Consider the following 72,089-nt stretch of genomic DNA (forward strand, 5'->3'; position numbering starts at 1 on the left):
TTTGCCTTCTCTGTCTTTCCCTTTCTTTTAGTGCGTTTGTGTTAAATAGTGCCTCTATTCAAACGTAGACTAGTGCTATTGTAACAAAACATTGTACAAATCATCTTGTAACCAAAAAAAAAAAAAAAAAAATTAGGCTTGTAGAAGCCCACCAAATAGGCGGATTTTACTAACTATTTTTCTCTTTTGTGCAGATTTAAATTAGATTAAAAAGTAAATTTATATTTTTTACTAACTTGTTTTTGAAGTTGGTTTTAAAAATGAATTCACTTTTTATTTTGGTTTAAAATTAACTTCACATTTCAAATTTGGGCTTTTAAAAAAAGAATCACACATTTGTTTGGGGCTCTTAAAAATAATTTCATTGTTCCAAGGTAAAAAGAACCACAAACTTATACAAAAACAACTTTATTTTTTTGCAAGTTAGGAAACAAACTTCGTTTTGGTGCTTAAAATCAACAAAACAAAATTTATTTTCTTGCATCAACTTAAAAGAAATTTACAATCAACACTTTGTTTTGGGCGATCTAAAAAGAACAAGCCATTTTTTCTTCAAGCTCAAAAACAATTTTACTTCAAGCAAGACGTGTTTTCAATTCAGTTGACTAGGATTTCAAAGTTCCTAGTTTAAGAAATATTTTGCCTTTGAAGTTAAAAAGAACACCATGATTGTTGGAGCAACATCTCCAAATAGTTAGATCACATTGCAATGACAGATTAAAAAAAACAAGTGTTTTCCGTGCTTGGCACACTTGTGCAAAGAGTTGGTCAAGTGGTTCTACTTCTAACACACACTATCCTCTCCCTTGGCTTTCGTGGTCCTAGGTGCAAGAGAAAAGTGTTAGTAACACTCAAAATTTTATCTTTTTAAGAGAGGCCTGCCAAGGGATCGATACTCTTGGGAACGACCTCGAGCGGTAAATCCTTTGAGCCGCTATAGAAATCAGGTGAGAGCGAAAGCTGTAGCCTTGGGTATAGCTGTTCCTACAGTGTAACTGGCCGAAAGGACAAATGGGCCCCACCACCAGTTACAAGGCTCTTAAGTGAGTCACTGCAGAATGAACTTATGTCCAAAAACATCGAACATGACTAAACACCTTTTAGTAGTAGCCCACCTGTTCTATTGATTGAGGATATTTGTGATATAATTTAGTGCAAGAGCATAGACGGTTTTGCTCCGAAGATACTCACCATACATATTTCCTTGAGTAGAAACATAGCTTTTTGAAAAGTCACTTGTGGCTTGATAAAAGTGGTGACTCCCCCATCATAGGGATCATCTATTTGTTATGCTCGTGCAAGACTTAGTATATCACATCCTTACCTGCCAAGGCGGGATTCATAAGGTATGTAGTACCAAAGTCGAAGAAATATCAAGATGTGGGCTAAATTTATCACAACTGGCCATTTGACCTTAGGGATAAAAAGTGTTTGAAGTGTGTTCATTTTAGTCAAGACCAAGTGCAAATTGAGCCGACTTCAGGCTTTGGAAATACACCTTAAAATACATCTAAAGGAAGGGTTATATAAAAGTCCAAGGATTGGGTTGATCTAGACCCATACTCATTTGTGCCTTTGGGGCAACATTCTTGTGTTTGTGTGCTTGCTTTGTTTTCTTGTCAAAGAAAAATCAGAAAATCAATCCCAAAAACAAAGTATTCATCCAAACAAACATCTGTCAAAACAACCAAAAAAAACATCAAAAACAAAGTGCAAACAACAAAGAGACAACTTTTATAACCATTCTTCACATCTTGCGAAAGAAGAAGCGTCATCAGAATATCAACTTGAAAAGAAGACCATTGAGCTCAAAGGCTTTGATAAAAAGGAGGAAATTCTTCTATATAAATAGACAAATCTTTGTCTCACATAGAGTCTTTCTGCGTCACATGCGTCTCTACCTTCAAGGAAAAACAAACGAATTTGATTCCAAATCATTGAACCGCAGAGCTTTATGCAATATAGAGCTCTAAGTTATCACAAAAACCAAGGAGGAAAGATTAATCCCAACTTCTTCCCAAACGTCTGTATCACATACAACACAGCTCGAGAAATACCACCAACACCCGAAAGGGAAGAGGTAGAGTTTGTCCCATTTGTAACACAAAGTTTTTATTGAAGTTGAAAACATTTCATCCATTATCTCACTCATACATCATCACTTCATCATCAATCCATTCCAACTCTCAAAACATTAAGAGGTTCTTGCTCCAAGTTCTCTTTTTAGATATTGCTTGAATCAAACGCATCACATCACTTTTTAGATTGTTTCTACATCTAGGATAAGCTCATCCTAAGAGACACATCTACGCAGGTTAAAACTAGTTCATGAGTGAATCCTCTCATTATTAGGTAGTTAAATCTGTAACACATCTCAGATTTCTCTACACCTTATCACATCCAACCTTATCAAAACAAGCAAGCAATTCAAAGAAGGAATTTTGGTTACATCTACCTTAAAAGTGCTAGAGATCTACATGCAACACAAATCACCAACCATCAATCTTTCATTTCATCAAACAACTCATCATCATCTTCAATCAACTTCAACAAAAGCTTGCAAGCAAAATGGCTCAAACCCGATCACAGTCCAGGCAACGAGAAATAGAAAGGGAATAAAAAGAAGAGGAAAATCTCAATGAATTTCAAGAAGCACTTGGAGGAAATGCAGATGACGAAAACCCAAGTACTCCCACTCCTACAACAATAGAAAGGGCTCAGCATAACCCTCTCTTTAACAGATTGTTTGACGAAATACTCAGGAGCAATGCGGATGCTCACTTCTTAAGACTCTCTCAAGAAGGAGCCAAACTCCCCTCTGACTTTGATCTTGCCCAATTAAGACAAGCAGTAGAAAGACAAAGTCATCATGAAGAGGAAAGAGATAGAGATCCCATCAGATATAACATTCCTCGAGGTAACCCACCACCTCCTCCTCCAAATGAAATGGAGATGTTGTGGCAACAAGTCGAGAATCTTGCCCAATAGCTTCATAGTGGTGTCAAGACTAACCAATTCTCACTTAATGACATTTGTCCCTATCCTTTTGATAGGAGTCTTTACATGCCACCATTTCCATGAGGATTCGAAACACCCAAATTTGAAAAATATAGAGGAAAGGGGGATCCCCGCAATCATGTCCGAGAATTTCATTCTGCTTGTCTCGAAGTAGCATATGAAGACACATACCTAATGCACCTTTTTCCCCAAAGCTTGGCAGGAATAACCACATCATGGTTTTCCTGACTACCAGGTGGCATTAGAACATTTGAGTAACTTATCCAAAAATTCCTCGCTCATTACTCTCATAACATTGAACGTGACATCACCATGGCTGATCTGTGCAACACCAAACAAAAACCAGGTGAACTATTCTTAGTATTCCTACAATGATGGCGTCAAATGTCTAGCAGATGTTCTCTTCAGTTACCTGAACGAGAACTAGTGGAAATATTCATTTCCAACTTAAACGAAGAAATGGAATTTCACCTGGATGTCAAAGACACAGACTCATTTAATGAAATGATCACCAAGGGTTTAAAATGTGAACGAGCACTCATCAAGAAAGGACTCATCAAAATCTTTAATGAACCAAAAGATGGTCCTCGCCCATGCTTCAATAGTGATAAACCAAGCTTCTGGAATAAAAACAAGAATATTGTCAACGATGGGGTTGTGGATGCCTGGACTATCCAAAACGCACAACTTGTGGTTCGGTTTGCAGGACAAAATCCTCCACCTCAAAACAACACAAATGTTCCTTCTAATCAAGGTCACATCACATCTCATGATGAACCTAGACCTCGTCAGCAAAAACAAAAACGCACATACACTCCCTTAGGGGAACCCATTGAAACAGTATTGCGACAACTCATTTCTCAAAATTTGGTCACTCTGCCTAAGCTATCAAACTATGAGCCTCAGGTCAAACCAGCATGGTGGAGAGATACTGAACACTATGAATTCCATCAAGGGAGAGGACACAAGACAAGTAATTGTCACCGATTGAAAGATCTCATTCAGGATCTTATTGATCGAGGAGAAATTGAAATTGAAGGACATGACCCAAAAACAACAAATAATGATCATCTGATGTTCAAAAATCCACTTCCATCACAAGATCAAAGGGGTCCTTCCACTTCTAGGTGAGGCACTGATACCACTGATTATACACAGGCTGCGTATAATTACACTGTAAATCATCTGTATGATGCCAATGAACAAGTTGCAACCATAACCTTCAAAAATCCCAACTCAAATTGCAATGTTGTTACACGTCGTGGCAAAGTTACCATCAAGGCAGCTCCACAAGGCACCACCTCCATCCCAAAGCAGTACAATCTTGTGGAACAATTAGACAAAACCCCTGCACTTATATCCATTTTAGAGCTTTTGCGTCTATCACCATCTCATAAAACTATCTTGGATCAAGCACTCCAAGAAGCGTCAGTCCCTACAAATCTAAATACGAACCAATTTCAAGCCATGGTTGGAAGTCTAAAGTCATCACCTTGTCTCACTTTTTCTGAAAGTGACAACTCTTCCTTCCAACAACCACATAATGCCTCACTCCACATCGAAGGATTTATTAACCAGCATAGGATCAAGCGAGTCTTGATCGATAATGGAGCAGGCCTGAATATTTGCACACTATAGTTGGTCACAGCATTGGGATATGCAGTCGAATCAGTGGATCCTCGTCAGAAGATCACAATCAAAGCCTATGACGATGTGGAGCATTCATCCAAAGGAGCTTTGGTACTACCAATCCGAGTGGGCCCCGTGGTAAAGCACATCATTTGTCAGGTTCTGGACCTTCCTCTGCCATACAATCTATTGTTAGGAAGACCTTGGATACATGCCATGCAAGTCATTCCATCTACCTACCATCAATGTATCAAGTTCCCACATAACGGTGTAGAGATCACAATTCTGGGTGACGCAAATCCCTTTGCATATTGCCATAATATCAACCATCAACCAGAGATTACTGTTCCTAATAATAGAGAAGCCATTTCCTCCACATCATATATAAGTCCCGCCTCTCTTGCCCATTCAAACACCATTATACCCAAGCAAGAAAAGCTTAAGATGAAGATAGCAGAGGAAGGTCTTGGGGAATACAACTTGAGTCAACTCTTTTGTGTGGGACAAATGCCCACTTCTCCTAGAACTCATGGTAAACCACAGCAGGTACTCCAGCAACCACTAAACATACCAGCATGTGCTTTGACACCTTTCATTCTTGGAAAGAGTCAAGAAGAAGAAACCCAAGATGAGGACTTAGCGGACTGGATCTATAAAGATCCCATCACCACTAATATACCGCAAGTTAGACTTCCTACAGATCAGTATGGCAAAGGTCTCCTCATTATGCAAAGAATGGGATATGATGGTCAAAGTGCTTTGGGATATTGCAAACAAGGACGACATGAACCCCTGCTGCCGGAATTCAAGCCCAAAGGTAATACAGGCCTCGGCTTTGAAAAAGAGATCTTTCCAAAACTCAAGTTCAAAGGAAAACCCAACAAACCATTTTGTCCACCTACTGCAAAGTGGGCACCTTTCATAATCAAAGAACCCTCAAGCACCATCCCAACAGCCCCACTGAGGCTCAAAACCCCAACACTACTATCACCAATGCCACTCATCCCATCAAACGAACTCGTCATCTCATCAGTCGCACCATTAGCAGCAGTAACTGTATCAGCACCTGCAGCAGCATCTATAACACCAGCAGTCCCAGCAGAAGCAATGAAATCAATATTACCAATACTCCCTATAATAGATTCCTTGATCCCCCTCAATCGCCCTGCAGCACCGATCATTACAAAGGTACATCAACCAATCACACCTGCGGTATTTAACTCAAAGGACATCCCAGTATGGTATAGTAATCAGATGCTGGAAAGTGATTCAGAGACTGACTCACATGAGTGGGAATTTGATTCTGTACAGCTTAACACTTCAGATGAGGAAGACACATCACTACCTCCACCACACAAAGACATCCCTGCTTATGGAGAAGCACAGATAAAGACCACTTGGGTTCCTTAGCTGGAAACATCTTCCATAGACCCTATGTCTCATCCTACACCTGATTCTGACAGGGAGAGTACCATCAACGACCTTCACCATAACATCTTAACCCTCACTAATACATCTAATTCACTTAACCTAATTGATGAAGTAATGCCCATTATCCACCCTGAACTCATCGAATGGAACCAACCAAATCCCCCATGTCTTGACTTCTTCCAAAACGATGAGGCCATCATTGACTTTTTGGAATTAAGGGATAATCTACCAAGCGGGGATCACAAAGTTGGATTTGCCATTGAACTTAATAGCACAACATAATTTGGGGCGGATACCAAACCTTTCAGCTGCAAAAATATAACACTAAAACATGGATCTTCCAGTGAAAACCACACTGTGGCACTGTTTGATCTGACAAAAGTAAAAAGAAAGAGCGTATCCAATGGTGAAAACCTCTCTGAGGTGCCTGAGGATGAAGGGTTTGACATTCTCTCTGATAGTACAAAACAGGAACAATCAACAATTCTCATCGAGGAAACCAAAGAATACAATGTGGGGACTCCTGAAAATCCTCATATCATACATCTGGCATCTCTTCTCACTCCAGAGGAACAACCTAAATTTATAGAGTTCTTCCAGAAGCGTCAGATCAACTTCGCATGGTCATATGCAGACATGCCTGGGCTTGATCCTAATTTAGTCATGCATCACCTCACCATTGCAGAAGGAGCCAAACCTGTCAAGCAGAAGCTTCGTAAGATGCATCCTCAGATTGCAGTGCTAGACAAAACAGAACTCAAGAAACTCCTAGATGTTGGTTTCATTAGACCAATTGATTATGCAGAATGGATCTCCAGTATTGTGCCTGTCGGCAAACCAAAAGGGGGCATCCACATTTGTACTGACTTCAGAGATCTGAATAAGGCCTGTCCTAAGGATGACTTCCCCCTTCCAAATATCGACATCATAGTGGATCTGACAGTAGGACATGCCATGCTTTCACTCATGGATGGCTTTTCAGGATACAATCAGATAAAGATCACACCAGAAGATCAACATAAGATAGCCTTCACATGCCCATGGGGCACATATTGCTAGAATGTAATGCCTTTCAACCTCAAGAATACAGGAGCAACCTATCAAAGAGCAATGACCACCATCTTCCATGACATGATGCATACCATAATGGAAGATTATGTTGATGACTTATTAGCAAAATCACTCACTAGAGAAGGTCATTTGGACATATTAGAGAGAATCTTTGATAGACTGGAACAATATCATGTTCGACTCAACCCAAAGAAATGTGTCTTTGGAGTAACCTCCGGGAAACTTCTAGGATACATTATCTCAAGCAAAGGTATTGAGGTCGACCCAGCAAAGGTAAAAGCAATCATGGACATGCCACCTCCAAAGAATATCAGTCAGCTAAGGACATTACAAGGATGACTTCAATCCATCTGAAGATTCATTGCACAACTGGCTGATAAGTGTCACCCATTTACACACCTGCTACACAAGAACATCTGCTTTCAGTGGGATGCCCGATGCCAGCAAGCATTTCAGACGCTTAAAAACTATCTCATGAATCCACCATTGTTGATGCCACCAAATCCAAGTAGACCATTGTTACTCTATATCTCGGCAACAAGTACAACATTAGGTGTATTACTGGCACAACATAATGCAGAAGGAAAAGAGTGTGCTATTTACTACATCTCTCGCACACTGGTAGGCTATGAACTCAATTACACCCCTATTGAGCGAGCTTGCCTAGCAGTAATCTTAGCAGCCACAAAATTGAGACACTATCTGTTAACACACAAGGTACAACTCATTGCAAAGATTGATCCACTCAAGTATTTACTTAACAAAGCAGCATTGACAGGTCGCTTGGCCAAATGGGTGATGATTCTAAGTGAATTTGACATTGAGTACATGGACCGTAAAGCTATCAAAGGGCAAGTCATTGCAGATCAGTTGGCTGATGCACCCCTCACAGACGATCATCCTCTCATTTCCAATTTTCCAGATGAAGAGATATTCATGATCACAACAACACAACCATGGAAACTATATTTTGATGGTTCATACACTAGGCATGGCTCGGGGGCAGGCATTCTGTTTATCACACCTCAAGGTGATAGCATCCCGAAGTCTTACAGGCTCACATTTCCATGCACAAACAATATAGCCGAGTATGAGGCCTTGATCACAGGACTCAGGTTAGCCATCCAATGGAAATTACAAGAACTACAAGTATATGGCGATTCCCAACTAGTCATTCGACAAGCAACAGATGAATATCAGACAAAGGATGATAAACTCATGCCATATAAGAAAATGGTGGACACTCTAAAGACATCATTTACTACTATCACTTTTGAGTAGATACCAAGAGATCAGAATCGAGCTGCTGACGCTATGGCTACCATCGCATCTCTCCTAGATCTTCCACAAAATTCAACACGTTATGAGTTCTTGGTTGAACAGCTTTGGATCCCCGCTTATGATATCCCTGAATCCAAGATGATATGTCACCTTGTTGGTCCTATATCCCCATGGTATGGTGAGTTCTACACCTATCTTCACGATCATACCCTTCCTCCCAACCAATTGAATAACCAATGAAAAACCTTCATTCGCCAAACTGCTCGATATACCATTATTGCTGAAATCCTATACCGACGCGGTCTTGATGGTACTCTCCTTCGATGTCTGGAACAAGGTGAGATAACAAAGGCTTTGGAAGAGGTACATGAAGGAATTTGTGGGACTCATTCAAGTGGTCCATCACTCGCCAAGAAACTCCTGCGAGCTGGATATTATTGGCCATCTATGGAAAAGGATTCCTACTACTTTGTTAGAAAATGCAAGAAATGTCAAGTTCATGGCGACTTGATACATGCACCAGCTCAGGAACTACAACCAATCACGACACCATGGCCTTTCTGTCAATGGGACCTTGACCTTATGGGTAAGATTCATCCATCTTCATCCAATGGCCACAAATTCATTATTACCGCCACCGAATATTTCACAAAGTGGATCGAAGCTGTTCCACTTACCCAAGTCACCGGCAAGCAGATCGCCTCATTCATCCTCAACTACATCATCTGTCGGTATGGTGTGCCCATGTCCATCATCACAGATAACGATCTCCCTTTCAAAAATCAGGATGTCCGTGAACTTTGTGAGAAATTTCATATCCAACACCACTTTTCCACCCCCTATTACCCACAAGGCAATGGTCAGGCCGAAGCATCCAATAAAAACATATTGAGGATCCTAAAGAAGACAGTCAATGATGCCGGCCATGATTGGCATGTTCAACTAAATCCAGCGCTATGGGCATATCAAACTAGCATTCGAACCCCTACAGGTGCAACTCCTTATTCATTGGTCTATGGTGCAGAAGCTATCTTGCCTATTGAGGTCGAGATACCGTCACTACGGGTTTCCTTGCACAATCTCATTGATGATGAAGCTTACAGAGTCTCACATTTTCAGGACTTAGAGTTACTTGATGAGAAGCGACAAGCTACATACAACCATCTCAAAGCCTATTAGCAGTGCATGATCAGAAGCTACAATCACCGAGTTAGACCTCATACATTTGAGGTAGGTGATCTTGTTCTATGAGAGAATCCTCGCAACCAACCAAACCGAGAACATCAGGGCAAGTTTGAATCAAACTGGCTGGGCCCATATGTTGTCAATGCTGTGTTCGGGTCCGGGGCATATCAGTTGGCTACATCAAAAGGAGAACCGCTTGCAGATCCAATCAATAGCATGCACCTAAAATGGTTTTATACCTAAGCTGTACAGAGCATCAGGCTCCCCTACATACCAGAAAATACCAAAAACATTCAGAAAAATGGCCTGAAGAAAATACAAAAACATTCAAAAAAGTAAAGAAAAATCATGCATCCAAATGGTGAACAACCACTCCGGTGGCACCTTGGGTAAGTATGATGGTGAAAACTTGGCAAACAGGCACCACTCGTAAAGGTTATGGCTCCATTGTCTTTCAGACTTGTTGCGATCACATCTACTTCATACATACATCCATCCATCCAAAAAACATGGCTTGTTATTCCTCTGCAATTATGATAGTACTCCATACATCTTGCATCCCACTTTTTTATAGTCATGTCTAAAACTGGGGGCAATGCCTTTACCCTATTGATGGAAGTGGATTCTACATTGTCTTATGATTCATTAAGTTCTTCATTCAAACAATCATCAAAAAACCAAAAACATTCAAAAATATCTCGCAAAAATACCAAAAACATTCAAAACAATTCAAAATCCAAAAACATCGACAAAAACCATTGAAATTTACACAAAAACATGGCAACACTTTGTACATACCCATCCATGCAGATACCAAAATAAACATTGACAAACTACTCACACAATGACCATTTACCAATCAACCACACAATCAACATCAACAATCAAACTATCTTCAACAAGGATGCATCCTTCCTTACCAAAACAAAGACAAAAGTGACGTTTTCTTTGACAAGAAAATTATGTTAAGCTATCAAATACTTGGTTGATTTGTGAGTACAATCATTTGTTTATCTGTATCAGGATCTTGCAGCATTGTTTTGTATCATTTGTGCATTATTTCCGATGAAGTTCTAGGGCATGTACTAATGGTGTCTACGTGGGAAGTTCACCAAGCTACGTGATCTTATGCCAAATGCAGTCATAGATCACTACGGCTTGCTGACTACAGCGTATACCTCAACCATATGAGCATGAACCATTACCAAGGATCCATATTCTTTATTCTTTATGTATATACTTTTTATTTGTAGGTACAATGCTTTTTCTTTGGTTCCTCCTACCTCATCCAAACTGGATAAAGGTTTTATCTCTTATTACGGTATGCACTTGTCTTAGGATATGATCAACCTAAGATCAAGGAGGATGATCCAAGTCATGCATGAAAGGAGATAATCCTTGTCTGTTCCACAAGCAATACTCAAGTCAACTTGATCCATTATATCAAGTTGCTTGTATTAACTGGCTATATCAAAATCCATGTAAGAAATACTCTGGTCATCTTGAATCTTTATGTCAAGTTGCTTGTATTTTCTTACAACATTTTAAAGCTCAATGATGAAAAATAAAGCACCATGGATCATCATTCCATCTCATTTGTATATATTGCATTTCGTTGCATTCCATCCATCCATACATTCATAAATAGCTGCATATCATTCATACATAGTAATGACAATGGATACTCTATTTTCCTCTTCTTCCATAGGAATGTAATAGGTCCTCCATTTCTTCTATCTAACATTGAACCCCCCCCCCACCCTCCCCATCTCGATAATCACCATCAGATACCCTACATTGTGTCCCAATCAACCTAATCAAGCCACGTTCATCACCATCCATCTCTAAATAGGAGGGATTGTGTTTCCTATCCTAAGTCATCCACAAAAATTAAGCTAGTTACTCTGTCTACACAGATACATCGACTCCCACACACCTAGACTATCAACAGATACTCTGATCAAGTATCTTCGGGTCTCAACAGGTAATCGATCATGCTAATCCTAGAATACATCAGGCATTTATCATAATGACCTAGTCTCAACGGGGCTGCTATGATTCACCACAATCATCCATCACACGCACACACTATCAATTGATCAACCAATCAAACACAATCCAATAGACAATTACATCAATTGTCTATGTCTTAATGAGTGTTTTGCTTCATATACCTTGACTTCATCGGGCAATTATATTAATTGTCTAAGTCACATCAGGTCACTTTGATTCACTTACTCAGACTTTATCATGTCCAAGCAACCAACTGACATCAACTGTCATGCTTTGACTTGACTGGGGCAATTAAACCGATTGCACCAGATTGTCCAACCAGTTTTGATCAATTGTATAGCATCAATCCAAACCCCACACTACATCTGCTATGTATCTCTTGCATGACCTCAAGGTACCCATTGGCTTGTTGTTTCTTCATATTCACTCCATTTTCCCCCATTCTTTCATCATTAGTTCTAATTTCTTCTATTCTACCTCCCCTCCACTTTTCATTCGTTTTCGAGAGATCGCCCGATTTTTCAAAAAAAATTTAGCCCATCTCTCGAGGGGGCATACCACCCATTAAATTTACATTTTATGGAGCATTTCTTCACACCTATTTTTCTTTCTTTGAAACGATGCGATAAACCGCATCGTCTCAAAGAGGGGCAAATGTACTCACATAAATCTGTCCACTTAATTAAATGAATACTTAGTATTTATTTGATTATTTAACCATCAATTAATGAATTAATTAAATTAATATTTAATTAATTCATCTTAACCCTCTTCTCCTATTAATTAAATAAATTATTCAATTTATTTGATTTAATTCACTTAACCAAATTCAGACCATTAATTAAATAAATAAATCATATTTATTTAATTAAATATTCTCTCACATTTAAATAAATTAATATTTATTTAAATCCCCCAAAATCCCACCTCTCACATTTAAATAAATTAACATTTATTTAAATCACCTTTATCCTCTACCCACTTGTATTTTCCTACAAATGCAAGTTGCACAACAATTTTAAATAAATCATTTATTTAAATCACCTTTATCCTCCACCCACTTGCATTTTCCTACAAAAGCAAGTTGCACAACTATTTTAAATCCTATTTATCCTCACCCACTTGAAACCTTTAATGGTTTCCCTTAAAGTCTTCAAACTTGATGGCTTCAAAGTCTTCTATAGTCTTCTTAAGCCTTTAATGGTTTTCCTTAAAGTCTTCAAACTTGATGGCTTTAAAGTCTTCAAACTTAATGGCTTCCCTTAAAGTCTTCTTAAGACTTTAGTGGTTTTCCTTAAAGTCTTCAAGCCTTTAATGGTTCCCTCAAAGTCTTCAAGCATTTTAATGCTTTATCTTCCTTTTTCTCATTTAAATAAATTAATATTTATTTGAATATTTATCCAAATGCAAATTACACCATTTAATTGAAATAAATGATTTTATTTTAATTGAAAATACCAAAATTCCTCCCACTTGCATTTTCCTACAAAATCCACTTGCATGCCTAAACCCCTTCTAGATTCTTCTAAACCCTTCCTAATTAACCTGATCCATCCCCTAAATATTGTCACATTCCTAAGCAAATTGGAGTCACTTCTCAAAGACTCCAAAGTCTTTGAAAAGCAATTAGTGCTTTGTGTGTTCAACAAATTAACCTCTAAATTCTTCCAAACCACTTATGGCTCTTACATGACCATTAATGGTTAATTCCACTTGCACCCATGGTTAAGGACTTTGACCCCTAACTTAACCCTCATGTAACCCATGTGTCTCTTCAAAGCATTTATTTCTTTGACTAGGGTAACCATCATGTCCCCTCAAGCATTTAATGCTCCTTATCACTCCTCTCAAGCCTCCTCATGGTGACACTTGTCAACATGGGATTGGGTTGAAAGTCTCACATGGATTGAATATCTTTCAATCCTAACCCTTGTTAAGATTACTCAATCTTAACCCTTAATTTCCCCATTTCTTCTATAAATAGAACCCTTCTCCTCAAGCAAAAAAAGAGAAGCATTAGAGTATTGTTGTTATACTGGCATTAGCATAGAGCTTTCTCATAGCATCACTATCTACACTTGCATAGCATTTGCTTATCATATTCAACTATCTTGAATCTCCATATGGCATCCATGGCTAGTGCTAAAAGCTGAGAGCTACACTCATTTGGGACTTGGAGAGGAGAGGAACAAGGGAGGAGCAACTATGAGCATCTTGATTAGCTATTTTATTCTATGTTTATATGCTTTCTATTTCATGCTTAATATCTCTCTTGATATGCCTGTTTAGGATAATCTTTTGTTGCTAACACTAATGTTTGTTTCTTGTGTTCTTGTGTGTGTTGCCATCAAACAAATTTCCCAATCTTTTTTGTAGAGCATCAGGGTCTATATGTTTATACAATCAAGAATAGCATTTAATGTGGTAGGTATTGAGTACATAAAAGGACTTCTTGAATATCATTTGTCACTTTTCAATCTTGAGAGCACTCGAAGAGCGAAAAGAGAAGAGATGATTTTGTGTGAGCAACATTTGATCAGATTGACAAAATATTTGGAGTGATCTAGGATCGGTAAGCAGTGAAAGTGCATTCTCCATGTTGAAACCCTAGTTGTGGAAGCATTGGAAGGTATTTATCTGATAAATCTTGTTATCTGTTTCTAAGTTTGAATCTCTGAAGATGGATATGCCACATTTGGTAGATGTTATAGTCAGGCCTCATCTAGAGTTTAAGAGGCACCCTTTTAAATCCATTGAAATTGATCCCGCTGGAGCCCTATCTAGAGTCCCATATGGAGTCTTGCATGTAGAAGATATTAGATCATACATTCACTGTAAGTTGGAGGATCTTGGAATCTTTGCAACATTTGATCAATATAGGGTAATGTGTGACAAGAATGGAGTATTGAAAGAATAGTATAGGAGGGTTACCGATAATGGTTTTCACCATGCACTAAATTCTATTGATGATTTTGAAGATGATCGGGTAAGATATGTTTTGAGCCATATGCGTGACTAGTTTATGTGGCTTGATTGACCACATGAGATCACCAAGGAAGTGATTCATATAGTAACTAGATTGTGTTCCACCGATGAAGTTCTAGTACTAAGATCACTTCCTAAGGATGATGTTGCCAAGCTGACCAATTCAAGATGGGATGGAAGAGTTATGATTGTTAATGAGATTGATGATCTTGCAATAAAATTTGCTTCAATGGTTATAGGTTACCAGATATATCATTCTGGTAGGATGAACAACATAAAAACCATACATATTTCTTACCAGATGATCAAAGAAAATGTTGATTATGATTTGTCTGAGGCACTAAGAAGTTAGTCGATGCTCAATATTGAAACCATCAAGAAAGACAAGAGATTGTAGTTTAAATTTGGATAACTAATTGTTGGATTGTTCTTCTATTTTTCAGAATTTCTTTCTTGGTATAGGTGATGTTTAGTGGTCAAAGGACACACCGACATTATTACAGATGAAGAATAACATTAGGTTGTTGGGAAATGATTTTGGTCAGATTGCATGGGAATATTTTAAAGATTTTTAGAAAAAGATGCATGCAAGAGAGAGGATACCGACACAGGTTGTCAGTAGGTATGATGATACCATCTATTTCTTGGTTGACATTGACACATGTCAGATGGAGGTAGTTGATCCTAGGACAAATTGGATAATGCATATGGGATATGAAGTTGAAGAAGATCTTTTGATTGCATATGTTGAACACTTGCTAGCATAACCAGTAGATGCTACTACTGAGACGTATGGAACCTATAAAGAGAAATCTCTACAAGTGCATTCTGAATCAAACAAACTGGTAATTGCTAGAAAGGTAAGAAAAGAAGTAGAACAATTTTCTATGCAACAAGGATTTACCAAGGAGGCAATAACAGAGGTTAGAGCTAAACATGAAGCCAAACAGGTGGGAACCTCTAGTGCCCCAACCGGTACCAATACCGGTATGAAGACAAGAAATAGAGAAGTTAAGAAAGAGAAACCTACAAACGTTAAGAAGGGAAAACCTACTGATGAAAACAAGGAGAAGCCTTCTAAGATACAATTCAAGAGAAAAGGTAAGGTCATTGAGCCCCCTACACCAAAAGAACCAGTAACTACAAGCAAGAGGAAAAGGAACAAGCAAAGAAACCGACTGTTGTCAATGAAGAAGAAACCGAAACAGAAGGAGAGAAGAAAGTCTTGAGAGACAGTGGAAAGAAGTCAAAGATTGTTAGAGAATCCACTGTCAAGATAGTAAAGAAACCGGTAACTAAGCCTAATTTTTTTGAAGAAACAATAATGCATATTAAGTAATATGCTATTCTTAAAGGTTTGGATAAATTGTATGATAAGTTTAGTGAGGATGAACAAAGGCAGATAGAGGATGCAATTGTTTTTATGATGAATTAATATAGTAAAGCCCTAACTGAATTGCAAGGATAGATTTCAAATTATATGTATAATAAGCTTGATGCTAGATGGCAGACAACCATTAAACAAGATAGAGAATTAATTCTTAAGAACTTAAAACTGGAAGCCACTAAGAAGGAGATAGATAAAATTCTTGCAAAGGCTAAATCATCTTTTAGATCTAATAAAAGGTTGACAAGATTGTTAAATGGTGAGACCCAATCAGTTCATTTGGAAACTGAATAGATATTGAAGAAGTTACTGGGTCTGATACTTGATGAGGAGGAAGAGAAACTGGATAAAATTATGGCAGAAGACCTCTTGAATGATATAAATATCTTTCACCTGATTAGATTGTTTTTGCTAATCAACCAATAGATGATGAACTAGATAATGTACAAACTGAGACTATTATAATTCCAGATGATGATACAGAAGTTAAGGTAACTAGTACTGAGGAGGAAAAGAAAGATCAAACTAAGGATATATAGGATGAAGATGTTCTAAGTACTAAACAACAAGAACAGGGATAGGAGAAATATTTAGAAAAGAAGACTGAGCAAGAGCCACCGGTAATCACTCAAATTGTTGATACATATAAACCACTGGTAATAGAATCGACAATGAACAAGGAGAAGGAAGAGGAGAAGACAAAAGAGAGGAAAGAAGAGGAAGAATTGAAAACAATAAAGATAGAACCTAAAGTGACACCCCTTTCACTTACTTCCAAAGACATTTGATGATGATGAGGATGATGATGCATTAAGTATTCAAGGACCCATTAATATGGATGCATTGAGTTCTACAAAATTAATGGATATTGCATCTGCCATGCAATCTAGAGATAAGAAGAAAAGATTGAAGGAACATCAAAAGGAAGCTCAAACTATACAATGTGCAATTGAGATTTTGTCTAGTCTGTTATCGGAGACAGACACAAAGAGTCTTTCTCCACTGATTGATAAGTTGTGACAATTAGTTGCATCTGCTGGAGAACAAATGAATTTTTTTGAAGATGCACCATTTTTTAATGTGGAATACAAGAAGAAAAGGATAGAGCAGTTGATGAAAGATATACATAAAAACAAAGTTTCTCTAATGATTAATAAAGATCATATTCAAGATGCACGGTTAACCGGAGGTAAAATCCTATCCACTGTTGCAAAGTTTTCATTAACTTCTGATGATTTGATGAAAAGGAAACATGAAGTTGAAAAGGAACTTTAAGTTCTAAGTGAATGATTTATCCTCCTAAATGATTCTGCTATAACTTTTGGAAGATTAGTAGTTGAAATTCAACATAAGCTCAAAGCTTATGAAATTGAACAGGTCAAACAGACTAAGTTATTGCAAGAACTCTAGATAGTTTTGATCCCTAAGGTTGAAATTTTGTAGAGAGGTTAGAAGGAGACTGAAGCTATTCTTGCTACACCTGAGATGAGTATAGTTGATACCATGGAGGAGCTGGCTTGCTAGATAAGAACACACGTTGAGATAACTGACACTGTTTTGGAAACTTGGCACAATGATTTGAAGTAGTTGAAGTCTCATTTTGGAGATGCATTTTCTAAAATGTTATTGTAAAAACATTTTGAACTTTTATATCTATATATGGTAATGCAAATTTTGATGTATATTGCATTTATCTTTCATGTACTTACTTACCTTTGCCATTGTTGTCAAAGGGGGAGTAGTAGTATAGTAAAAAAAAAGTTGTAACTATAATGGGGAGTAGTAGATAAGTCTTGTAAAATGTTGTAATTGCTAAGGGGGAGTATGTGTCATGAGTTGAGTCAGTTTTTGTATTGCACACTTAGAATTTTTCCTAAGTGTTGCCATCGATGCCAAAGGGGGAGATTGTTTTCTTGATGATGATGTTTTGATGTAATGGGTTGATTGATGGCTTTTTTTATGTTGTCATTGATGGCAACTATGTTTTAATAGTCATCTAAGTCTTTTAGGCCAACCAGTAAAGCATAATCGGTAGTAGAGACAATTTATCAGTAAACCAACAAATAGGACTTCAACCGATAAATAGGAGCAGAGTTGTATTCAAGCAACCGGTAAGTGATCAATGAAGAATCAGGTGATGCAACTCTACAAGAATGATGGAGATAGGTACATATAGGTATATTCAACACTGCATTGGTAGATTGAACACGATGAGTGAGTTTTGATAAACAAAGCAGTGAAACTTGAAGGACAATCAATCAGTAGAGTAAAATGACTTAAATCGGTTAAACCGGTAATGATTATGTTTTATTTCTGGTTTGTTATGTCGGTGGCCGACATAAGTAAAGCATGAAGTCTAAGATTGTCTAGATTCATAGAACCTAGGAAATTGTTCCAAGGTTATTAGCTGACTAAGTTGATGTCTATAAAAATTGTGATGAGTTATGAGATGATGTATGCGATCAAAAGCAAAAATTAAGAGTGTGATTGTGCGGTGAATTGTGAAGGATTGTGTTGATGTGTTATTGAGTGAAATTGAAGCGGATACTATTAGGCACAAAGGTGGTACATTTAGATCACATAACTATTGTTTTCCTAATAGTTTGCAATAGTCAAATCCCCTAAATGGGTAGGTCTTGGCAGGCTTGAAATTGTAAATCCCCTAGCAGGGTAGCTCATTAACTTGAGTCTAAATCCTCTAGCGAGGTTGCTCCTAATAGGGCAAATCTTTTAACAAGGCTAAGATTGAAATCCCTTCATTGGGTGACTCCTAACATGGTTTTCTCCTAATCGGGCATGTTTGTATGACCTTAACTGGTCAAAGATTTCTATTCTGCAAATAGTGAATCTTGTGGGTACTAACTCCCACCGTGGTTTTTCCCTTTTTGGTTTCCACGTGTAAATCTTTGTGTTATGTGGAGCATGATATATTGGGTGTTATCTTATGTGGCGATATTTCTTTTATGTTTATTAAGCTTTAAGTTATTTTAAGTGGTGATCAGATTTGTGTTATTGTTTTTGCTTGCACTAATTCACCCCCCCTCATAGTTCCTTATAAGTTTATCATATCTTTCCTTTTTCATGACTTGATGAAAGCATTTTCAATGTAAACCTTTGTACTTTACTAAGAGTATGCTTAGTTTCATACACTCACTAAAGTTGGGGCTAGATGTAGTGTCCTAAATTGTACTCCCTTACAATTTTATCCTTATTTAGGCCCTCACCTTGGCATTCATCCTCCAAGGCCCGATTGGAGCCTTGATTCTACTCATACCTTGCACCAAATTCAATATATTTAGTATTTGCACTTTCTCCCCCAAAATTCTGAGGTTTTGATTGGTCAACACTAGAGTGCCCATGACTTGGTCCTTAGGGATCAAAGCTCCCATTGTTGGATATTGTTGCTGCTAGGATATGTTGTTGTCATTGATGCCAACATATTCCTATGTTCCTATGTTTTGATATTGTAGAGAGTTAATCTGCATCAACAAATCATTTGAGGATTTGTGATTTGAGTAATGGAGTATCTCTAGTTAATTTAGTGTTGGTTTCATGATGCTATGTGGTGACATGATCGAGTTATTGATTTCGGTATGAGGATTGGATTTCTAGTGTTCATTGTTGTAGTGTTCTAGTATTTGATCCTTTGTGCTCGAAAATGATTATATCTTGAGTTTCATATTTGGGAGACTATTTGGGATGTTCATGTGTATCTTCAATTCAGATGGTTCATGATTTTGTGCTCCAAAAGTTATCTTTCTAGTCCCAGTTCTAGTTGTTGAGTGTTCTTGAGTATCAAAGTATTGATCAATGAAGATTTGATTAAGTGGTGTTGGTGCAACTATTGTGGATAGTTATAACTTGCTAGTTTGTGTTTCCTAATCGTATCCTATTTATTTTTATGGTCTGCATTGGTAATTGTGCACATTTATTGAGGATCTTATGGGTACGGTGATGTTCTTCATGTTATGCAACATTTTTTGTGGTGTAGCGTGTTGCAGATGATCTTGGCAAGATTTTTGGTGGCGTTGCATGTTCATGGATTTGATTTGGGTGCATGCTATGTTGTCGTGGCATTGTATTGGTTCAGTGGTTGATCTATGTATCATGTGATGTAATTTTGTAATTAGTTCTTAAGGGGTTGAGCCGACCTTGTAGTCAAGGTTGATGATTTGTATAAATAGGTGTCATATTCATATAATTTGGATATCAGTGTTGTGCCTGCATTATTAGAGATAGGTGTATGTGCGAACAAGAAAATTTATATTTTGGTGAGAAGTGTAGAGCAGAGAGTGTTGCAGAGTAGACACATGTGCTTAACTAGAACTGTGATAAGATATTAGGAGATGCTATTAATTTAGTTCATGTTATCTAGATTATGTTCAATCTTTCTAAGGCAGTGATCCTTCCTTAGGGTTGTAGGCCTTCTTATTTTTGAGCAGTGAGCTCTAGGTAGTGTACCTAAATGCATATGCATTCTCCATTGTAATATTTCACATACTACTATAGAGTATCATCTTATCATGGGTAGGTTCCCACCATGGTTTTTACCTTAACCAGGTTTTCCATGTGTCAAAATCTTGGTGTTATGTGTGTTGTTGTTATTATACTTATCTATGTTCTTTCTACAATTGATCATATATGAAGTTGTGCTTAAATTATTTGATTCGGTTAAAACTGATTCACCTCCCCTCTCAGTTTTCCTTCATTATTACTACCAACAATTGGTATCAGAGCTAGATCCTCTTGAAGAAGCTTGACCGCTCGAGGAGATCTGGGATGGAAACCTATGTTTTTAAGAAAGAGAGTCCAAGATTTGATGGAAGTAATTACACTGTATGGAAGGACTGGATGGAGTGCCATTTGAAGTGTCTTGGGGATGATTATTGGAATATTACAAAGAATACCTAAAATGTTCCTCATAATGGTCCAGTTACTACAAATGAGATCAAGGATGCTGAACATAACATAATATCTAAAGAGCATTGCTAAGTGTCCTGACCGATTTAGAGATGACTAATGTGATGGGATTGCATACTCAACATGATATCTGGGAAAAATTAGAGACCTTGTTTGAAGGAGATAAATATGTCAAAGTTACTAAACTGCAAAGTTTGAAAGGAAAGTATGCGATGATGAAGATGGGAGAAGATGAGAAAATATCATCATTTATGGCTAAAGTGAATGGACTTGTCATGAACATAAAATGTGCTAGTGGAACTCTTGAAGAAGATTAGATTGTTCCTAAAGTGCTGAAATCCTTGCCTCCTAGTTAAAAACATAAATTTGCTCCTATTGATAAGATTTGGATTGTGACCACTATGACAAGAAACATGCTATCTGGTAAACTTGCTTCTTTTGAGCTGAGTGAATTTAGAGAATTATATGGTAAATATGAGACTACTTTTAAAGCCTATGTATCTAGGAAGCAGAAGTATGATCTGGGAGAAATTTCATCTAGTGTTTCTAGATATGAAAGAGAATTGAGAGAGATGGAAGAACATGAAAGAGAGTTGAAAGAGATTGAAGCACTTAATTCTCGGAGATTGCCTAAGGGAGCTGGTAAGTATGATGGGAAGTTTACCTTTGAAATATTTCTCTTGTAATAAGATAGGTCATTTTTATTCTAGGTATCCTGAAAGAATGTAAAGTTATGATAAGTATGATAAATTTGATAAGAATGATAGATTTGATAAATATGAGAAGTATGATAAGCCCTATAAGCCTAACCGGAAGTAAAATTATCAGAAGAAATGTTATTATGCTAGTGATGAAGGTTTGATAGATGAAGAGTCTGAGAATGGGAATTCAGAATATGGCTTTGTATTTATTGCTATCAAGGAAGATAATCCGGTACCAATGGATTCTATAAGCTGCATTGTTGAGGAGAAAGATTTGACTACTAAGATTGAAGAGAAAGATGAATGGGTAATCGACAATGGTTATTCACATCATATGACAAGTGATAAAAGTAAATTTGTTAATATGGAGAAGTATGATGGTGGTATAGTAATATTTGGAGATGACACCTTTATGTAATTCATGGTACAGGTTCTATTTCTCTTGATGGTAAGCATAATATTGATGATGTCTTATATGTTGAAGGTTTGAAGCATAACATTTTGAGTGTTGGATAGATGGTTAATAAGGGATATGCTTTGCAATTCAAGAATGGTAAATGCAAGATTCTAAATGCCTCCTGTATAGAGATTGCATCAGGAGCTAAGACTAAAGGTAATATCTTTAATTTGAATGTTGGTGAGAAAATTTATTTGATTGCTCAGATAGATGAAAGATGGCCATGGCATAGAAGTGTGTGGCATGTTAATTTTGATTACATGATTAAAACAAGTTCTACTCAAGCTGTTAGAGATTTTCCTAAGATTGTGAAACCTTCTAATCCGGTATGTAAAGAATGTTGGTTGGGAAAAGAAACAAGAACTTCATTGAAGAGTAAGCAGTATACATCTAATGGATTATTAGATCTTGTGCATACTGATTTGTGTGGTCCTACAAGAGTGAGAAGTGTGCAGGGTGACATATATTTCATGTTGTTGATTGATGACTATTCTAGAATGATGTGGGTTACCTTTCTAAGGGAGAAATCAATATTCAAAGCTAAGGTGGAGATAGAGACATGATTTAAGTTGAAATATCTGAGATCTGATAGAGGAGGAAAATTCACATCTGGTGAGTTTGATTCATTTTGTGAAAAGCATGGAATTAGAAGACAAATATCTACTCCTAGAATCCCTTAGCAGAATGGAGTTGTTGAAAAGAAGAACAAAACTATTTTGGATAATGCTAGGACTATGCTAATTGAAGGGAATGTTCCCAAGAACTTTTGGAGAGAATTTGTTAGCACAGTTGCATACATATTCAATTGGGTGCATATAAAAGGTGATTTGGTAAGACTCCTTATGAGTTATGGTTTGGTCATGTTCCTACATTTAGATATTTCAAAAATTTTGGAAGCAAATGTTATATCAAAAGAGATGAGGATATAGGAAAGTTTGATGCAAGATGTGATGAAGGAATCTTCTTGGGTTATTCTACTAAGACCAAGGCCTACTGGTGTTACAATGAGAGGTTGAGAAAGATAATGAAAAGTGCAAATGTGAAGATTGATGAATGTCATGCTAAGAAGATCAGAGCATGTGGATATGAGTTTGAGTTTGATGATTAGGATGCTATTTCAAAGAAAGTGCATATTGAGAGCCTAAAGAAGAATGATCTAGTAGAGAGAGTTAATCCAAATATTTCTGCTCCTAGTGAAGAAGTTCAAGAACATGAGAATCAGAATAATTACAAGACCCCAAGGTATGTAAGATTAAATCATTCAGAAAATCAGATTTTTGGTGATAAAAATAAAGGCGTGATGACTAGGAGAAGGAAATGCTACTAAAGAGATATGTTTGATTTCCAAGATTGAACCTAAAGATGTTGCTGAAGCTTGCAAAGATGAGAATTGGATAAAAGCTATGGAAGAAGAGTTGAATTAGATTGAGAAGAACAATACATGGAAACATGTTTCAAGACCAGACAAGAATGTGATTGGTACAAAATGGGTATTTAGAAATAAATTGAATGAAGTCAGTGAAGTGATTAGAAACAAAGCAAGATTCATATGTAAATGATACTCACAAATGGAAGAAATTGGTTATGAGGAGACTTTTTCTCCGGTAGATAGAATTGAAGTTGTTAGATTACTTCTTGCATATGCTGTGTATAAGAATTTCAAGGCATATCAGATGGATGTGAAGTCATCATTTTTGAATGGTGATCTGGAAGAGGAAGTCTACACTGAGTAGTCAGATGGGTATTAGTTATTAGATGAGGGAGACATGGTATGAAAATTCAAGAAAGCATTGTATGGACCTAAACAAGCCCCTAGAGCTTGGTATGCTAGATTGAATAGGTATTTGATGAAGTTGGGATTCTACAAATGTATAGCTGATAGTAATTTATACTTTAAGGTTGATAATGATAACATTGTGATTGTGTAGTACCCCTACTCATTTGAACTCATTGAACTCATATTTTATTTTGGTTCTTTTCAATGGATACATTACCATGTTTTGTTATTCAGACTTATATGACATTATTTCATGATTAATCTGGATACGGAATGCTTAATTTATTTGCAGTATCTCAGTACTTGTGATTTATGGCATTTTATGGATTATTGCTATGTACTGACACTTTACTTTAACTATGCAATGTGGAATTATATGTTGTGTGTCTGCAAGTGTATTGAATGCAAGGGGATGATTTTCCTTCACTCATTCTAGTGAGACAGGGAACATCACAATTCTCCTTCATTAGTGTGCATGTCATGTTTTCTATATTGTATATACGCATGTGTGGTTTGGTGATGTAGGATATTGTAGGTACAAGTACCGGGTATCATCTCCACTTGGCTTTACAGGTCTGAGTGTGCCTTATATTTTCTGATGGAAGTGGAGGAGATAGTAGTTGGCCTATGTTTTTCAATTACACTTGGGTGAGGGTCCTCAGTTAGTCGTCCCGTTAGTTTGTTCAGCCTTCGTATTTTGTTGTTTGATCTTTTATGAGTATTTGCTTGAGGTTTGCTCAGTTTGTGTTTAGTGATTTTAATTATTGCATGTTGTGTTGTATTTGTCTGTGAAGGGTGAAAAATTGTTGATAATGTGAATTAAATAGTGATGCTAGGATTTAACGCCCTTCATGGAGAAGTAGGTGAATTATCAAAACTATGTTCAATGTTTGGTTTTCAAATTATACTATAGTTATACGTATTTTATATGTAGATTTGGACTTGACCATATACATATATATATACATGTAGGTAATTAGGAGTCATGTTCAATTATGTTGATTATCTTAATAGGATTATTTGGAAGTTGAATAAATTAGAGTTTATAATATAATGTACCATATATATATATAGAATGATTGATTTTTAATTAATCATTTTGTTATATTGATGCAAGTTAAATATATTTGGTAGTTAAATAACTATGAAATCAATCATATACATATATATATAATATATATAAACAATTATCGTGAAATATGATTACTTCATGAATTTTGTATATGTCTACGTAATCATTTGAGAATATATATATATATATATATATATATATATATATATATATATATATATATATATATATATATATATATATATATATATTCTCAAATGATTACGTAGACATATACAAAATTCATGAAGTAATCATATTTCACGATTATATATATATATGAATCGACCATATACTTATATGAATCGATCATATACAAATATATAAATATGTAATTATGATATATAAAAACATATTTAAAAAAATAAATAATAAATATTACTTTAATGAAAAACTAAAATATATATTTACATATATATTTAATTTGTTAAATAATGATTAATGTTTAAAAATATATATTAGTGAAAGGGTCATTAACTATATATTAAAAATATATAATAAAAAAATGGAAATTAAAATAAATTAAAAAAATATATAATATAATAATAATAGCAAGGTGGTGGGTTAAGTTTAAAGGGTTTTAAATCAAATAACTAGGGTGGCCGATAGTAATATCGACCACCCCCTTAATAAAAGGAAGGGGTCAGTATTACCACCGACCACCCTCCTCCCCTTTTTTTTTACGTAGCCCACGTTAACACATCAAGCAAATACGGTGGAGGCACCGATTAACATGCAACCTTGCTCATTAAGGTATTTGGTGGAAGGAGTTAATGTAGGGGTAGGAAGTAATGTAGGGAGTAACTTGGAAAATAATGTGGTTTACCAACCCACATATACTCACCAACATATTTATCAACATGCATATTAAGAAGTAGTTTAAGTTAACCTTGCATGTTTTTAGGAAGTTATTTTTAGTAAAGTCGATTTAGTCTTGGAGTTAAAAGCCACATGGATAATCTATACATATGGACTTAATCACATTAGTGGTGTGGTGTCATGAAATGGATAGTGAATAACTTTACATGGTGAACACATAGGTGTTCATATATGATTAGGACTGTTATGATGCAATTAGATCTTGAGTGGTTTCACTTAGAATCAATCCACCTCTAGTAGAGATAGCCCAAAAGTAGGAAAGAGGGTAGATGATAACCCTATATATAAACCATTGAGCTGGAAGAGAAGGGGAGGTGAGATGCAATGAAGGATTAGAGAATGGAATGAAGAAGGGAGATTCATTCACTTCCAAGGAAGGATGGTAGACCTCGGGAGGAAAAGAATAGAGTGGAGGAAAAGAATAGGGTAGAGGAAAAGAATAGAGTAGAGGAAGAATAGAATAGAAGGAAGAATAGAGGGAAGGAGTAAAATAGAATAGGATAGAGAGATAGAGAGGATACTTTTGAAGTATCAAAGAGAGATAGATTTGAGATAGAGTTGGGAGTATATTGGAGATAAGGTTCGTAAGCAAGGCACACTATCATTCGGCAGAAGGGCGTTGAGGTTTAGCATACGGGTCAACTTTGCAAAAGGTCAGAAATTTCTTTAGCTTTGAATCATTATTATTTACAAAGTCTTTGTTATAAGTAATGAATATGATCTTGCTTATGTTATAGTTATGGTAAAGTATCATTTATTGTTTGGGTTAGTTAATGAAAAATCATAGAATATTCAGTGTAATTACATTATAGCTATAGTAGTGGAATTTTGTTTAAGAACATATTGCACACTTTTTATTATATGAAATAAATTTACGCTTGCATTTAGAACCTAGGTATTAAGACTTATTAGTTGCTTCTCTAGGAGAGTTTGGGGAGTAATGGATTACTTTTGAAACATTAGGTTTATGACTTATTAAATAGTGTATTAATATAGTTGTAATTCTTATTTTCTGGAAGTATTTATTTGCAATTTGTTAATGCATTTGACTATTTTAAGGAAAGATTGCCTGTGTTAGGATCATGTGAAAATGGTGTTTTCTATCAAGTTTAAATTCTAATTCTTGTTGCATTATCATTGTGTCCTATGTTATTATGTTTCCTTGGTCAGGTGTCAATGTATAACTTTATGGATGTGAGCCATTGTGTGTTTTGTCCAAATGGTCAACCTTTGGTTAGCAAATCATGTATTCTTCACCTGTGGTTTGTCAGGATTAGGTATGGTTGTCTATTTTGCCATAGAGTTCTCGTAGAGAGACTTTTCTTGTAGTGTCCTATGTGAGAGAATGGCTTTTGAGAGGGGGCCATGCTCGAAGTGGATGGCAGGATAACCCATCAGAAGTCAGTTAAAAAGAGATAACCTAATAATTAATTGGGGTTGGTTAGAATAAACATTAATTAAGATAATGTGCCTCGTTAATAGGTGTAGTGCTTGTACAGGGCTCATAATGTTATGAGAAGGCATGGAATGGCAAACTTACCACCTTGTCTTCATGAAAGGATAGGTAGGGTCCACATGAGACTTAATTGGAGCTAGCCGAGAGAGGTTACCATGATAGAGAGCTGGGACCTAGGAGGCTGTACCATGGTATCCATCTTAAGCTATGCAATGACATTCTCTCCTTAGAGTCACTAGTGTTTGTGAGTTGAGTCACATGAATGTTTGCGGACTCGTGTATTTCTTTTGTACTTGTCTTACTTTACTTGCTTGAGGGTTTCTACTATCTCCTAGCACGGTGGGTGTTGAAATGTGGTGACTGATCAGTAAAGTATTGTACACTCAGCACGTATCCTCTCTGGGGTCCAAGGCCGGGCTGGGCCCTGGGCAGGGGTTCACGGGTGGCAGCCCCCGAGAAAAGAGGGGGTTCAGGGGCAGCAGCCCTCGAGGAAATTTTTTTTTTTGCCATTTTTTCGTTGATGTAAACCGACATTGTAATAAAACCCTAAAAAGGCCGACTTTATTTGTTGCCCTAAAAATGCATGTTATAAGTGGCTGGGTTGCTTAAGGCATTGTAAGGTTGATGTACTATTTTTGCTGGATAATAAGAAAGATTGGACAACTGTGTATGGTGGACGTAACCCATTCTGGGTGAACCACGTTAAATCTCTATGTTATCTGTGTCCTATTTTATTTCTTTATCTTTCGTATTTAAATCTGCATATAATTGTTAGTTCATATTTGCTTCGGATCTGCTTGAAACCCTAACAATTGGTATTAGAGCGAGGTTTTCTATAAATTGGTAGGACTTTTAGATTTGAGTGGGAGCAATGGAGGATTCCAAATTCAAGGTCGAAAAGTTTAACAGCCAGAATTATCAGTTATGGAAAATGCAGATGGAGGATTACCTGTATCAAAAGGATTTATGGTGGCCATTGGAAGGAAAGGCAAAGAAACCGACCATAATATCAGATGAAGAGTGGGACATTTTAGATAGAAAGGCACTCGGATCCATTCGATTGTGCCTTGCGTCGTCTGTAGCATTCAATATAATAGAAGCAAAAATAACTGTAGATTTGATGGCAACATTGGCTAAGTTGTATGAGAAACTCTCAGCTTTGAATAAGGTATTTCTTATGAAGCGTTTGTTTAATTTGAAAATGAGTGAGGGAGGATCTGTAGTGGAGCACTTAAATGAATTTAATACAATTACCAGTCAATTGTCTTCGGTAAAAATTACCTTTGCAGAAGAGGTTAGGGCTCTCTTGATTTTATGTTCTTTTCCAGAAAGTTGGAATAGCTTGGTTATGGTTGTAAGTAACTCTGTCTTTGGTAAAAATACTTTGGTATTTGATGATATTGTTGGTGTTATCCTAAGCGAGGAAAAGCAAAGGAAAAGCACAGGTGAGACTTCAACATCATTAGGTAGTGTTTTGAATGTGGAGAACAAAGGAAGATCAAAGGAAAGAGGAGAAGGCCCTGGGAATGAGAAGTCACGAGGGAAGTCAAAGAAAGGACGCTCTCAATCTAGAGGAAAGAAAGATTGCTGGTACTATGGAAAGCCTGGTCATCTAAAGAAAGACTGTTGGTCTCAGAAAAACAAAGAAGGAGACAAAAATGAAAATGACAGTAAGGAAGCTAAGATTGCAAGTAATACTTTACAAGATGCTTTAATCTTATGTTTGGATAATGTTAATGATTCCTGGGTAATAGATTCTAGAGCTTCATTTCATGCTACACCCCATAGAAAATATTTTGTAGATTATGTTCAAGGTGATTTTGGACAGGTATATTTGAGTGATGATGAGCCCTGTCAAATTGTTGGAAAAGGAAAGATAAAGATCAAGTTGCAGAATGGTAATGATTGGTTTCTGCAGGAGGTAAGACATGTTCCTAATTTAAGAAGAAATTTAATTTCTGTAGGGCAACTAGGTAGTGAAGGTTGCATAGTTACCTTCTCAGATAGTATGTGGAAGGTCACTAAAGGATCATTAGTAGTAGCTAAAGGTGCGAAGGTAGGCACATTATATCTATGTACTCATAACACTTACTCTACCTTAGCTGCTACATATAAAGTTACTGCAGGGACAACAACAATAAATGTTGCAAGAACAGATTCGATAATGTGGCACCATAGGCTTAGGCACATGAGTGAGAAAGGGATGAAAATCCTTCACTCCAAAAATCTATTGCCAGGACTAAAGAAGATTGATTTAGAGTTCTGTGAAAACTGTGTTTATGGTAAACAGAAAAGAGTCAGATTTCTCAAGGTTGGGAAAGAGAAGAAGAGTGAGAAGTTTGTACATTCAAATGTATGCGGACCGGCTCAGGTATCATCTCTTGGTGGCTCTTGTTATTATATTATTTTTATTGATGACTTAACCAGAAAAACATGGGTATATTTCCTAAAGAAAAAATCAGATGTTTTTGAAACTTTTAAGAAATGGAAAGCTTTAGTTGAGAATGAGACAGGAAAAAGGTTGAAGTGTCTCAGATCAAATAATGGAGGTGAGTATTGCAGCAAAGCATTTGAAGATTACTGCTCCTTAAATGGGATTCGAAAGCAAAAGATAGTTCTAGGAACTCCACAAGAAAATGGTGTGTCAGAGAGAATGAATAGGACTATCATGGAACGTGCGAGGAGCATGAGATTGCATGTTGGATTGCCCTTACATTTTTGGGCAGATGTTGTACATACTATTGTCTATTTGATAAATAGAGGACCTTCAACCCCTTTGGATGGTGGTATTCTAGAGGAGGCATGGATTGGTAAAAAGGTAAATTATTATTTTCTAAAAACTTTTGGTTGCGAAGCTTTTGTCCATGTTGATAAAGAAAATAGAACCAAGCTTGATGCTAAATCTTAGAAATGTACCTTCATTGGATATGGGATAGATGAATATGGCTATCGGTTATGGGATTTTGAAAATAAGAAAATAATTAGAAGTAGGGATGTTATATTCAATGAGAAGGTTATGTATAAAGAATAGATGCAAGAAAAGAAGCATGAACAGGACAAACAAGAATATGTGGTGTTGGATGAGATTCCTGAAAATGAAATGCCACAGGTACCTGATGCTCAACAACAACAGATTGTCCCACAAACTCCTGCAAGTGTTAGACGTTCTACAAGGACAAGTAAACCCCCTGAAAGATTTTCTCCTTCTTTGTATTCTATTTTATTAACGGATTCTTGTGAACCAAAAGAATATGAAGAAGCAATGTAGGTAGATGCCAAACAATAGTGGGAGCTAGGCATGAAAGAGGAGATGGACTCCTTGATGAAAAATAAGACTTGGGACTTAGTCCCTTTACCTATAGAAAAAAGAGCCTTGCCTAACAAATGGGTTTATCGGCTAAAGGAGGAGGAAGGAGGTCAGAAAAGATATAAGGCCATACTTGTGGTAAAAGGTTTTGCACAGAAAAAGGGTATAGATTATGATGAAATATTTTCTCCAGTTGTAAAAATGACTTCAATTAGAACTGTACTTAGTCTTGTGGCTGCAGATGATTTACATCTTGAACAATTAGATGTCAAAACAACTTTTCTCCATGGAGGTCTAGAGGAGGAAATTTACATGTTGCAACCACAGGAATATGAGGTCAAAGGTAAGGAGAACTTGGTGTGCAGGTTGAAGAAAAGTCTGTATGGCCTAAAGTAAGCACCCCGACAATGGTATTTAAAATTTGATAGTTTCATGGCTGAACACGATTATCATAGATGTCATTCTGATCATTGTGTATATTTTAAGAGATTTGATAATGGTAGTTATATTATCCTGTTGCTTTATGTTGATGACATGCTTGTTGCTGGGTCTAACATGCAACATATAAATGATCTTAAACAGAAATTAGCCAGGTCATTTGCTATGAAGGATTTGGGTGCAGCTAAGCAAATTCTCGGTATGAGGATTACACGGGATAGGAAAAATAGAACCTTGAATTTGTCCCAAAGTGAGTATATAAAGAAGGTGTTGAAAATATTTAACATGCATGATGCAAAAGCAGTTAGTACACCTTTGACTAGTCATTTCAAATTGACTAAAGAGATGTGCCCAAAGACACAGGAAGAGGTTAATAAAATGTCTAACATCCCATATTCATCAGCTATTAGCAGTCTAATGTATGCAATGGTATGCACAAGGCCAGATATTACACATGTAGTGGGAGTTGTGAGCAGGTTTATGAGTAATCCGGGTATGGAACATTGGAATGCTATGAAATGGATTCTTCAGTATTTGAAAGGAACTACTACGAAGGCATTATGTTTCAAAGGATCTAATGCTACTCTAAGTGGATTTGTTGACTCTGATCTGGCGGGTGATATTGATTCACGAAGGAGTACTACAGGGTATGTTTTTACTATAGGGGGAACTGCAGGCAGTTGGGTTTCTAGGCTGCAAAAGGTTGTTGCACTTTCAACCACTGAAGCTGTGTATGTTGCTGCTACAGAAGCCAGCAAGGGGATGATTTGGTTACAATGTTTTATGGAGGAATTGGGTCAGACACAGGAGGATCGCCCATTGTATACTGATAGCCAGAGTGCCATTCATCTTGCAAAGAACTCTGCTTTTCATTCAAGGACAAAGCACATTCAGCTCAGGTATCACTTCATCTGGACTATTTTAGAGGGTTAGTTATGGCTTGAGAAGATTCACGCAAGTGAGAATCCTGCCGATATGTTCACAAAGGCAGTTCCATAGGAGAAGCTGATTTCTTCATCAGTTTTTGTTGGTCTTTTTGATTGATAATTGTGGAATTTATACCAGTCAAGTCCTAGTGTTTTATCCAGCAGATGTTGCATGTACAGTGGTGTCATGTAGTATCAGTCTCCAAGTGGGAGATTGTTCGGTGTGGAGCTTGATCAGTCTCCAAGTGGGAGATTGTTGAAATGTGGCAACTGATCAGTAAAGTACTGTACACTGGAGCAGCCCCCGAGGAATATTTTTTTTTTTTGCCGTTTTTCATTGATGCAAACCGACATTGTAATAAAACCCTAAAAAGGCTGACTTTGTTTGTTGCCCTAAAAACGCATGTTATAAGCGGTTGGGATGCTTAAGGCATTGTAAGGTTGATGTACTATTTTTGCTGGATAATAAGAAAGATTGGACGACTGTGTATGGTGGACGTAACCCATTCTGGGTGAACCAAGTTAAATCTCTGTGTTATCTGTGTCCTGTTTTATTTATTTATCTTTCGTATTTAAATCTGCATATAATTGTTAGTTCATATTTGCTTCGGATCTGCTTGAAACCCTAACAGTGGGGTGGTTCCATTACGGGATCACATGGTCAGGTGGTAGTGCCACTTCCCATCAGATGTTCCAGAATGTATCTTTAGGTGAGGAAGGGCTTCGTTGGAGTTCTTGGTTCATGGTTCATGTACTAGCTCTTGTTCGTGACCATTGTTCAGTTGAAATCTTGAGGTCTTGTATCAGAACTTCTATGTAACCTTCATTTTGTAACATTTTAATTCATGGTGTAATTTTTGTAAACATGTATTTTTGAATATTGTAAAATAGAGAAACATTGGAATGCATGTTATTTCAATTACTTAATTCTTTTGTATATATTAAATGATTTCTTTGAAGTACATTGAGTTATTTCATTGTGGAATTTTTATCTTAAACATTTAATTTTCCTATAAAGCTGAACAATAGGTTTTTCCATGGTGTTAATATAATTTACGAAGTAATCTTTGTTGGTGACCCTTAGGGAATCATGTGTTAGACTTTCGTTATGATATTAGATGTGAAATGGTTTAATTCAAGCACTTGTTCTTAAAAAAAAAAAAAATTATTTCACCCTTAGTTGCATAGATTGTATTGTTTTCCTTTAGGGTTTCTGGCGGGGCATTACAGATTGTTGAAGTTTTTGTTAACGATATTATTTTTGGAGGAGATGATGATTTGAGTATGAGGTTTGCTGATGATATGCAAAAAGAGTTTGAGATGTCTATGATAGGTGAGATGAAATTCTTCTTAGGATTGTAAATTACATAGACTGATAAAGGGCATTTTTATTTCTCAATCTAAGTATGTGAAGAAATTGTTGAAGAAGTTTGGGTTAGATAACTCCAAACCTGTTGGAACTCCTATGGTGACTGGATGCAAGTTTTCTAAGCATGATGAATCTCCATAATTTTATTGGACCTTGTATATATGTATGGTTTGTGGACTACTATATTTGACTCAAAGTAGACCAAATATTATGCATGCTATTTGTCTTTGTGCAAGATTTCAAGCTGATCCTAAATAAAGTCATGTTACTACTGTGAAGAAGATTTTTAGATACTTGAAGGGGACAATTGACTATGGTTTATGGTATCCAAAGAATGATGATTTAATGTTATGTGCTTATACTAATGTTGATTGGGCAATTGATGTTGACGACCGGAAGAGCACTACCGGTGGAGCATTCTTTAGGAATAAGAAGCAAGATGCTATTTCTCTATCTACTATATAATTTGAATACATTTTTGCTACTAGAAACTATACACAGGTAGTTTGGATGAAGTAGATGCTAAAGGGAATTAGAGTTATTTATGATAATCCTACTGTTATATATTGTGATAATTTAAGTGCTATTAATATTTCAAAGAATTCGGTACTACATTCTAAAAAAAGCATATATCAATCAAGTATCATTTGTTGAGGAAGAAAGTTAGTGAGGAAGAAGTCAAATTGGAGTATGTATCTACAAAAGATCATACTATAGATATCTTTACTAAGCCCTTGCCTACAGATACATTTTTATATTTAAGAGATAAGTTAGGGGTCTCTGCCCCTCCTGATGAGAATTAGATGCATTGAGATGCATCAATCTAGTGGACTTCATAGTCTTATCTTCTTATCCATATTGATAAGTAGGTGCTACTACTCAGCAGGAGTAGTCAGTGTGTGGTTCAGTGGTTTGTATCTGGGGGAGAGAATCATAATTTGCATATTTTTATAGGGAGATATTTTGTTTTTAGATCCTTTCTATATTGATGTCAAAGGGGGAGAGAAGCATGTGAAAAACTACCTTATCTTGGAAGCTTTGTGTGCATGATCTTAGGGGGAGTTCACTGGTGTTGATTTCTTTAATTGTATTGATTTTTTTTCACATCCATATGTTTCCATCAATGCCAAAGGGGGAGATTGTTGGATATTGTTGCTGCTAGGATATGTTGTTGTCATTGATGTCAACATATTCCTGTCTTCTAGTGTTGCAGAGAGATCATCCACATTAGCAAATCATTTAAGGATTTGTGTTTTTAGTAATGGAGTATCTCTAGTTGATTTGGTATTGGTTTCATGATGCTATTTGGTGACTTGATTGAGCTATCAATTCTGGTATGAGGATTGGTTTTTCATTGTTCAGTGTTGCAGTGTTCTAGTATTTGACCCATTGTGCTTCGGAATGATTATATCTTGAGTTGAGGATTTGGGAGAGTGTTTGGGATGTTCATCTGTATCTTCAATTCAGATGGTTCATGATTTGGTGCTTGACAAGTTATCTTTCTTGTCCCAATTGTTTGTGTTGAGTGTTTTTGAGTATCAACGTATTGATCGATGAAAATTTGATTAAGTGGTGTTGGTGCATCTAGTGCAGATAGTTATAATGTGCTTGTTGGTGTTTCCTAATTGTGTCCTATTGGTTTTGTTGGTTCATATTGATCATTGTCCATGTTATTGAGGATCTTATGGGTCTAGTGATGTTCTTCGTGTTATGCGACATTTTTAGTGTAGTGTGTTGCGGGTGATCTTGGCAAGATTTTTGGTGGTGTTGCATGTTTGTGGGTCTGATTTGGATCCATTTTATGTTGTCATGGCATTGTATTGGTCTAGTAGTTGATCTATGTACTGTGTGAGGTAATTTTATAATTAGGTCTTAAGGGTTGAACCGACCTTGTAGTCAAGGTTGATGATTTGTATAAATAGGTGTCATATTCATGTAATTTGGATATCAGTGTTGTGTCTACATTATCAGAGAGAGGTGTATGTGCGAACTAGTGAATTTATCTTTCAGGGAGAAGTGTAAAGTAGAGAGTGTTGCAAAGAAGATAAATGTGATTAACCAGAACTGTCATCAGGTATTAGGAGATGTTATTCTTTTAGTTCATGTAATCTAGATTGTTGTCCAATATTTGTAAGGTAGTGAGCTTTCCTTAGGGTTTTATCTCTTCTTGTTTCTAAGTAATGAGCTCTAGGTAGTGTGCCTGAATGCATGTGCATTCCCAATTGTAATATTTTTATATACTACTATAGAGTATCATCTTATTATGGGCAGGTTCCCACCATAGTTTTTTCGTTAACTAGTTTTTCCATGTCAAAATCTTGGTGTTATGTGTGTTACTATTATTATGCTTATCTTTGTTCTTGCTGCAATTGATCAGATATGAAGTTGTGCTTAAATTGTTTGATCTGGTGAAAACTGATCCACCCCCCACTCTCAATTTTCCTTTAGTATTGTTTTCAACACCCATTCCTTAGTTCTCCCAATTTGGGCCCATTTTGGTGCCTCTCAATGGTAACATGAAATGGGTGGGAAGCTAGATCTCATGTTAGTTTATTTCAAAAAATTCATTTTTTTTTCAATCAAGCATGTATAAAAGGATGTCTAGCCCTCTCATTTTCTATATGCATTCAATCAAATCCAAAATCCAATCAATCAATTAAAGCAATCAAATATTCAAATTCAAGTGAGAAAGCAATCGAGCAGAAGTGAAGTCAAGATTGAAGCATTGGAGATGACAAACTTGTTCTATGTTTTATGAAGTGTACATGAAACCCTAATTCCTTGTGAAGACAAACAAACCTTCATAAAAAGGTATATCTTAAGTGTTTCAAACATTTTAGCATTTCGGTCAAAAGGAAATCATTTGTATTATAGTACTTCATTTACATTGTATTTCTATTTCATGGTTAATTCCAAAACTAGGGTTTGACCTAAGGCAAACCCCTATTCCCAACCTTTTTCCCTTCTTTATTGTGTGCAAGAACAGGTACAAAGCTATTATTTTTAGGATTGACAGTATTCATAGAGACAAATAGATTCCCTTTTGGAAGACAAAAAGTTCATAGGACTAGAGTGATGGGCATTCTAGTCCTAACAATTCAGAACAACCTTCTAGGAATAGATCCAAATATTCACATATTGCTCAAATCTAGGTTTGTGGATTTGTTTGATGATTGTAGCTCATTGTTTATGCATAATTTCTTCAATTTACACACATTTACCCTAATTTCAGCATTATTAATCAAATCAGGTCAATTTAAATGGAAGGAAGAGGGACATCTAAAACCCCTATAATCTGATTAGAATCTTGATCTATTAAACTTAGATCTAGCAAATTCTGTCTTTCCTAATGTACATTTGCTCCCTAAGAAAAATATTAGTTGTTTTACTAAATGTAGTGGTGGAGACTCTAATTTTTTCACCCTTATTACACAAGGAATAAAAAATATGCCATATTAGTGGTAGTGGATAGACTCACGAAAGTATCTCACTTTATTCCAAGTAAATTAATGGATGGAGCTCCAATAATAGCCCATAAATTTATTTACAAAATTTTCCATTTGCATGGTGTGCCAAAGAAGATTATATCAAACAAAGACACTAGAATAAAATTTAGATTATGGAAAACTTTGTTTACAACCTTAGGAACACAGTTGAACATAAACTCAACTTATCACCTAGAAACATATGGTCAAACAAAAAGGGTAAACCAAGTCTTAGAGGATCTTCTAAGAATGTACTACATTGATCAACTGTACAAGTGGGAGGAGTAACTACCACTAGTAGAATTTTATTATGATAATTAATATTAGTTAATCATTAAGAAAGAACCATTTGAGGCATTGTATGGAAGAAGTTGTTGAGCCCCTATCAACTAAGATAATCTAGAAGATAGGATAAGCCTCTATTTTGATATTCTCTCAGGAATGTGGGAACAAGTTAAGTGTATTATACAAATGTTATCAAAAACTGATGGTTGGTAGAGGAGCTATGCAAATGCAAAGAGAATTCCAAGATAGTTAGTGGTAGGAGAGAAAGTACTCCTAAGGGTTAAACCACACAAAGGTTCAATTAAATTTGGAGTCTTGTAAGCTAGCAGGATAACATTATAATATGTGGGATGGTTTGAAGTCCTAGAAGTTGTCAATTTGGTAGCTTACAGGATTGCTCTACCTCTACCTCTCATCCAATTGGATAATATTTTTCATGTCTCTTATCTAAAGAAGTATATATATATATATATATCAGACCTTGACCACATGATTGAATGTAACTCCTTGTAGGTGTAGGATCTAGGAGTGGTCACAATTGAGTCAGTTAGGGTGCTCAAGGTATGTAAGCTCTACTTATGTAACCATGAGATCATATAGTTCAAGGTCCCATGTGACCAATATTCAAAAGACAATACCACTTGGGAAGATTATGATGAAATGCTTCAAATTTTCCTTGTCTTTTTAATGTTTTTAATAGCTAAAGACTTTATGTGATATTGATTACATTTTTTTTTAATCTAATGATCATGTTGATACTTAATCATTAAGGATGATGATTCATAAGGGGGTGATATGTTAGATGATCCCTCTTTCATGAACATTTTCATTTTTTCTTAAATTGCATAATTAGAGATATGATGATGTTAATTGAAATTCTTGAAAACTTGTTTGATGAGATTTAGAGAATAAATGATTAAATTAAAAACTTAGTACTTTTTCATATGGATAACTTGTATGGTAAAAGTATTATGTATAACTACCTTCATGTGGATATTATATCACCCTTAGAAAAGGGAGAGAGAGTATCACTAGGGAGAGGGGTGCAAACATGGGAAGACATCAACATTACTATCATTTCCAAGATATTTGAGATAAGTAACCTTTTAGTGTTTGACTAGTTACCTTGAAGTTATTAGGGTTAAGTTATTTTGTTGTTAAGTTGTCAAGTCTCTGTAAACCAGTTTCTTTGGTCAAGGTCCTCTTCTTTATGTTAATTATAATAATTTTAATGATATTTGAATAATGATCTTAGGTTTGGGAGTAACTGTGTTTGTGCGTGAATATATATATATCTTAGGTTTGGGAGTAATTGTGTTTGTGCGTGAATATATATAAATATATATATATATAAATATATATATATATATATATATATATATATATATATATATATATATATATATATATATATATATATATATTCACGCACAAACACAATTACTCCCAAACCTAAGTTCATTATTCAAATATATATATATATATAGACATAATTAATGTCTTATTATTTAAAATTTGCATATTGGGGAGATAGTGTGGAAATGGCTTGTTATTTCATAGTCTCCATATCAACTATTTTATGTGTTGGGATTACCATGAGCTATCAACATTACTTATTATCAAACCCATATTATGGGTGGTCGTGTGTTCATAGTAAAGAATGTAACAACAAGAATTAAAATAAACCTCAATTATGTTAATTGATTCTTCATTTGTCTATCCTTTACTTTTTTCTTGAGGTTTGGCCATAAGAGGAGTGAGTTGATCGGAAAGAAGGATTACCATCATTATGTTGTAAACTAAATATTGGTAAAAAGCACGATGTTTAATCGATAGCAGGGGAATGAGGTTTTCCTAATTTTTTTAATATATATATTTCATAAATTTGTAAAAAAATTGAGCATCTAAAATTGTATATATCTAACTTGTAAGAAAAATCTAGTGAGGTTTTAGTCTATTTTTGTATGGTTGAGGTGTGCAAATCCTAGGTCCTTAAACCATCCATTAATTGTCCTAATTAATTCTCTTAAAAATCCTCTTAATCCATGATATAAATGACCCCCTATAATACAAATGTAGAAATATCATCCCCTCAAGAAAAGAAAATAATTTCCTCTATGTATCTAAATTATTAAAAATAGAACTTTGAAATTCAAATTAGTTCATGACTTAGTAGATATATTCTTCTAATTTGTCCTTTGTAATGATAACCATATTTCTAGGTCTCATTTAGCTCTAAGGTAAATGTAAAATTTTATGGCTTGATGTACTTTAAAGTGTTTACAAGGAATAGGGAAGTTTCTTTTTTTGTCCTATCGAGGCGTAGACATATATGTTGACTATTGTTGGGGATAAACAAATTCCTACTAAATTTATGGAACATTGCAATAGATAGGTCTGGTATATCCTTTTCTATCATTGTGGTTGACTATAATAGACATGAAGAACCATTTATATCATGTATGGTAGTTGTATATCCTTGGTTCAAACATTACCTATAATTTTCCTATTATAGCCAAACACTTTCTTAGAATACTACTAGACAATTGATTATATTAGTTCTCTAATCAAACCTATAGCTTCATGCATTTTGTAGTGGCCCTCCTGAATCCATTCTTTGTGATTGGATGTGTAAGGTATTTATGAGACTTTGTTATTATGTTAGAGTTTATTTATACCATGATTAATTTTTATGTTGCTGTATAATTTGATTATGATCTTTATGAATAAGTGATTGATTATGACAGTTGAAGTGTATTGAGTTATTGATTCACGTAATATCTGTGTTCCTAATTATGGTACAAGGGGATGGTGTCTTATCACCATCTTAGGAGAGACAAAGGATTTCATTATTTCCCTTCACTATTGTACATGCATATGTTATGTATATATTATATTTGCATATGTGTTCATCTGTGATAAAGGGTTGCAAGTACAAGGCATCAAATCCACCTGGTTCCATAGGTTTGAGCTATTGGTAATATGAAGGAATTGATTATGTGTAGCATTGATGTTTTGTCATTGATGTCAACACTAGCTATTATGGTTGATTATCGACAAATAGGTTTTGGTTATTGGTAGAAGAACTTGTGTTACTGACAGAAGGGACTATCAGTTGGATACTACCAACATGTTTGGATCAATAGAATATGTTTGGTTTGATGTTTCTAGAGTATGTTTTGGTCAGTTGGTATTGACTTGATGATCAGATGCTGTCATACACTCTAGTAAGCCTATACCGATAAGGGTTTAAGGTTCTACCGGCAGAGCTTTTTCTGAGAATCTTTGACAGGATCCACAAGTGGTGTTGGTGTGGCTTCTAGATAGAATTTAGGATGTAGAAGGTGATCTTTGTTCATGCCTCGACTGATTGGAGACATCGATTTGGCATGGTGGACCTAGATTAGGTTTGGTACCTATCTAGGTTATGGACTGGTATCATGCTACATGTTCTCTACACGTTACTGGGATGATTTATGGATTGGTTAATGATTGTTTTGGTCTAAAGACGACATGGCATATCATTGTAATGTGGATATATATAATGATCTTATTGTAATATCTTTTAGCTAACTGACCTAATTGGTTTAGGCCTTAGGGTTTGTATAAATTGATGTAAGATCTCATTATAGATTGATGGGTGTAATGGTCATGGTCATGGAATGAAATATCATATGCAAAGGAGATTTGGTCGATCATAGGTGATCTAATTGGGTGTAAGTAAGAGGTCAAAGGCCTCCGGTATTGAGCTTAACCAAGACTATAATCAGGCATGGTAGATGCTATCTCTGGCAGTTCATTCTTCTAGATCGTTGTCCAATTATATTGAGGTGGTTATATCTTCTCTATAGTCAGTGAGACTCCTTTGTAATGAGAAGTACACTCTTGGAAGTGTGCCTTCTTGCATGTGTCGGCCCCTTATTGTATCACATACTTTCTACAGAAGTATTATCTGACTATGGGTATGCTTCCCATCGTGGTTTTTTCCTTTACTGGGTTTTCCACGTAAAAATCATGGTGTTATGTGGTATGAATGCATTGTGTTAATTCTCTATTTCATTCTTAAGTTTTATTGCTTACCGGTATCTATTTCTGTTATTTTGGTATTCAATGTTTATGTGCTCTAGTTAAAGGTTATAAAGTGCTTTGATTAATATAATCTGTTGACAACTGATTCACCCCCCCTCTCAGTTGTCCACCAGTTATCCTAACAATTGGTATCAGAGCTTGGTATGCAAGGTTGGATAAATATCTTTTGAAGCTTGGTTTTACTAAAGGCAGTGCTGACAGTAATTTATATTACAAGATCACTGATAATAATATTCTGATTATTGAAGTATTTGTTGATGATATCATTTTTGGAGGTGAAGACAAACTCTGCATGGAATTCTCTAATAATATGAATAATGAATTTGAATGTCTATGATTGGTGGCTTGTTATATCTAACTCAGAATAGATCGGATATTATGAATGCAGTAATTATTGTTTCAAGATATCAATGTAATCCTAAAGAAAATCATGAATGTGCAGTAAAGAGGATACTCTAGTATTTGCAAGGAACAACAAAATATGGCTTATGGTACCCTAGATATGATAACTGCACTTTATGTACATATACAGATTCAGATTGCACAGGAGATACTGATGACATGAAGAGCACTTCTAGTGGATCTTTCTTTCTTGGAAAGAAATTGGTTTCATGGATTAGAAAAAAATAGTCATGCATTTCTTTATCTACTGCAGAAGTTGAATATGTTGTAGCAACAACTAATTGCACTCAAGTCTTGTGGATGAAGCAAATGTTGAAGGATATCAAGGTAAATTGTAGTGAACTGATAGTTATCTATTGTGATAACTCTGTACCTATTGACATGTCTAAGAATCTGGTATTTCACTCTAAGACTAAGCACATATCAATAAAATATAACTTTCTGAAGGATAAGGTGGAAGAAAATGAAGTCAAATTGGTTTATGTGAACACTAAAGAACAGATTGCAGATATATTCACTAAACCACTATCTAAGGAATCATTTGAGTATTTGAGAGACAGGTTAGGGGTATCTACCCCTTCGGCAAAAAATTAATTGATGGAGTAGAACATCAGTCTGATATGTATCATCAGCTTTATCCTTTTCTCTGGGTTGATGTAGTGGTGCTACTACTCAGAGGGAGTAGTCAGCTTTGAGATTCACATAGTTTTGATATCTATGTCATATCTTTGGCATTGATGTTAAAGGGGGAGAGTTATATGTGAAAAATAATGTTATATGGGAGAGATATTTAGATCTATTTTAGATTGGACTACACTCCTCAAGGGGAGTTGCTTGGATTTTTTAGTTTCTTATTGTTATATCTTCTATGAGAAATTTTTGGCACTTCTTGGCACATAGATGTTTTCTTTTTTACATCTAGTGTTTCCATCAATGCCAAAGGGCGAGATTGTTGGAAATATGAAGGAATTGATTATGTGTTGCATTGATGTTTTGTCATTGATGTCAATACTAGTTGTTATGGTTGGTTATCGACAAACAGGTTTTTGTTACCGATAGAAGAACTTGTGTTATTGGAAGAAGGGACTATCAGTGGGATACTATCGACATGTTTGGATCAATGGAATATGTTTGGTTTGGTGTTTCTAAAGTATGTTTTGGTTAGTTGGTATTGACTTGGTGATTGGTTGTTGTCATACACTCTAGTAAGCCTATACCAATAAGGGTTTAAGGTTTTATTGACAGATATTTTTCTGAGAATCTTTGACAGGATGCACAAGTGGTGTTGGTGCGACTTCTAGATGGAATTCAAGATTTAGAAGGTGATCTTTGTCATGCCTCAACTGATTGGAGACATCTCTTTAGCATGGTGGACCCAAATTAGGTCTTGTACCTATCTAGGTTATGGACCACTATCATGTTATGTGTTCTCTACATGTTACAGAGACGATTTATGGATTGGTTAATGATTGTTTTGGTCTAAAGCCGACATGGCATATCATTGTAATGTGGATATATGTAATGATCTTATTGTAATATCTTTTAGCTAACCGACCTAATTGGTTTAGACCTTAGGGTTTGTATAAATTGATGTAAGATCTCACTGTAGATCGGTAGGTGTAATGGTCGTGGTCGTGGAATGAAATATCATATGTAAAGGAGATTTGATCGATCATAGGTGATCAAATTGGGTTTAAGTAAGAGGTCAAAGGCCTCGGGTATTGAGCTTAACCGAGACTGTAATTAGGCATGGTAGATGCTATCTCTGGCAGTTCATTCTTCTAGATTGTTGTACAATTATATTGAGGTGGTTATAACCTCTCTATAGTCAGTGAGACTCCTTTGTAATGAGTAGTATGCTCTAGGCAGTGTACCTTCCTGCATGTGCAGGCCCCTTATTGTATCACATACTTTCTATAGAAGTATTATCTGACTGTGGGTAGGCTTCGCACCATGGTTTTTCCCTTTACCAGGTTTTCCATGTACAAATCATGGTGTTATGTGGTATGATTGCATTGTGTTAATTCTCTATTTTATTCTTAATTTTCATTGCTTACTGGTATCTATTTTTGCTGTTTCGGTATCCAATATTTATGTGCTCTAGTTAAAGTTTATATGGTGGTTTGATTAATATAGTCTATTGACAACTAATTTACCCCCGCTCTTAGTTGTCCACTAGGTATCCTAATATGAGCATGCCTACATAATCCTGATGAGGTTGTGGGAGATAACATACTAGCCCAAGTATCATAACCCTAAACCTTTGCTCTATATCAAGGAAATGAACTGAGTCTTGTGTCAAACTCATTAGCTCACCATTGAGGCAAAATCCAATAATCCGGTTTGTGTGTGTGTGTAAGAGATTATTTGCCATGTCTTTTATATTTATTATTAATTGTAAATATTAATTTTATGGTTGTACTTTGATAAGTAATAATACAGTGAATAATGTAAATATTTATTTATAAACTTTATAGCTTTATTATTAATAATTTAATCAACTAGTTATAATTAATTAATCTAAATTATTAAATAATATAATGTAAATAATTAAAAAGCCTAAACATTAATTAATGGCAAGTTAATTGAATAATTTATTTATCGTTCATGAATAGTTGGTTTTTGAATGGTTGCGGGAGGTTTTAATCTCTCAAAAGCTTAGTGAGTGGGAGTCTTTGGTTTTTGATTTTTTTTTGAGAAAATTAGAAAGGAGATCGGAGGAAGGTTGGTGCATGAGAGTTTTGGATTGGATCGGTAGATTGCACTCGTTTAGGCTTTGATTTTTGCATTACTAGGTTGGATCTATTCTTTCTTGTGCAATGCTGATGAATGTAGTTTTTAGTTGATTTGCTTGTCTTCTTTTGTATTTCTCTTTCCTGTAATGTGTTGGTTAATCTTTTCCTGCAAACTCATGTTTTGTTAATATATTTGAAAATCCTTATTCCTATAGTTTTGCCTTGCTTGTAATATCATTACAGTTGGATATATCTATTTGAGGGATATTCAACCTCTATATTTTTATAATACCTTCCCTCGGTTTTGATATAATTATTTATGTATTTGTTTATGGTTTCTTCATGGCTTGTTTGGGTTTGCTATTGTTTTATTTTTTCTACACTCTTTGTGTGTGTTTAATCTACATTGGGTGGAGGGCATGAGGACCTCCACCCACCTATGTGGGGAGGCCTACCGCCCACGTAGTGTGTGGAGGCCTTCCACCCATGCAACGTGGGGAGGCCTTCTTCCCACCTGTGTGGGGAGGTCTCTACCCACATCGTGGGGAGGAATCTCTTTCCATGCAGTTGGGGTGCCTCCCATGCCTCTCACACCACCATGGTAGCCACCAACCTTTGCACCCTTTTCTAGTCATTGAGTATTTCACTCAAGTAGTGTAGGAACTAGCTAGCCAATCAATTCGTCCTGTTAGCTTGTATTTTATTATATTATATATTTTGACGTTGGTTTACGGGTTTTGGGTTTCCTATGCATAAATATCATTTTCAATGTTTTGTTTGGTTTTTATTTAATCCTAGGGTTTCCTCTGCATAAACTCTTTGTTTAGAATGTTTCTATATTGAGTTTTGGATTTTAGGGTTTTTCTATGATAGTTGGTTTGTTACTATTTTATTCATTATATATAGTTTTGGCGATAGAATTATTGATGTATGGATTAATTTTTTTTAAATTGCAATTTGTTTTGAATAAATACATTTTGATATTGGGTTTATTGTCAATTTACATATATGTGGTTATTCTATAATTGTATGGTTGTTTATATTTGATATTAAGGTTTAGTTTATTATGTTTTGTTTTTCGTTGGAAATTATTCTAGGTAATGAATTCTTTCATTAAAGTTTTTAATTCAATGATGTTTAATGTTCCTGTGTTTCTGGAAAGAATTTTATTTGATATTGGGGTATTTTGTAAATTTATCTATATATACATTTAGAAATTTTTCTAGTAGTTAAATAGTTATTATATTTTATGTTTTAAATTCTTGAAGTGTATAATTCTCAGTGTAAATAATTTAATTATAGATTAGCTAGTAAGTCTCCATGTTATGTCTCAATCAAAATGAGAATGTGGTATGAATTATTTATATACTTCAACAATACTATTTGTATAATTTTTGTTATTTTTGAAGTGGAAGTATTATAGTAAGTAATTTATTTATTAATGTGTTTAAATATATATAGTTAGTTAGGTGGAGTGGTATTTAATGATGAATTAACGAAAGGAAGTTTAATTAATTGTATATCAAATGTGTGTCTATTGGAATTAAATTAATAACACTTACATGTGTATTATCATTTAATAATTAATAATGCTTATTATATATTTATGTATTTGCAATTTAGTTAGTTTAATTTGAAGTTTGTCCCACCTTTCAACCCAAGTCATTGTAATGGAAGTAGGTCTGATTTTTGTATACCAATGTTACCCTAAGTGCCTTTTGTTGCCATATTGATATTTTGTAGTCAAGTTGCAATGTTGTTTCAAGACTTGTTTGGACCTATGTTATATTTATATTCCTTTAATCAAAAATTTATATATAATTTAATAATAATTATTATTATTGTCCAAGGGGTTGAGCTTAACTGGTTAAAACATTGGGTTCTCACTGTGGAGACCCAAGTTCAATTCCCATTAGGGACATCTAAAGTGGAATTCTAAGTTGTGACTCTTGGCCTTCCATAGGATGGGGAAGGTCTTGGAGTCAATCTAATCAAACAGAATAATAATAATAATTCAAAGATATGTAATGGGGATGGGGCCCCCTACTGTGTCCCCACTGGTTCATAGCTCCAGTCAAAAGCTATTCAGGCTTCAGCCAATTACCGATCAAAAAAAAAAAAAAAAAAAAAAATAATTATTATTATTATTTAAATTGTTTCCTTACGTTTGTTATTTAAATGCATTCCTTAAGTCCATAATGTTAATATAATTGATAGTGGGATTTGTAGACACTTAAAAATAATTATTTTAATTATTTTTAATTCCTCACATAATTAATTAATTAATTATGTTAATTAAAATTATTCTCAATATTAATTAAATATAATTAATATTGTCACTATAGCATATGATTTATTTAATAAATCAATCCCTTTCTTTATTCTTCTAAAAAATCAAATCCTCACAAATCTTCCTCTTAGCTAATTAATTTCAATTAATTAGTTAACCTACATGATTCCTACAAATCATCTTCTTAATTCATCATTAACCTAATAAATTCGTCTAGAAACTCCCTAAACTCACTTAACATTATTCTTCTAATATTTTATTCCCTCCACTCATTCTCTCTCCTAGTCAAATTCTCCTACAAATATAAATCCCACCTAACATTTCCTCTAATCCCCCTCCTAATGAGTCGTTAATGGCTAATCATCATGATTAGCCACAAAGTCAACTCTTTGTCCTTTCATCCAACCACTAGCTTTAAATGCTCTTTTTCTAGATGAATATAAGATTTTTGAAATCTCACATTCCTCTAGGCATTTCCCTCTCCCAAGGAATTTTTAATTCCTTTTTATTCTTCTAATCCCCATAATATCCATTTTTGGAGAATTTTTAATTCCTCCAATGCATCTTGTAGAGCGTGGAGATACGAAATGCCTTTAGGGCATATTTATTGGTCTACACACCCTCTCTTGGAGCTTGTGTGAGCTCACAAGTAAATCATAGCCCTTCATCTCAAATTCATCCTAGCCATTCATTTTCCTCTCCTCTTCCTATAAAATAGGGCTCCATCCCTTCATTCAGGACATCTTGAAATCTAGTAAGCTTATGCTACCCTTTTGAGCCTAGGAAATCATCTTGGCAAATTAGTCATCTCATCCTTACCATTCATCCTTATCATTTGTGCACAATATTGGAGAGCCATCCACATCCAGCAATCAAAGGAGCACATCAAGTGGAGCATTATCGAGGGGCGCCTTCACTTCATCAAGCTCAATTTGAAGGAGAAGGTAAAATAGCAAGGTGAAATGGTCTTTTAATGATATTTTAGCATTCTGCATGTTTATTTCGTTATGTTTTGATCAGTTTACCTTTCAAATCTGTTTTTCCCTCTTCATTTTGGCACGCCCGGTGGGACTCACGTCTCTAAGAACTAATGTTTTTTTTTTAAGGTTTTTTGTGAGTTGTGAGACGCAGGTTCCAAAATAGCATGACTGTAAAATAAATAAATAAATATATATATATATATATCTTTTTCGCAGGTTCTAGAATCACGGCTCTATATTTTTGATGCTTGTTGAAGACTATTTTTCCAAACTACTAATCAAGTTGTTTTGCAGGACGCTTTTTGAAGACCCATTTTTCAAACTACTAATCAAGTGGTTTTGCAGGTTGCCTAGTTGATTCAACCAAATATTGTGCATTTATTTAAATTAGGCACCTAGATATTAATTAAAATGGAATGAACCATTATCTTATGTGTCTTTAAGAAAAGCGTAAAGGTAGGAAAGTATGCTCTCGTCTTACTAGACGATTAGAAATCCAGACCCTCCAACCTTTTCTTGTTTGATTGTTTGTTTACCTCTAGTGGGCCTGCCCTCCCAACTTTCTCTTTGAGAAGGTAAGAGGGGAATGACCCAAGTGAGTACACCCGAACCTGGGGTTCCCAACTCACTATAATAAATAGGCCATTGACTACGAAAGGGTTAATGGTTGGGGCTATATGAGAGTTCACTCTCACATTGGGTGCTTAGTAGGATCCTAGAGATCTCAATCATGCTTGTGTGACTACTAAGTTCTTGGTGCTTCATTGGGCTATAGGCCTCAATTGTGCTTGTGCAACTTCAAAGGGCAACTCCTAACAGGAAAACTTACTAAACACCTTGTTCATAGTGGCCAAAAAAAAACCCTCTAGTCATTGGTGCAGGAGGTCAGACCTCTGAAGTGGCCCATATTCTTACGACCCTTAGTAGAGACACAAAGTTCGCCATGAGGAGTTTTCATGGGAATTGATGCTTGGCTGCCCCGAGAAGTGAGTTCTATGGAGGGGAGCCAATGGGGTCAAGCATCTAAGTGTCCGCTCTGGGTAAGCATAGATGGGAAACCAATTGGGATTCAATGACTATTGTCCTTGCTAGCCTTAAGAATGTTGTATATGAGCTTGAGTGTCTTTGAGATAATATGCATTTAATCATTGTGTTTGCTTTGTTTGATACATACTTGCCAAGAGTAGACTAAAAACACATCACTATCCCCAAACACTTTGCAAAAATATTTGTCAAGACACAAACAAATTGTCCAAGTCATTACCCACGCCAAGTCCAAAATTGCGTCAAAACTCTGTCTGTCCCATTTTTCATAAGCCTAAGAGAGAAGCTAAGAGTTTATCCTCTACGTCAACATTCAAGTTTGTCCTTTGAAACACCTACTATCATCCAAATTAGGGTGGTCATATCCCTTCATACAAATTGCCATTTAAATAGATCCTTCATGTTCATGCCAAAGACAACCTAGTCATCAAGTTTTCTTCTAAACCATCACTACCATACCTTCTTCATCAATCATCCTCAAATTTCTTAAGTCCTTTCATCACAAATTTCTTAAGTCCTTTCATCCACAAATTTCTTAAGTCCTTTCATTCTCAAATTTCTTAAGTCCTTTCATCACAAATTTCTTAAGTCCTTTCATCCTCAAATTTCTTAAGTCCTTTCATCACAAATTTTTTAAGTCCTTTCATCCACAAATTTCTTAAGTCCTTTCATCCACAAATTTCTTAAGTCCTTTCATCCTCAAATTTCTTAAGTCCTTTCATCCACAAATTTCTTAAGTCCTTTCATCCTCAAATTTCTTAAGTCCTTTCATCACAAATTTCTTAAGTCCTTTCATCCTCAAATTTCTTAAGTCCTTTCATCACAAATTTCTTAAGTCCTTTCATCCTCAAATTTCTTAAGTCCGTTCATCACAAAATTCTTAAGTCCTTTCATCCACAAATTTCTTAAGTCCTTTCATCCTCAAATTTCTTAAGTCCTTTCATCACAAATTTCTTAAGTCCTTTCATTCTCAAATTTCTTAAGTCCTTTCATCACAAGTTTCTAAAATCCTTCCATCACAAATTTTTTAAGTCATTTCATCACATTTTTCTTAAGTCTTTTCATCACAAATATCGTGTATGGTCGCAACTCGATCCCAAAAGAAAAAGATGGCCGATCAACAATATGGCATGCCAGACATTGGTGTCCTATATGAAGATCCCATGCAAGATCATACACAAAGTGGGTAACCAAGCGATCAAGATCAAAGCCAAAATCTTGACATGGTTAACCAAGATGAACTTTGTTCGGAAGTGCAAACTTTCCTAGCGGATTCTTATAACCAAGAGATGATGGAAAAGTTTATTAAACACAATCCTACTGCACTTCTGAAAACTCTTCTTGAACATGGAGCTCAACTTCCACCTGAATTTAATAGATCCGCTCTCATCCAACAACCACAAGGAGACCTCACTCCCACACAAAGTGCTGCACCTACTATTCAAACTCAATCAATTGCAGCCCCATCAATCATCCAAGCCCAATCAATGCCACCCGTGACACCTACCACCATGATCTCCATCCCACCTTCTTCCTCCTTACCATCCATACCACTATCAAATCCAATCTCATCCATTCTTCAATAAACTTCTATACCACCACCTTCTATTCAACCACATATTTCTATTCCACAAACTTCCCTTTCTCCCAACAATGTCGCAAATTTTATCCAGACCACATTCAATCTCATCACAATAGTTGGCGGACTGCAACCAACTATCACACGAACCCTAGCGACATCGGTCATCACATCCCAGGTTCCCACCTCCTCATCATATCAATATATTGGTGGTGGTGCACCTTCTTTAGTTCATCCAATTCTTGGGGCAGATACAATTCATCAATATCAAAGTCCACAACAAGACCTCATCAAGGAAATTCAAGACATGAAGAATATCATCAAAAAACATGAAAGAAAAGACTAATAAAAGGAAAGCTTACTCATTCGAAGAGTTTTGCCCTTGTCCTTACAACCCATCTATATTAGTTGCACCGTATCCCCTGGGATTTGAGATCCCTAAATTCACCAAGTATTAAGGAAAAGGAGACCCCCATGACCATGTCCAAGAATTCCACATCTTATGCCAAGAAGTCTCCTATAGTGACCTTTATCTTCGTAGACTCTTTCCCAAGAGTCTCATGGGAGACACCCTGGCATGGTTCTCATCTTTACCATGAGGTTCCATTGTCTCTTTTCTAGACTTGGCAGAAAAATTTGTGGCCCACTATGCATACAACATGGGTAATGATGTTTCTATGATGGACCTATGTAATACAAAACAAAGGCTTGGAGAAACCTTCGCCAATTTCCTACAAAGATGGTGACATCTTATCAAAAAATTCTAGTGGGACATGCCAGACCAACATCAAATTGAACTATTTCAAAAGAACTTGGTGCTTGAACTTTCAAGACCTTTAATATCTCAATGTATCAAATCCTTCCAAAAATTGACTGATAAGGGCCTCGCCCTCATACGTGTCTTGTTAGAGGAAGGAACCTTGAAACATTACCAAAATTCATCACAAAGTTCTTCCTCTTATCATAACAACAAGCCAAAATTCTAGGCTAAAAATAAAAATGTGGTCAATGATGGTGTAATTGATGCAAAGCGGGTCCAAACCATGGCTGCTCCCCCAAAATCCACCACCAATATTCATCAATTCAACAATCAAAGCAATTCAAATCAATCTCAAAAACCTCACAACAATGTCTCAATCCAAGGACGACCACCCCGATCGAATAACAGGACTCCAAGAGATTTCACTCCTCTTGCTGAGCCTATTGAAGTGGTGTTTCAAAAACTTGTACAAGCAGGTATAGTGGTTTTTCCAATCACTCGCCCGTTTGATCCCAATCAACCTAAACCAAGATGGTATAATGAAAATGAGTATTGTGAATACCATCGTATCAAGGGACATGATACACGAAAGTGTATGAAACTGAAGATCTACATACAAGATCTCATTGATAGAGGTGAGATTGAGGTAGCAAATGCAAAACCTGGTAATAACAATGACAAACTCAAAATGTACCAGGAACCCTTCCCAAAGCATGATAAAGGAAAAGGCTCATCATCTAACGCAATGGATTATGACTACGCTAATCACGTAACCGGTTTTGATTTTTTAGTAAGTCTCATTGAACCTGCAGACAATCATGTCAATGTCATAACCATCCAAGGAGTTAATCATCCTTCTTCCCAAAGCAGACCAAATCCGGCTAGAATAGTCATTCAAGGTGCCACGCCTTCCACCTCCCATTTCCAGAATGACTGTAATGCAACTACATGCCGAGGAAGAGTCACCATCCAAGGAGTTCCTCCCCCACCAAACCCCCCACCCATGTCTTCCACCCATTGATATGACCTCCTTGATCAACTTGGGAAGACACCCGCGCAGATCTCCATTTTGGAACTTCTCAAGACTTCTTCGGTCCATAAAGAAATTTTGGAACAAGCCCTTCTCCAATCACACGTTCCTGATAACATCAATGCCACCCAATTTCAAACCCTCATTGGAAACCTTGCTACCCAGCAGCACATTGTATTTAACTCCCAAGATGCTCTCGTAGATGAGGACCATAACAAACCTTTGCACATCGAAGCTCTCATCCACAAGCATAAGGTCAAGCATATCCTAATAGACTGTGGATCCGGGCTTAATCTGTGTACATACAAATTAATAAAACAATTGGGACTTTCAGAGGATCTGATAGACACATCAGGAAGGATCACAATAAAGGTATATGATGATGCAGAAAGAATTTCAAAGGGCGTGATCACCTTACCTCTTCAAGTGGGCCCCATTACAATTGAAACCCCTTTCCAAGTACTAGATCTTGATCTTCCCTACAACATTCTCCTTGGGAGGCCATGGATTCAATCCTTGCATTCCGTACCTTCCACCTATCACCAATGCATCAAATTTCCCTATAATGGAAGAGTGATCACTATCAAAGGTGATCCCCAAACTTTTCAATATTGCAAACTATTAGAGGGGAAGCATCTATATCATTGTCCACTAAATAGACCTTTGCCAATGCCTCCATCTGACACATCAAATGTTGCCTCCACATCATCCCAACCAAATAATCAAATCAAGATCTTGGACAATGGCTGTGGAGAATACAAATTGGAGGACGTCTTATTAATAGGCAACCTCCCTCTCTCTCCTAAGTCATTTGTTAAACCAAAAGAGCTAAAAAAGGACCCGAAACCAGTCATGCAATGCCAAAACACCACCTTCCAACAATGGGGCCCACTTGATAATGAGAACCTCAAAGCAGATATCTCTTCATGGCTGTATTGGGAAGAGGACGATGATCCAACAAGAATATCAAAAGAAATGTACCCAAAAGCATTTGCCATAGTTGAAAAAATGGTTTACAAAGGACATGGTCTGGGACCAGAGGAGAAAGGAAGAAAAGCACCCATAAATCCTATCTCCTACAGATATAATAGAGGCTTGGGGTACACCCTGGTGCCTAAGATTACTATAGTCGGTGCCCCTTCTAGTCCTTCTTCGGATATTGAAAGTGCTGACTAAGTGGAATTGCACGAAATGCCTTATGAATATGAGAAAGATACCTTCTTCGATTCTTACATCAATACCATCACTCTCGTAACCCCTCCCACTTCACATGAGCTACATCTTGTCCATCCTAAACTCATTGACTGGGGCCAACAAGACAAACCCAATTTAGATATCTGTGCGAACGATAATGCTCTCATTTCTCTCCTAACAACGCAAAATATGGAAGACTATAATAGAATTGAGGGTATTCAACTACACAAAAAAGGATACTTTGGTAGTCAAGTCAATGCACTTATCCACAAAAAAAGATAATAAAAGAAAAAGATATGATTTCCTAGGTGAAAACCTCCCTGAGGCACCTTTGGATGAACAAGAAATAAAAACAAAGGGCGTATCTGAAAGTGAAAACCTAGAAAAGGCACTTGACGATGAGGGATTTGACCTCCCTACCATTGGTTACCTTCCACAGGACAAATCAAATTTGTTGATAGAAGAAACAGACAGCATCAACATTGGCACCGAAGTCATTTCAAAAAATGTGCTCATTGCCAAATCCCTCATCGAAATTGAGAAACAAGACTTCATCAACTTCCTTATAGAGGTTAAAATCAATTTTGCATGGTCTTATTCAATATGCCAGGGTTGGATCCTACCTTGGTGGTTCACAATCTCACCGTCCACCCAGATGCAAAACCTAAAAAATAAAAACTCCGCAAAATGCACCCACATATTGCTCTCTTGGTCAAGGCAGAACTTCAAAAGTTGTTAGACGCAGAATTTATCAAACCCATAGACTACACTGAATGGGTCTCCAACATTGTGCCTATTGGTAAACCTACCAGGGGCATCCATATTTGCACAGATTTCTGAGATCTAAATATAGCTTGTCCTAAAGACGATTTCCCGCTCCCAAACATAGATATGATTGTGGATCTTACAGCAAGACATGAAATGCTATCGCTAATGGATGGATTTTTTGGATACAACCAAATCAGGATAGCAGATGAGGATCAACATAAAACTGCATTCACAACACCATGGGGTACTTTCTATTACTGGGTCATGCCTTTTGGCCTTAAAAATGTTGGAGCTACATATCAATGGGCAATGAAAACAATTTTTCATGACCTCTTGCACAAAATTATGGAGGACTATGTGGATGATCTGCTAGGCAAATCCAAGACAAGACAAGAGCACATCCCTATTCTAAAACAAATCTTTGAAAGATTGGAAAAATACAAGCTGCACCTAAATCCCCAAAAGTGTGTGTTTGGCATCACATCAAGAAAACTAAAAGGATTCATTGTTTCCCGTAGAGGCATTGAGGTTGATCCCGCAAAAGTAAAAGCTATTATGGAAATGCCTCTGCCAAAAACTCTCAGACAACTACGCTGTCTTCAGGGAAAACTCTAGTCTGTCAGGCGTTTCATTTCACAGCTAGCCGACAAGTGCCATCCATTTGCACACCTGTTATGTAAAGACACAAAATTCAAATGGGATTGCCTCTGTCAAAAGGCCTTTGAAAAATTAAAAGAATATCTAGCATCACCTCCAGTTTTGATGCCACCTACCCCTGGAAAACCCCTCATTTTGTACATATGTGCTACTACAGTGGCATTGGGGGTATTACTGGCGCAAACAGATGATCAAGGGAAGGAACACGCCATTTACTACATCAGTCAGACGTTGGTAGGATATGAACTCAACTACACCCCAATTGAAAGAGCATGTTTGGCATTAGTATTCAGCACACAGAAACTACAATACTATATGCTAAACAACAAGACAAAATTAATTGCTAAAATTGATCCACTTAAATATCTCCTGTCAAAAGCTGCTTTCACTGGTAGAACAGCTAAATGGGTCATGCTCCTAAGTGAGTTTGACATTGAATATGTGATAGAAAGGCAATCAAGGGACAAGTTATTGCAGATCAGTTGGTTGAAGCTCCACTTCCAGGTGGTCACCCTCTTCTCACAGAATTACCAGATGAGTTCATTATGACTGTTACCATATCCTCCACATGGCAATTATATTCTGATGGCTCCTACACTCAAAATGGATCAGGGTTAGGAATATTATTGGTCACACCTCAAGGAGATGGCATCCCCAAATAATACAAGATAGCCTTTACATGTACCAACAACATAGCAGAATATGAGGCCCTCATCACAGGTTTACGCTTGGCTATCCACTGGAAAATAAAGGAGTTACAAGTTTATGGTGATTCTCAGCTCATTATAAAACAAGTCAATGATGAATACCAGACAAAAGATGATAAACTCCTTCCTTACCATACCATGGTTGAAGATCTTAAACAACATTTCATGGCAATCAAGTTTGATCAAATCCCATGAACAAACAACAGGGCTGTAGATGCAATGGCCACCATTGGCTCCCTCCTTCAAATGTCAGCACATAGTCAGAAGTGTGAGTTCTTGGTCAAGCAATTGTTTATACCAGCATATGACCTACCAGAATCTGAAATGGTGTGTGTTCTTGTTGGTCCAGAGTCCCCTTGGTACCAATAAACCTTCACTTTCCTCAAAGACAACACCATTCCCCCACGTCTCACCAAAACACAACAACAAACTTTCATCCGTCGATGTGCCCGTTAAACCATCCTTGTAGACACCTTATTCAGAAGGCATTTTGATGGTTCCCTCCTAAGGTGTTTAGATAAATAAGAAGTCGAATGGCCATTACCCGAAGTACATGAGGGCATCTGTGGGACACACTCAAGTGGACTCACATTGGCTAAAAAACTTTTGAGAACAGGATACTATTGGCCTAAAATGGAAGAAGATGCATACAACTATGTGAAGAAATGCATCCCTTGCCAACAGCATGGCGACAAGATTCATGCACTATCACAAGAATTGCATCTATTCATTACACCATGGCCCTTCTTGTAGTGGGGGCTCGATCTCATTGGGAAAATCCACCCTTCATCTTCCAACAGACATAAATTCATTATCACCACCACCGAATACTTCACCAAGTTGGTAGAGGCTATCCCTCTTACTTTCACCACTGGCAAGAAAATATCCAAATTCATTTTGAACTACCTAATTTGCCGATATGGCATCCCAAAAGTTATCATCACAGATAATGGTAAACAATTTAAAAACTAGGATGTCAAAGAACTCTGCCACAAATTCAACATCCAACACCGCTTCTCCACTCCATATTATCCCCAAGGCAATGGCCAAGCTGAGGCTTCTAATAAAACACTAATAAAAATCCTCAAAAAGACAGTCAATGAAGCGGGTTGTGATTGGCACCTCCAAATCCATCCTGCATTGTGGGCCTACTGCACCTCCATTCGCACCCCCATAGGTGCCACTCCTTATTCCCTAGTATTTGGTTCCAAAGCTATCCTTCCCCTTGAGATCGAGATCCCCTCTCTAAGGGTATCATTGCAAAACATCCTACTAGAGGAAGAATACAGAATTGCCTGCTTACAAGAGCTAGAATTGTTAGATGAAAGGCACCACAAGGTCTTGAATCATCTCCGAGTATATCAAAACCGTCTGCGCATGAGTTATCATAAAAAAGTCAGAACCTGAGAATTCCAAGTTGGTGATCTTGTTCTCATGGAGAATCAGAAAAATCTACAAGAAAGAGAAAAGAAAGGCAAGTTCGAGCCTAATTGGCTTGGACCATATGTAATCACAGCGAAATATGGATCAGGAGCTTATCAGTTGGCTACTCCTGAAGGCAATCCTCTGGATGATCCAATGAATATCATGCACCTCAAAAGGTTTTATGCTTAGTCCTCAGAAAGTCTTAAATTGTCAAACAATAAAAAAATGAAAAAAAAAAGATCCTAAAAAAATTGCCACTTTGGTGCAAACCTGGCAAACAGGCACCTTATGATACAAAAAAATTAAAAAAAAAAAAAAAAAAATTCAGAAAAAGAAAGAAAAACAATTCATGGTGCTATGGGCAAGTATCTTGGTGAAAACCTCTGTGCAGGTGCCAAGGTAAATAACTAGATCCACCATCTATCATGTCAATACTACAAATCATCTACCATCTAGCCCACCCATGCACAACATTCCTTCTTTTCCGCCTCCCAATAAAACATGCGTATGATGATGAGTCTTCGCCTGACTCATGAACAAGAAATGTCCCAGTGAAACTGAGATTTTATGCCTCTGTATAAGCTTCAAGAAGTCTTGAGAAACAATCCCAAGTCCATCCTAGTTCTACTCTTGGCAAGAGGTATCATTTGGTCACAAGGAAGAGACTTGTTAGATTTTGTTATATCTTTTCATATAGGCTTGCATCTTTTTCCCTACGACTACCACTATTTACGACTACCCGGGTTCTTCCATATCCAGGTATGTTATGATAGGTGCATACTAGGGCATATTTCATAGTATGGCATGTTTTGGATCCTTCTTGTATAAACCGGTGACCTGGTACTAGTGTTTATCAACACTTACCTTCTCGTGTACAAGAGGTATCGGTGTGTTTGAGGGTTTTCTTGCATGAACCCACAACTTTGTATTAGTTTTTCTTAACACTTGCATTGTTGTGTGCAAGAAATTCCCATTTGTCTGTAGAGTCAGTCCACACCCTGGGTTTCTCATGGCATCCTGATTTCTATAATTAGTGGTGCAAGACACTCAGGGAAACATCAAACTAGGTTGGCTCTCCACATTTGTTGTGCACAAAATCTCACCATCATTCCATCAAATCCTAAACTCAATAATCCCATGGAGTTCTCAATTACCCCCATTTTCATCCGCAGTCTCACATCTCGTATTCTTCTTTCCAAATACCTCACGACTGCTTCATATTTCTTCCTCATTTATCCCTTCCACCCTAATTTTTCTTCCTCTATTTTTCTTTTCCTCACATAATCAATTCTAATTTTGATCATGTCTTATACAGAATGAATCCTTCCTAAAACCAGACGTTGTGATTGATCATGTCTTATATAGGATGAATCCTTCATGAAACCAGACATTGTGATCGATCATGTCTTATACAAGATGAATCTTTCCTGAAACCAAATGCTTTTATCATGTCTTATATAGGATGAATCCTTCCTGAAACTAGACGTTTGTTGTGATCGATCATGTCTTATACAGGATGAATCCTTCCTGAAACTAGATGTTGTGATCGATCATGTCTTATATAGGATGAATCCTTCCTAAAACTAGACGTTGTGATCTGATCATGTCTTATACAGGATGAATCCTTCTTGAAACCAGATGCTCTGATCATGTCTTATACAGGATGAATCCTTCTTGAAACTAGATGTTTGTTGTGATCGATCATGTCTTATACAGGATGAATCCTTCCTGAGACTAGACGTTGCGATTGATCATGTCTTATACAGGATGAATCCTTCCTGAAACTAGATGTTGTGATTTGATCATGTCTTATACAGGATGAATCCTTCCTAAAACCAGACGCTCTGATCATGTCTTATACAGGATGAATCCTTCCTGAAACTAGACGTTTGTTGTGATCGATCATGTCTTATACATGATGAATCCTTCCTGAAACCAGACGTTGTGATCGATCATGTCTTATATAGGATGAATCCTTCCTGAAACCAGACATTGTGATCTGATCATGTCTTATACAGGATGAATCCTTCCTGAAACCAGGCGCTCTGATCATGTCTTATATAGGATGAATCCTTCCTGAAACTAGACGCTCTTATCATGTCTTATACAGGATGAATCCTTCCTGAAACTAGACATTGTGATCAATCATGTCTTATACAGTATGAATCCTTTCTGAAACCAGACACTTTGATCATCTTTGTCTTATACAGGATGAATTCTTCTTGAAACCAAACTGAATCTAGATCTTATCAATCGAATCGACCAAAATTTTTCAATCTTACCAACCTAAGAAATCAAGCTAATCAAAGAACTTTCTTTTTCATCACATCAAACCTACTGGGACATCAATTTCACAAAACTCTAAAGATCAAATACCTCAATTGATCTCCTGAGGGGGCATCACCATACCGTAATCTATAAATCAAGAGCTAGGGCATCCTATCAAACCAATATCAGCATCAAAACAAGATTATTCTTTGAGTCAATGTGTCATCACACCTCGCTTCAAAGAGGGGCAAAATGTAGACACTTAAAAATAATTTTTTAAATTATTTTTAATTCCTCACATAATTAATTAATTAATTATGTTAATTATAATTATTCTCAATATTAATTAAATATAATTAATATTGTCACTATAGCATATGATTTATTTTATAAATCAATCCCTTTCTTTATTCTTCTAAAAAATCAAATCCTCACAAATCTTCCTCTTAGCTAATTAATTTCAATTAATTAGTTAACCTACATGATTCCTACAAATCATCTTCTTAATTCATCATTAACCTAATAAATTCTTCTAGAAACTCCCTAAACTCACTTAACATTATTCTTCTAATTTTTTATTCCCTCCACTCATTCTCTCTCCTAGTCAAATTCTCCTACAAATATAAATCCCACCTAACATTTCCTCTAATCCCCCTCCTAATGAGTCGTTAAAGGCTAATCATCATGATTAGCCACAAAGTCAACTCTTTGTCCTTTCATCCAGCCACTAGCTTTAAATGCTCTTTTTCTAGATGAATATAAGATTTTTGAAATCTCACATTCCTCTAGGCATTTCTCTCTCCCAAGGAATTTTTAATTCCTTTTTATTCTTCTAATCCCCATAATATCCATTTTTGGAGAATTTTTAATTCCTCCAATGCATATTGTAGAGTGTGGAGATACGAAATGCCTTTAGGGCATATTTCTTGGTCTCCACACCCTCTGTTGGAGCTTGTGTGAGCTCACAAGTAAATCGTAGCCCTTCATCTTGAATTCATCCTAGCCATTCATTTTCCTCTACTCTTCCTATAAAATAGGGCTCCATCCCTTCATTCAGGACATCTTGAAATCCAGTAAGCTTATGCCGCCCTTTTGAACCCAAGAAATCATCTTGGCAAATTAATCATCTCATCCTTACCATTCATCCTTATCATTTGTGCACAATATTGGAGATCCATCCACATCCGACAATCAAAGGAGCACATCAAGTGGAGCATTATCAAGGGGCGCCTTCACTTCATCAAGCTCAATCCAAAGGAGAAGGTAAAATAGCAAGGTGAAATGGTCTTTTAATGATATTTTAGCATTCTGCATGTTTATTTCGTTATGTTTTGATCAATTTACCTTTCAAATCTGCTTTTCCCTCTTTAGGATTGTTTCTTTATTGTTGTGAATTAAGAATCGAACCCTTGACTAATAATGTTAAAGTAGTTTGAACCATCAACTGTCAGGGTTTTCCACCTTTAAGTTGTTTTCCATGGGTGTCTTACGGGGGATCTAGAAGTTGGGCTATGATCTTAGGTCTTGATTGTCAGTGATATCATGTTCATATTTATGTATGAGCTTTATTTATGGATATATATGGTGGCTTAAATGTTGGAAAGTGACATTGTTTCGATGATATTATATGCATGGAGATCACTTAGGGGTTGTCATTGATGGAAACTCAACTTAGTAATCCTATCTAGTACCTGTAATTTTGATCTGCCAGAAGTCATATTGAATTTAGGCATTAGTTCGATAGAGTATGAATAGGGTGTCCAGATTTAGCAAGAACAACTCATTTCTAGTGATGCAATTTTGGTTGTGGTGATTGGGATAGTTGATTGGTTGTTTAAGTCAGATCATCTTGTAATTCTAACCTCTGGTGTTGATTCTAGTGCATGATTCTTGGTCCGATATCCAGTGATTCTAGAAGAGAAGAGCCATTATATGTACAAGCTGGCTAATGTGTATTACAAAACTAAAGGAATGATTTTGGTGAATAGTGTTGTGTTCAAGGAGTTTGTGCAATGGCGTCTAAAGCTTGTGATCACATGTTTTAGGTCCTGTATATGGATTTTTGGTGGATTGAGCTGACATGAGACTACACGTTTCATATTTTGCCATTTTGTGTAGCTGACTGATGGAGATCTATTTTGGTGGTGCAGATATATAAGATCATTTTGGATGATCATTTTAGATGATGGTGGATATGTGAAATCATTTTTGGTGCGATTGAGCATAGTTTCATGTGCGCATCTTGAGTTTTGGTGATTTGGTATTTGGCAGCAAAGTAGAACAAAGCCGTTTCTTAGAGTAGTGGCAGTGGATCATTTTGAGCTTAACATAATTGATTCAAGGCATTTGTACATGTTATATTCCAGTTCAGCTATTGTATTTTCTTATATATATCTCATTTGTAGGATAATGAGTCCTCTGGGGTTGCAACCCTATTTTGTAGTTGAGCAGTGAGCTCTAGGTAGCGAGCCTGGATGCAAGTGCATCTCACCTTTGTAATATTGCTTTACTACTGGCCATAGTATAATAATATTGTGGGTACTCAATTCTACCATCATTTTTCCCTTTCTGGGTTTCCACATAAAAATTATGGTGTTATGGTTGTGTGGTTATTTGCTTTGTGTTTTTGCATTATAGTCTTTGTTCTTTGCATCGGGTGCTTAAAGAATCAGTTTAATAAATTAGTAAATTGTATAACACTAATTCACTCCCCTCTCAATTTTTATTGATTCCAACAATTGATATTGGAACCTTGTATCTTTGAAGAATCCTAATAGCTTGGGGAAGATCCGAAAGATTGGATCAATGGACTCTAGTTTGCAGAGACAACTTAATGTGGCCCTTGAAGATCTCGATGCATCAAGAAAAGAAGTGAGTTCCCTAAATGCAGTTGGAGATTTCATTGAGACATTAAAAGATCAACTAAGTACTTATAGAGAAAAGAAAAAGGAGTGTATGGATAAGTTAAAGGAGAAAGAAGAACAAAGTATTGACAATCAAGTCTTACAAGACAAGATAGATGAATGTGAGAAGTTGGCCAGGGAGATTGTAGGTTTGAAGAATGGGATGCAATGTATTGTAATGAAGCTCACAAAGGAGATTTAAGACTGGAAGAATAATGACGAAACCTTGACTCGGTCATTGAAGGACATATTTGATGAATGTTGCAGTTTGACATATGAGAATGATCAGTTGAAGCTTGAATTGGTGCAAACAAAGAATGATGGGAAAGAACTTGAAAGGGAGATCATATTTCTAAGTGATGAACTGACTACTGCAAATGAGTATAAATAAAAATTTAAAACTAGTTCAGCCTGGTTGGATGAAATGCTAGAAAGTCAGAGACATGGGAAAGACATGTGAGGACTTGGATTTGAGAAAGGAGATTCCTTTGGTTTTGGTCAAAGAAATCATCAATAAAAGAACAAGACACCTCCCATAAGACAATCTAATGCCTATAAATTCAATGGTAACTGTTTTGTTTGTGGTAAATTTGGTCATATGACAAGTCAATGCAGAAGTAGGATGGACAATTGTACTACCTTTACTGGTCAATGCTTCATATGCAACAACTTTGGTCATAAGTCAAACATGTGCAGAACAGTGATAAATAACTTTCAAAACAAGAGATTCTATGCTTGTGGGATGTTTGGACATATATCTAACCAATGCAAGATGAGACCAAATTAGATGAACTTCAAGCCTATACAAAAGAATTTTGTTTGTCATGCATGTAACAAACATGGTCATATTGCAAGATATTGCAAAAGCTTCGGTAGAACATAATAAATTAAATGAAAAGGGAAAAGATAAGGTAGAAGATATCAGAGATCAACATAAGAAGATGTGGGTGAAAAAGGAATATTCAAATTGCAAAATGGCTCCACACCTGAATCCATTGCTAGGACCTCATCTAGTAACCAGGGCATTTTTGCCTTAGGGGAAGATTATCATGTAGATATTTAGAACCCCCTTGCAGAGATCTATTACTGATCAAGGATGGTTACAGATGATGGAGATCAGTTATGCCATCGATAACCAGAAGATTTTATGGTGGTCTCATAATCCGGTGAATGAAATGATGAAAAACAATGTATCCGGAAGACTTTAGGGTTGTTCATTTATTACAACTAGAAATTAGGCTTTTGATGGATAAAAAGGCATTTCAATAGTTCATTCTTCCCAATATAAACAAAAGAGAAGAGTAGAGAAGTAGAATGAAAGAGATTCCAAAGCGAAATTTGAGCTTGTGATGATCCAACAAAGATTTCTTGCATCCAGTTGTGATTAAAAAGGTATCATCGATTTTCAAAGCAATCAGTTCATACCCTAAATCAGAATGGCATCATCTTCTGGCATTGTAACTCTACTTGTTAACATCACTAAAAGAGCTAGGCCTATTTTCAAGAAACATTCATTTAAGTTTGTAGAAGATGATCCAAATGGTGCATTTTCTTCTGTGTCGTATGAAGTTTTACACAATGAAAATATTAGGGCTTACATACACTGCAATATTGAGGAATTGAGAAATTCAGATATGCTATCCCTGTACACACAACACATGGTTGATGAATTTGGTAACCTGAAATCAGATTTTAAGAATTTGGAGGAAAATGATTTCATTTAGTTTGTTCATTTCTTGGTATTTGATGAGCTCAAATGGGTGATATACATTCTAAGCTGAATCGATGATGAATTCCTATGGATAGACAAACCCTATAAGATCACAAAGAAGGCTATTCAAGTAATGACCTATCTAAATGCTATCGATGAAGTCCCTACCCTACAGAATGTGAAGAACACCACTGTAATGGAGATAACCAGTTCAAAACACGATAATAGATCAATGACTATAAATGATATAGTGGAATTTGATGTCAAATTTGTATCCATAGTTATCGGTTATAAAGTGTATCAGTCAAGCAGGAAAAATTTAGTATCTGGTAGAACAATTTATGCAGCTTATCAGTTTCTTAAAGAAAACAAGAAGTATGATTTGTGCACAGTGCTTCTAAATGAACTAATAAGCAATAATAAGAAGATCAAGCAAGATAAGAAACATATATTTAAATACAGTCGTTTGATCATTTTCCTAGCATCGTATTTCTTAAATGAGATCCTTGAGATTGGAAAGGTTCAATGGGCCTTTGACAAACTGGTAGAAGTGCAAATCAAAGAAGGTTCATAGAGTGTTGGTAATGTAGTTACACAAAAATATGCCTTATGAGGTTAATTCAAAAAATTTTAGGAGCTGATGCAGGGAAGAGAAAGAATGCCAAAGGCTATCATTGAAAAACATGAAAACATAATATGCTTCATGGTGGACAAGGACCATTGCCACTTGGAAGTAGCTGAGCCTGGATAGTTTAGATCTTGTTGATGGGCTATGAGGTGGATAAAATCACTTTTAACACATATGCACAATACCTCCTTAGTAAGACGATGGATGAGAAGGAAGAAAGATTTGGGACTTTTAAAGAAAAAGACTTAAGCCTAGACAAGCAATTTACTGAATCTAGAAGGTAGAGAAAAGTGAGGTAGGAAGTTGAACAATTGGTAGAGCAGATGGGCATAACAAAAGAAGTTGTGCAGAGGGCTCGTGAGTAAAAAATATTGAAGGAGGAAGACATGGTGAAGCGATAGGCTAAATCGGTTCCCACTCCTTCCAAGCAAGCTAAGGATTAGCCAAGTAAGTCAGAACCTACCTTTAGTGCATAGAAAGCAACCCCTCCACCTAAACCTCAATCAACATCAACTGGTGGAGTAGAGAAGAGAAAGAAGGAGAAGCCGATGAGAAAGTATGTTGTTGTAGAAGAGGAAACCAACTCAGATGAAGAGGTTAGAGAATTAAAGAATACATCCACTTATGCTAGAGTGGTGAGAAAACCTCCCTCTGATGAAGCTCGTCATACAAAGATGACTAAAACTCAAAGTGAGCCATCTAGTAAAATGAGACCAAACAAGAAGTTGAAATCAAAGATAGATGAAGCTCTCAAGTTGAGTAAGCTTGAAGGTCCTTACACTATTCTACCTTCATTACAAAAGATTATAGACACAATAGTGAAAGAAGGAAATTTGAAAAACCTTTCTATATATTATGAGCATTCTAATGAAAATGTTCGGAGAGCTATTGAGGAAGCAGTTGTACATTATATGAACTCTTTTAGTAAAGCATTGATTGAGCTATCATCCATGATACCAAAATAATTATATGATATTTTGGATGCCCAGAGACACACAATTGGTTTAGAACATGAGAGGTTAAAAGAATATATCTTAGTAAAGCTATGTCCTGATGTGACAAATACTGAAATACAAAATTTTTTGGGAGTTGCTAAGGAAAACTTCCTGAGAAAACATAGAGTAAATAAATAATGTTCAGAAGAGTCAAAGAAGTATTTAAAGCTAAAGAGGGTATACTAAAGAAAATTTTGAAAGAAAATAACTATCAGATCAATCCAGAGAAGGAAGAATCCCAACCAGAAGGGCAATCAAGAAAAGATACTTCTCCTCCAGTAATTCATGTTTAGGTAGAAGTTTCTCATGAGAAACAATCTGTAAAGATTGATCCAGTAGAGAAAGAAATCATAGATGACACCATTGATAATCAAGCAATTGGGGACTCTGGTGATGCTGTGCAAAACCCTTCAGTTATGGAAGTGCACTCAGAGGAAGTAGCCAAGGAGATTGCATATTTGAAGAGGGCAGATGAGAAAATTGATGAAGAAGGTGATGTAGCAAAGGGTGCCACAGATGCTAGTGATAATGCTAAGAAAGATAAAGGAGAAGAAAAGGTTGAAGAGGTACCAATGATCATGGCAAGAGCCATTATTCCTAACAAAGGGAAGTAGATTGTTGTTGAATAAGATGAATTTTCTCATGGATTGACTAATTTGAGCACACTATCTCCCATACAAGCACTAAAGTTAGCCACCCTTTCTCAAATCAAAGTAAGCAAGGACTTACTTAATTAAGTCCACATCTAAAGAAAAATAGGTTATATCTCTGGCTACTCGAGTTTTGGAGAAAATTTTGCCTAACCTTAAGTAGGATTCTAGTGACACACCCTCTAGTAAGCTTAAGGGTATGTTAAACAAATTTGAAACAAATTTTGTATCATTGGAGAAAACAATAGATATAAGAGTTTTGAACAAATTTAATGAGATGAGACTCCAAACCATTTTGAAAATAATTGAGGCTGGTATGGAAGTTTTGAAATCTACGGTAAAGATTGTTTAGGATGCTTTAGATGAAGGTGGTAAGATCTTTGAGTCATGTCTCATTTTACCTAAATTTACAAAGGCAATATGAAGGGCAGTTAGCTGCAATTTCACAATCTTTTTGCCCTCTTTCAATTTTTTCTATTAGTTTTGAATCCAAAATTATGAATCTAATAGACACAATCAAGAGCTTGAGTGCAGAGGAGTGGTTAATAGGCAGAGTGGGAAAATTGAGGAGTCTAATTACTCCCTCATTAGATACTTTGCTTGGAGCACAACATGATGCACTAATTGCTTTGGGAAAAGATGTATCGACAGATCTTAAGGGTGTAGAAGTTAATGCATACATGTTTAGTGCCTTAATTAATGTTTTGGATTATTTCTTGAGAGGATGGAATGAGTATCTGAAGTCCTTGAAGGTAACTTATGTAGATATTTTCAAGTTTATGTAGATCATTGTACACATTCTTTTGTATATAAGTTTTTTGCAGATTCCTACCCTTTGCCATTGATGTCAAAGGGGGAGAGAGAGTAGTGAAAAATGGTGCACATTCTTAGGGGGAGTTAGTTGAGTGTACATATTTGCAAGTTAATTATACTTTTAGAATTTTGGAGAACTTGTCATTTTTCACAGTGTTGCCATCAATGCCAAAGGGGGAGACTATTGGCAAGAGACATTGTTTCGGTGATATTAGATGTATGGAGATCACTTAGGGGTTTTCATTGATGGAAAATTAGCTTAGTAATCCTATCCAGTACTTGTAATTTTGATCTACCAAAAGTCATATTGACTTTAGGCATTAGTCTGATAGAGTATGAACAAGGTGTACAGATTTAGTAAGCACAACTCATTTCCAGTGATGCAGTTTTGGTTGTGGTGATTGGGATAGTTGATTGGTTGTTTAAGTTAGATCATCTTGTAATTCTAGACTCCGGTCTTGATTTTGGTGCATGATTCTTGGTCTAGTATCCAGTGATTCCGAAAGAGTAGAGCCATTGTATGGACAAGTTGGGTAATGTGTATTGCTGAATGGAAGGGATGATTTCGGTGATTGGTGTTGTGTTTAGGAGTTTGTGTCATGGCGTGTGAATCTTGTGATCACACATTTTAGGTCGAGTATATAGATTTGTGGTGGATTGAGCCGACATGAGACTACACATTTTATATTTTATAGTTTTGGGAAGTCGACTTGATGGAGATCTATTTTGGTGTTGTGGATATATAAGATTAGCTTGGATCATTTTAGATGATGGTGGATATGAGAAATAATTTTTGGTGTGATTGAGTGCAGTTTCATGTGCTCATCTTGAGTTTTGGTGATCCAGTATTTGGAAGCATAGCAGAATAAAGCAGTTTCTCAAGGCAGTGGAAGTGGATCATTTTGCGGTGAACCATAACTGATTCAAGGCATTTGTAGATGCTATATTCTAGTCTAGATATTGTATTTTCTTACATATATCTCATTTACAGGACAGTGAGTCCTCTGGGGTTGCAACCCTATTTTTTAATTGAGCAGTGAGCTCTAATCAGTGAGCCTGAATCCAAGTGCATCCCACCTTTGTAATATTGTTTTACTACTATCCATAGTATAATAATATTGTGGGTACTCAATCCCACTATGGTTTTTCCCTTTCTAGGTTTCCACATAAAAAATTCGGTGTTATGGTTGTGTGGTTATTTGCTTTGTGTTTTTGCATTATAGTTTCTATTCTTTGCATTTGGTGGTTAAAGAATCGGTTTAATAAATTATTAAATTGTAGATTACTGATTCACCCCCCCTATCAGTGCTCATTGATTTGAACATTAACTATCTTTTGGTGTCATCTCGTTGTATTTCTTTGTTGGATTGATCCCTATGAACTTCGTTGTTGAGATATTGGTAATGATGTTTTGTGGATGCAACGTTGTTTCAAATTTCTATTGAGAGGCTCAATTGAATCATATTAATTTATGTTCATTTGATGATGATCCATGTTTCATCTTATGCTTTATTTTGGGTTTGAGTAGGCATAATAAGGGAGAGTGGCTCTCCATGGGGGTCGGGATCCAAAGTTATTGCTAGGATAACCCATTTGGAGAGTTATTTTAACAAGTGATAATGTTAATTAATGAATATGGGGGTTTAGGAAGAACTTCACATTAATTGAAAGATAATGATATTATCCCACTCATGGCCTAGAGTGCTTGTTTATGCTTAGGATGAGATTGGGAAGGCCTAGAATGGCTTGATCAACTGGCTTGTCTTCACAAAAGGTATGTTGGTTCCACATGAGTCTTGGATGGGGGTTGGGAGTCAAGAGAGACTACTAGGATAACCCAGGATGGGGGTCTATGGAGACTTATTGGGATAACCCAAGTTGACCTATGTGATGACACTCTTCCCTTGTGAACACTAGTGTCCCACTCTTGGGTTGTTGCTCATAAATCCTCTAGAGTTGTCCTTGTTATGTGTTGTCCAACATTATATTCCTTTCTTGTGGTTTTTATCTTGTGGATGTTGTAGTTACCTTAGATTGTTATATCTCTTTCTTATATAAATGTAGGTCATATGTTTGTCTCCTAGCCTAGGGGGTGGTCCTTTGGGTTCCACATGGTCGGGTGGTAGTTTTCTACTTCCATCGAGTATTTTTGATATATTCGATGTGTGTACTAGTTTTCTTCTTACTCTAGATATTTCCATTAGATATGGTTCACTATATAGATCAGAGGTAGTTTCATGCATTCATTATATTACTGTTATGTTATATGTATATCAATTGTAATCGTAATATTGGACATGCCTACTAGGCAGATAATGTAATTATGATAACATTTAAGTGATATGATCTTGTAGGATTTATGTTAGAAATAGTGATGTTAATATTTTGTAGTTTGAATTAAGTATATGTTAGTCATTTATCATTTTAGGAATTGTAGGAACATTTGGATTTGGGTCCTAAAATGAACCTAGACTTCAAAATTAAATGAATGCAATTATTTTCCTATCATATTATAATAAAATGAAAATGAATCTTCTAATTTGTGCGAGTATCTCATTAATGTTCATTTCTTAATGAATAGTTGATTTGATAATTATGATTAGATATAGATTCCTTAATGTTTTGTGAGTTGTTAAGTACTATCGTTAAGGAACCTTAGAGGCCATTTTAACATTATTTCTTCCACTTGTGCATATGAATTCATTGTATTATCTTTAATAGATCCTTGTATTAAATTATGCATTAAGATGTTTAAAAAAGAAAATCGTAACCTCTTAGTTGAGTTAGATTTGATAGATAGTTTGGGTTCCTTGGTGGGGTGTTACACATTCCTTCTTTTGTCATGTACATTCCTTTATTCCAAACTTCCAATTCATTATTAAACAAAAAATATTTCTTCTACAACTTGCACATTGCAAACAAGACCCCATATAAACCGTTTTGGAATATACCTTCTATTTATTTTCCTTACTCATTTAATTGGAATTTCATTCTCCTAATTTAATATTCAAACCTTTATTTCTTAAAAATATTTTACCTCATATCTAAGAGAAATTAGTATTTATATGCCACAATTCTCTTTTTAACCTAACTAGGTCCACATCATCAAAGTTGATTGGATATTCACATATATTGATGATACCTCATCTTATTAAACACACCTATGAATATTATTGAGTTAGTGCTTACCTTATCTTTATAGGAAAATCAAAGGAAATAAATTATCCACCACTTATTTCTTATCCTAAATAAGATAAGTTATCACTGAGAATAAATTAATCACTCTCCCACGTGTTAAACATTTAAAAAACCCTACATGAAGTTGATCTCTCTCTCTCTCTCTCTCTCTCTCTCTCTCTCTCTCTCTCTCTCTCTCTCTCTCTCTCTCTCTCTCTCTCTATGTTGACAATGGTTGTATACCTTTTTCTCCTAATGATATCTTTACCCCTTCTAGTTTTCATTGGTTTGATGACATTGACATAAGACATGGCCTATCGTTATATTATTATACAAAAAATGATACTAATATTAATAGTTAGTGTTTTAAGTTGTATATATGCATATTCTTATTTCTATGGTAGTGTTAGGTTATAAATTCTCATTCTAATGTTATATTATTAAGGAGTTGATAATTTAATATGGAAATTGTAAACATACAATAATCAAAATTAGATAACAATGGTTGAAATGTGAAGTTGATGCTAAGTAATCTATAGGATTATCATAATTATTGTAATTGAACAATAAAACTTAAGTATGTTAATTTAGCTATACACATTATGGATATATTGATTTTTTATTGAGTGTGTCTGGTTAATTGGTTATGGGAGAACAAGAGAACCATCATGACCTTGAATCTAAGCTTAACCAACTTCACCTTGGGAGATTATTTGGTTTAAATATGGATCTCACTAAAATAATTCTAATAAGTCTATTATGCACTAAAACCCTTAGGGTGAACTATTCTAATTTATTTTTTTAAAGGTTAAATTTGGAATTTGAGTTCAATGTTTTGGTGGATAGGTATAATTTATTGGGGCCTATAGGTGTGAGGTTGTATTCATACATATAGAAAATTTAATGCTATTTTCATTGTCAATAAAAGTTATTTTAAACCATAAGATCAAAAGATTTAAAAAATAATTAAAATTAAATTCATTTTCCAATTTAAACAAAAAAACACTGAAAATGCAAAAAATAAAAGTTTTGTTCTAACATGGAGGAAGGTACATACGGTTTTGTGGCCAAAGCTTGTTTGAGCAGATCAGGATCCCATTTTTATGTAGGCCGTTGTTGGAAAAATGAATCGGTAGTCATTTAAAAAATAATTAGATACATTTAAGAAATGGGATCCCATTTAGAAGTACACCAGATCCCGTTTGCTAATAACGAGATCCTTTTTTTTACTGAACGAGATTTCATTGCATAGATTTAGGCTTAGTATCCTACCACATAAAAGGATCTCGTTCTAAATTAAGGCTTGGTCTAAAGCATAAAAGAATCCCATTTCATTTGGCAATATTTTGCTTTTTGACTAAGTCCAAAACTTCCACAAGAAGTGGACTCATCTTCTTTCTTCTACCTGATTATTTACATAGAAGGGAAGACTCCCTTGTTCTTCCCTTTCTTGATCTTGGTTTGTCACATGCTTCTTTGTTCCCCTTTGTCTTTTCTCTTGTTCTTCCCTTTCTTGATCTTGGTTTGTCACATGCTTCTTTGTTCCCCTTTGTCTTTTCTCTTCCTGATTTCTAGGCTTCCTTGTTTTTTCCTTGACTATTGCCCTCTTCTTTTGTTCTATTCCCTATTTGTTTTTTTCTTCTCTAATTAAAGTCCGTCCAAAGATTTGGAAGCTTCTACAAAGTATTGTCATAAATATAAAATAATTCCCGCAAGCCATGTGCATCGGGATTGGGAGAACCCGAGCCTCAAAATCGAATCAGAGATCAATGGAGAGCAAACCTATGGGCCAAGCCAACTCTGCCACTCGTGTGGGCTAGGTATTACATATTTTTAAAAATAACCGTCTTTAGATAATAAATAATAAATAATTGTTTGAATCAAGCGATATGAAATTACATTCTAGGTAGATGGGATGGTAGAAGAACGTAGGTAATGTTTGAAATAAAACTGAAAAGCTGTTTTATTTGTTTTTATTTCAGAAAGAAAATTCTTGTGAGTCTGATGGTCGAATCAGTATGTATACCTCTAAACTCAAGGAGCTAGATAATGAATGCATTCTCTACCTACAAAATGCAAAAAGTATGAGAATGTTTGTTCTCTAATGAAGAGGATATTATACTTTGCAAAAAGTATGGTTCTCATCAGAAAACTATAGATGGACAAGATGCAC

The sequence above is a fragment of the Cryptomeria japonica genome, chromosome 5, assembly GCF_030272615.1.
Source record: "Cryptomeria japonica chromosome 5, Sugi_1.0, whole genome shotgun sequence".
NCBI classification, from domain to species: Eukaryota; Viridiplantae; Streptophyta; class Pinopsida; order Cupressales; family Cupressaceae; genus Cryptomeria; species Cryptomeria japonica.